Genomic DNA, 72,089 nt, shown 5'->3' on the forward strand with positions numbered 1-72,089 from the left:
CTCTTGTGCTATAAAAAAATAGTAATCTGATATCAGACGATTTTAAGTAGCATTTCCTTTTGACCAATCGTTTTGAGCATGTCAATAACTAGAGACTCGTGTCTCAGTTAATTAATTTCTAGAGACGTGTGTGCGTCTTTCTTTGTCACGCTTTTCTCTATCTCTCTAAAGAAAAGTCGAAGTAGAGATCGACATTGTGGGGTGGGTTTTCTTTTACACAAACAATCATACTTGAGTTTGTCCTAAATCAACCACTATTAACTTTGACAGATTATATCAGATCTTTCATAATTTGATTTAGTACAAACCTAAAACGTCTAATTCATGTGGATGGAGGGAGTAATTTGCATCTCTTGAGATTTAAAAAAGTTGTTCCTTCCAATGGCATGGCTTCCCCTGGTAGGGTCAGAAAAAAAAAGCTAGAGACTCGTGAATCGGCTCGACCTCAGTGCGGTTCAGCTCCGAGCAGCTCACGAGTTTCGAGTGAGCTAAGCTGAGCTAGGTTTTCGAACTCGTTGGTCTAGCGAGCCGATCCGAGTCGGCTTGAGAGTTACGTCAAACTAATCAACATATAGAATAATAATATATATTCGATAATTTTATATATATCTGATTCGTTCCTTAACCCTTGATGATAGATATATGATAATTTATATTATTTATATTTGTTGAATGATATTATATCTTCTATATTTATATATTAAGTAACTATATAATACAATATTATTTACCAGGATGCATCTCACGAGCCTAGTCAAGCCAAATATGTTCCTACAGCTTACTGAGTGGACGAGTCTAGAGTTGCGCTCGGTCATTGAGCGAGCCGTACTTTCCAGCCCTACCCCGCAGGTGTAGATATATGATCGAGCAGCAACCCCCGGGGCGGAAGGGATCAGGCATTTAGTGCGGGAACTAGCAGATAAAAAGATAGAGATTCCCATCGCAGGCATAACGCATCACACTCGTGCACACTCTGACTCTGCACTGGCGCGAAGAATCCACATGCCACTGGGCCTAAGCTGGGGCACGGCATATACCCACCCAGCCTATGAACCCAACCGCCTGCTTGCTTGCATCGCAGTCCCACCCTCTCTCTCTCCCCTTCTTTGACTTCACCGATTCCATCGTCACCACTCGCCATGGCCACCGATGGCGGCCGCGAATATCCACCCCGGCCCCTCCGCAGTCGTCCCCGACTCCACTCCTTCCTTCCCACGCCTTTGGCCCGCGGCCCGGCCTCCTCTCTTTCCGTGCCGGATTCCGCGAGCGTTTCCGTGTGTTCGATCGATTCCGTCCATCGCGACGCGAGTCAGCAACAAGTGTCGCACCGCACGAGAGCGAGCCCCAGGACCAGGATCCTGGCAGTTTCTTCGATCCAGGCTTTCCCGGCCGTGAGAGGGTGTCTCGTTGTCGCCTCGTGCGTGCGTTGCCTTTTGGAGATGTGGGCATGCACGTACTACGTTGGAGTGTCCGCGACGAAACGAACTGCGGGCTACCACGTACGCATGCGAATATTTGCCCGGCCGGCGGCGAGCGACCACGACGACGAGCGCACGCACGCACGGCACCTGTAGCCCTGGCATAGGCCGGAGCATGGCTCCGTCGGTCTTGCATGCGCGTCGTGTCGATCGACCAGCGTACGTGTGCATGCGTTTGGACCGTGGAGGGGTGGAGCTGGAGTGGAGCGATCTGGTGGGGGCGGAGACTGGAGATCGACCGCCGCTTGCCTGCATGCGGCTGTGCCGAACTCCATATGGGGCTGGGGTTTGTTGGGATGGTCCAAAAGCCGCAGCAAGCTAGTAGATCGGATCGCAACATTTCAACGCCGGGATCTTTGAATGCGAGAGGGCAGGAAGAAGAACCTTTGCCAACTGGATCGCGCGCGCCTGTTCCGAGGAGTTGGCCAACCTGATCTGCTCACCTGTTGCCTCTGCGTTGCATTGGCCACCTAGTACTAGTAGCCAAGCTAGCGGCACGAGTCGATCGCGGCACGCAAGCCGTGCGTGGCATTCCGATTCGTATCGTACGTCGTCCACACATCTGTCGCGCCGCCATAGGCTCCAGACCGAGGCATGCATGTTGCAATCAGGCGCTTGCTTTGGTGTACACTGTACACAGACACAGACAGGGTCCTGGCACATCAACACACGTCTCGTGTGCCGTCATCATGCAATTAAGCGATGCATGTCATCCTCCCCTGACTGGATAATCCATCTATCCATCTATCTGTTTATCTGTCTATCCTCAGAAGGAGCATGACAGACGGACACATTGACACTGTCCGAGTGCCTGATCCGGCCGGCAGTGGGGACTACCGTACCGCCGGAGGCTAGATATTATCTGAACATGAGAACATGCACGGCGCACGTACGCACACATCGCGGCGCGGCCCGGCCCGGCCCGGCGATCATCCTTATCTCGATATCCTTTTGCCAAGATTCCGCCCCCGAGATCGAGCAAGATCTGTCCAGGTCCGTCGATACCACTGGCACCGTACCGTCTCGCGCGGCGGCCGGCGGGGCGCTGGGGTGGCCGTGGTCGTGGTCCCTCCTCCGTTGGATGGAATCGGCGTGAAACCGGCAGCTAGCCTCCGCCGTCCCGTCCACACGATCCGATTCGCTCTCGCGATTTTTCCATACCTGCAGGCTGCAGCGCAGGAGGCGATCCGGAACGCGAGGCCAATGCTTGCGCTCACGGCTCACGGCACGTACGTGCTAGTCACCCAATAATCGCTGCGTATATCTTTCGGATTCGGAGCCTACACGTGCACCCCCGCGCGGCAGCTCGCATCGGCCGGTAGGCCCGCGCCGACGTGTCGCGGATGCCGCGCGGTCCTGCCCTGCCGCCCGCCGCCCTCCGTTCCCTTTCTATCCTGTTCGCCGCCGACGGCGACGCGCGGGGGCGCGGTGACGGGAACGACAGCGACCGATGCTGCCGGCTGCCGGCCGCGCGCGGCCGGGGCTGGCTGATCGCGCACCGGAAAACCGTCTATGTCCGGGCCATGGCGCAGCGGGGCGGGGCGGGGGGTTAAAGCAGAGGTTGATGGAAAAGCAGCCGGATGCGGGGAATCATTTGCGGGCGGGCCGGGTGGAACGACGATCCAAGCGAGCCGCCCGCGCCCCCCGTCGACACGCCGGGCAGCAGGTGGGTACGGCATGGACGGGATAAGCAGGGAAGAGAATTCGGCGCCAAGCATGTTAAGTGAATGAAGGCGGGGAGCTTTTTGGGAGCCGTCTAATCCACGGCCTGGGACCGGAGGATGGATAACCAATGGACTCGATCGTCAGGTTCCGGCTGGCCCAGGAATATAGCAGGATGTTGTTCGCTCAGTTCGGGCTAGCCAGGAAGGCAGCAAGCTGCGCTGCGCAGCGCATAGATTTGTCGGGGGCAATGGACCATTGGAGTGCTGTCGGGAGAAGGGTGGTTTGCAGGAATTGCCACATTCGTGGTTGTTTTTTTGCCACTACCACCACCATATCGAGTCGCCTGAGAGTTTCTGAGGCCAGCATTCAATGTTCCTTGTAATCTAAAATCCCAATTTACCGGTCATTTTATTTTTTTATAGAATCAAAACATCTTAAATTTAAATAAATTATTCAAAAAAGATAGATCTATTATGATATTAAACATGTATACTGTAAATAAAGAATCTAATTATACATGGACGATATCATAAATAAAGCATATACCATTTCTAAATTTCCAGATTGACCAAAGAATAGCTCCAGCACCAATGATTAATAAGTTCCTAAGATTCTTATTCAAACCCACTAGCCATCTGCCAAAGAGGTCATCCAAATTTGAGAGATTCTGATAATTGCCATCAGCAAGAAACATGTTTGTAAAATTGTCATCAGACTCACATTTCATAGACTCAGCTGGATCCACAATTCATAGATACATGGTAATTATAACAAGAAGACAATATTGTGAGTGGCAAAAATCCAATTATCTCTCCAAATTTCTAGGGATCGTTTCGAGGTTAAAGACAACATGGACTATTCTTCAAATGTACTTCGCAACTGAACATTCAAAAAACAAGTGATTTGTGGATTCAAAAACAACAATCACACCCACCTCTCCAATATTTCTTTTTCAAATTGCTCTTGGATAGGATTTTATCTTTGGCAATCAACCAAAGAAATTTTTAAATTTTTTAGGGGGGTTTGATCTTCCATAGAAATCTGAACGGGACCTTAACCAAGTCACATCTAATTTTTGAATGCATATACTTAACCGAAAACCCCGTTTTGTGTCACACCCGGGTTTCAGGGGTCCAAAGCCCGGGCGCGAACATAATCACCAGGTGTGCTGGCACCAAGTCTCACACATATGATGAATCATGGCACAGGATCGAATGTCACATCTTTACTATATAATAAGATTTCTATACAAAATAAATAAATAATTATATTATAAGGAGACAACGGTCCAGCAACCCAAAGTTGACTGGGAGACGACGGCCTAGACCTCTCACGAACACATCGCAGCATCCTCCATGCGCCTCATCCTGGGGTACCTGTTCTTGACCTGTGGGGGGTGAGACAGCAAGAGTGAGCTCACATACGTTCATCGCTCAACAAGTTGTGGGGAATAACGTGCATGAACTCGCCAAAGGCGGGAGCTCACGTGAAGTGTAAGGCTTACCAAAGAGGATGGTTAGAGCTGAGCATTGCTTTTAAAGTTGGTCAAAATTTTATTAGCAGTTACTAAGTGTAAGTAAATACCAACCCAATTAAGTAGTAGAACAAAAGTAACAACCTCATCTGTGATGCAATGCATATGACAAATTGAGTTTAAGTTCCATAATTTAATCATGTGAGGGTCCGAGCTGCTCATGACCGTGAGCACGGCTAGTATACCAGTTTTACACTCTGCAGAGGTTGCACATCTTTACCCACAAGTCATGTTACCCATCTGCCAAGGGATCGCGACTCCCCAAACACCTCTACCGAGGAGGCGAGGCAGGGTAACACTACGAGGCCTTTACAAAGTTCCACTAGCTTCAGAAAACCCGCTACAGTTTATAGGAAGCTCCAATGCATGAATCCCTTGCATGACCGCCATCGCAGCAAAATCATCCCGAGGGCCTCCCTACACTGACCACTCCCCTACTGCCCTTGCCCCTTTTGGGTAAGGTAGTTCTCCACTAGCTTTCCTAATTAATCAGCCAAGGGCGTCCCATTATACCCTTGTGGTAGCACTGTTTTCCCGGGTGGTCGCTCCATGTTCCAATTAACATAATGATCTTATCATGAATGATAAATAACAACGGATAACAAAAGTATAATCATGAGTAATGTATCTTCATACCCAAAACCACATAAAGCACTAGCAAGTACTACCCAAAAAGTTTAGTGGTAAACAAGGTATAAAGATAATCAAACTAGGGTAACCTATTGGGTCCCATCAAAATTAACCTATGCAGATCATTATGATTAATCAGAACATGAGTCGGTAAAAAGAAGTGATCAAGGGCACAACTTGCCTGGGACTTGAGATTCCAGGTACCAGGATGATCTTCAGATTCTCGTGACCTCACTACTATTCGTAGCAATACAAACAAACATGGTATAAGCAAAATTAACATCACACCAAACATAAGAATACATTGCATAATAATAATCTACGCGAAGCTACGAGATCGTGGGAACAAGAACCACTAAATTCGGAGCTACGATTATTAAGTTATGAATTTCCGAAGTTTGTATGTGCTTGCCACAAAATTAATTGAGTAATAAATTCTAGTATGGGTTTCATGTTAAAACAGTGTTACCAAGTAGTAGAAAATATTAATACAAAATTATAGGAACTGGAATAGATCAATTTAGAGTTAAAATAAATTAAATATGAATTAAACACTTCTTTGGATTTTTATACCAATAATCATTTCCTCCATTTATTTTATACATTTACAGACCGCGGCTCTAATTTATAAAAAGTTCAGGGGCCATAGCGTATGAATCTGGACCTAACCGTGATGGTTTTACAACTGAGATGGAGTGCGGGTTTATTCTTAAGAAACTCGGGGACTCTTTAGAAAGTTTGCCACGGCTGAGTGGCGTGCGTGAATCGGGACCGTTGATCTGCTGATCTGCGATCGAGATCCATTGTGCGGAAGTGTATGCCTACATCTAATTCTAGCCGTTGATTAGAGGATCAACGGTGGACGCATTGTCTTCTTCATCCAACGTCTGGACACCACAGACGTCGCAACTATGGCGGTGCCGTCACCGGTGCTCAGCCTGCCGGTGATCTAGGGCCCTAATGCGACTGCGGCTACGTGAAATAGGGAGCGGAGACAATAGCAGATAGGATAGGCAGCGTCTTACCGTAGTACAACACATAGGCGATGCTGGCGGGCGCCGTACTGCGGCTCCACAGCGAAGCGTCCTCACTGGCAACGAATTGCGCCCTCCTGTTACATCTTTGGCTCGGCTATGTGTGGAATACGTGAGGCATGCTCCGACGAGCGCTCTGACTTTATACCCGACCGCACCCCTGATCGGATAGTCACCCTGCTGAGACCCATCAACAGCATGGGCACGACCAGCTCTCTCTCTCTCTCTCTCCGACCTCTTCCACTGGTTTTGATGCTCCGCTCAACGCTGCAATCTCCCAGCCTCGATACATTACGGGATTGTTGAATCGCAGAGCACCCCAGCCGGTATTTAAAGGCGCAAGGAGGTAGGATTGAGGCGAGAAATCCGCACTGGCGACCTCCCCAGACGTCCGCCCAACCTCACGCAGACGATAGCGATTCTGTTACGTTAGGAGTCCATCCAGGTGGGAGCTCGGCCGGCTGTTCCAAGGATCGCGAGATCCTAGCAAAGTCACTCGAAGGATCTGGTCGTTACCGCGATGATTACGCCAACTGACTTTGAGAAGAGCGCGGGCTTCTGTTTTGTGCTCGCTTCGGTGAAGTAGAGACACCAGCCGATCTAGTCCTAGGCGTCAGCGGTGGCAAGGAGATTAAGCGTGCATAGCACTTCGGTGATGTCAAGGGACGTGAGCTCAAATAGAGCTGTTAGGAAGACGTGCCAGCTCAAATAGGTTGCTTCCGCCTCCCTTTTTTTTGTTTTTCTCATTTCTTATTTTTGTTTTTTTATTATTCCAATTCAAATCCGAGTTCAACAATTCAACTATAAATGCAGCATTCGAACAATCACAGTATATATGTGAAGTTATATATTTTATTTATTTATTTTGGCAAATGCATCACACACGTTATCGTCCCAAGAAATTATTCTAAAAGCAAAAAAATATTTACTTATTTTTTAAGAGGAAATGTTTTTTTTAATGACTGATCTCCATGAAGGATACTTTTGCCTTAATGTTTTTAAAGAAGATTTCCAAACACGTAAATGAATATTCCCATTAATTAAATAATAGAGGACCTCCCTATTTTATTTTATTTTATTTTATTTTAGTTTCAAATTAAATTTCAGTTTCAAAGTTTGAATCTAACTTTTGAACTATCAAAATTTTAATATTCCTATTTATTCATTTTAAGAAGGATTACTTTAATCTAATACTTCTAGAAAAAATCCTGCACCCAAAATTAGGATTTTTTTTTGGTGTTACATTTTGTTTAAAGCCCAAACAATTTGATCATCACAATTTGTTAGAATTAGGCCACGACATCTGTGTTTGATTTCTTCAAGCATATTAGTCGTGTCTCCTACTACCCTCCTTCTGAAGGTCAACATCAAAAAGTTAGAGTTAATAACTTTTTCATAAATTGGAGTCTCTTGCAGCCGTGCACAAAAAATCAGAGTTACAACTCGAAGCACATCACAAGAGAGGAGAGAATACACATAAGAGCAAACACACAGAACACAACGTAAGAACGAAGATCACAACACACCTCTCTCACAGAAAGATAGAAACATCTTAGAACGATGTCTGGATCTCACTAGAATGTCAAAAACGCGTTGTTGCAGAGTATGGGAGTGAAGTATAGCTCTTGGAGTGCATAGGTGTTGAAGGAGTGTACCATAGGTCCCTTTTTATAGCCCAAGCCTAGCCCCTAGTCATTGCTCCTTCCTTCTAAATGTTTTTGAAATCATGTTATTCTTGGGGGTATTGGACCAATCCGGTGCGCCACTGGACCAGGTCCTGTAGCACCTTCTTCGGGATCTGACTGGACACCTTCCTTAGCTGACTAGCACTAGGCCGAGTGCTACGTTAGCTAGCTGTTGGCCAATGTGTGCCTATGGGAAGTATCCATTAGAGGCGGTCCGATGATTTTCATAAATAAAAACTCAAGAGTCGACTATTCACATACGGAGGTGGTCCAGTGCGCCACCGGACCGGTCTAGTGAACTACAGGCCAGTCCAATAGGTTCGTTTTTTGTAATTCTTCTCCGAATTGACTTGAACTTTCTTGTGAGCTTTCCTACTACTTAGACAAACATTGTTTGCATATAATCAAATTAACTAACTGTAGAAATCTCACCTTTTACTCAACCTTTCATAGGGATTTGTAGCTTAGCTCAACCTAAGTCCAATATGCACTTTTCTTACAGGAATGAGTTAGGGATCAAATCGAAGTGCTAAAAACATAGTATTAGACATATGCAAATTGTCTAAGTGTTTAAACCTCATGGTTTTACCATTTTACCTGAAGCTGCACTTTCTATCCTCATTTGAGCTCTTTTGGACTTAGCACCTTCAAATTGCTTACAAGTGAACATGTGCTCATGCTAATAGCAAACAAGTTAGTGCATGATGGTGTGTTGTACACTTAATCACCAAAATAGGTAGAAATGGCTATCTAGACCATTTCCTTTCAACATGTAAGGCTAGGTACTAGATGCACATCGGTCCCTCGAGTTGCCATATGCACATGTTGTAGCTGCATGTCGTGGAATGTAGCAACCAAGCGAGTGATACACATCTAGCCATGTAAGATCAATCTATAGCTTGGGATTTAAATAGAAATGATGGATTCATACTATATAGGATAACTAGTAGATCTTGCCAATAACAACGCTTAGTACAAGACCTACCAAAATAAGATAGAGCATCGTAAAACCCCAATGTGGTCTACTAGAGACCACATCAGGGCAACATGATGCTTACCTTAGGAAACCCTTAGAAAGGGGTGGCGATGCACCGAGGAGATGAGAAACACACAGTTAGGAATGTCTGTCTTCTTATTATTGATAATGATAAATGTACATTTTATAGTCCTTAGACTCTAAGAGATAGACATTACTAACTAACTATATCAAACAAATGCTTATCTACACATACACAACCCATTAGGCCACTTTGTTGGATAGGCCAACTAGCTTCTAGATAAGATGTTGAGCTCATCGACCAACTCCAGTTGCACCAAGTCGACTGGAATTTGGCACCAACAAATCTTTGAGCATTTGGGTGTCTAGCAATGTTCCCCAGTCCCACATATCTTAGATGGCATGTTGGATGGTAAATATAGCCCTTAAGTCCAAAACTAGTCGCTGGAAGTAATGCAGAATTTATGTGTGCTCACCAAGTACTCTAGTGTAGGCATTAGACACGATGGTGCATGTCCACATGAAAGTTACCTTTGCCCAGGAACATGATCAAGATGTCCCCTAGAGGGTCGGTGAATATGCGAATAAAAAAATAACCTTGAAAACTTAGAATTCGTACTCTACTTGAAGTCTGGATCGCAGCAGAATGATCAAGTCGAGTAGATCACGGAGGAAATAAAGTCCATGTCTCAAAATAGCCTGCACTTCATGAACAACTTATACTACAGATAAATAGTGAAGTGCAAAGAGTAAAGCAACACAGAGATAGAGAATCAAACAAAGCAGAGTAGAGACAATACAAGGATTTATCCTATGGTTCGGTCAAGCCTAAAATGCTTGCCTACATCGATGTTGGAGTTAGCCAATCTGGCTTGGAGTCTATTTCAACTCTTTCCTCTGTTTGCTCAATTCTGTCACCAGGTGGAAGATTGAAGCTTCCACTATGTCAATGTCGATTATAGCAGATCTGCTACTGTTTACAAGTACTCGCAGCACTCTAGCAGAGTAACAATATCCTCTTGCTCAAGATCTTGCTCGCTCTAACTTGCAGCATCGCTCCTCTACTCTCTCTCTCTCTCGGCTTATAATTGTGCCAATACACAATCTAGAGAGAAATACATGAGAGAGGGAGATAGAAATGATTCACAAAGAGTCCACACTAGTTTGCTACACTTGTGTGCTAAAAGAGGATGTCTGGAGGTCCTTTTATAGCCCCAAAAGTCCCCATATCCGTTGCACCTTCCATCTCCAAGTTGCTGAAAAACTACACTGTCTTTAGGGGCACCGGACCGGGTCCACGTGCCCCCAGTCTAGGATCTGTTTGGGCCTCCTCCTTCGCTGGCGGGCACCGGATCGGTCCGCTACACCACCATACTGAGTGCCACGTTGGCTAACCGTTGCAACTCCAGCGCATTGAAGAGAGCCATTGGAGGGCAGTCCGGTGCGCCAACGGACCATGAACAATTCACGTATGGGTAGTTCGGTGACGATTTTTATAAATAAAAACCCGAGACTTTAATGTTCACGTATGGGCAGTCCGGTGCACCAGGCTTCTCAAGCCCTCAGTCAGCCCCACTGCCCAGCCGGGCCAGTGCACCACCGGACCACTCCTGTAGACGGTCTAGTGTGCCCAGATAGGATGCAATGAGGGCTACTTTCTCCATCTTTTCTCCAATCGACTTCAAATCTTTGGAGGACTTTCCTACGACTTAGAAAAACACATTTAGAGTATGTTTCTCCTCAAACGACATAATCATCTTTGGATGCAGTGAGTCTTAATGTCTTGTTTGAGGTGCTGATCTTCTTGATCACCACTTTGCTTTCATACAAGTCCACATTGCATTCTTTAAATTATATCCATAAACACTAACAAATAATAGTAATGTAAATGGTTACGTTGATCATCAAGCATCAAAACACTATAATCATATGTGCCTCGATCCATCTTCCTTATAGCATTCTCTCTAACGACATAGAGTGGACAAGATCCATGTTCACTAAGTTCTAATGAGTTTTGGTGTCATGGCTAGAAACATAATGGCATAGGTAACAAACATTTGCTAATCATATCATATGTGACTCTTGTTTGCTTGATAGCATCCGATGCCTCACTCCCAACATCATGTCCAAGGTCCAAATCCATTTTGATAGCCTCATTAAGCAAACCAACACTATGCATGTAGATGTCTGAAATCCACCCTATTATGCCAAAATAACATATGTCACTCTCTTTTGGCAGACCTACCACCAAATAATGGTGATTAAAATATCATTGGATCGGTCAAATCAAAGCCATTCCGAGACATTCCAAATGCCACTATTTTTATCGTCAATCATATTGACTATTGCTTGAGGTAGAACAATGACAATACACACAACTTGAATTTGTTCCCTTTCCAAACCTAAAAAAATACATACACTATTAGTCCTTATGGTGATTTTAGTCGGTCAGGAAAGAAAGCAAACTAATATCATGCCCTAATGGTTATTCCAATTGGTATGGGCAAACAAGTTATACGACTATGTCAACAATTACCTTATTTGTCCGAATCTGTGTTGTAACCAAAGCAAAATAGATCCTACCTACTAGACATGTCACCTATATGTAAACTATCCAGATTAAAGCGGTGCATGACCAGACTCTAGTATCATTATAAAGAAACGTATAAGTCATGTTTAACCAAAATAGTATGTGAGTAATAGATCATGGATCGTTACCGCTAGACATACAACATAGCGGAAGAAGAGCACATTGTTACAGTACAGTTAGTTGTTCGTTATAGTAAAAGTTTTACGTCTTCACGTACCAGTGGCGGCTACATGTTCATCTGTACTCCTAAGTTCGTTGTTGATAAGCACTGTAGCAATAACAACAGCGTATCCATGGGCCATTCGATACGAAACTCAAAACATGTTTGGTATAATTTCTTTGTTAAATTAACAGATCTAAAGATCTAGCAAGTTAGTAGAAGAAAGATTTTGTCCTTCGTTGTCTCCTCTCCCTTTGCGGCTGGCTGCTAGCGAATGACGGCGCATTATTTGGCATCCTGCTCTGTTCTTTCCTCCGTTCTTTTCCCTCTCCCATTTTCTATTTGTCCCTCGCGTGGTTAACATGAGCTTTCGGTTGGTCAAACAGTAGAACCCCCTGAATTTCCGAATTTGATGTGCCTCGGTAGGCTTCGATTTTTTTTAGTTCTTGTAATTTGTGAACCCCAGAACTCTATCAAACTTTTGGTGATAATTTAATGAGTACCACGAGTCAGGCTAATATTTTTCTGCATATTCTACTTGTTGACACCTTTTTAAGGCGCCAAACAGTCAACACAAACCAGCGGAGTCGCCAAAAAGTATGTTGACACCTTTTTAGGGCGCCAAACACTCAACACAAACCAGCGGCGGTGCTCTCTGCACGGGAGCGGACGGTCCACGGCCTGGTGCGAGACGCGGCGGTGCTCTTTGCACAGGGGCGGACAGTCCGCGCGCAGGGGCCGGACGGTCCGCGGCCTGGTGCGAGGCTAGAGCTCCTGCCTGACGGCCGGACGGTCCGCGCCCTAGGGCCGGACGGTCCGCGCGTGCGCAGGGGCGGCGGAAGATCGTCGGCGGCGCTTGGATCTCACTCTCGGGAGGGACCCCGTCGGGGAGGAGAGATCCTAGGAGTTGTCTAGGCTCGGGCAGGCCGACCTAGACTCCTCTAATCGACGTAGAGTCGAAGAGAAGCGGAGAATTTGGGGATTGGAACACTACACTAGGGCTAAACTAGAACTACTTCTAATGCGTAAGGTAAAACGAGGAATAGATTTGATTGGATCGATTGTTGGGGGTTCAATCGGTTGTAGCCTTTCATCTATATAAAGGGGAGGTCTGGATCCGCTTCGATCTGATTTCCGAGTCAATCCCCACGGTTTTAGGTAACAAATGCCGCGAGAAACTAGGAACCCTAACTGTCTCTGCGCACGCGCGGATCGTCCGCGCCGCCACCGCGGACAGTCCGGACCGCGGACCGTCGGCGAGGCTCTTTTTTTTTTGCCTTCAACACTACTATAGACCGTCGATACTATCAATGCTTAAAAAACGAAATACAAAATTAAATATACCATGATGCATTATTATATTATGCAATACATCAAACAAAATAAGTTAACAATTAGATCATAATCCCAAACGCATGCATTTTCTTCTCTAAAATATGACATTTATCACTTTCAAACAAGGTCGGCTTAAGAAGTGATCAATTCATCACGCTGATTTGAAAAAGAACAATAAATAAGAAAATATTGACAATAAATTGTGTGGCTCTGTCGATTCATTTTTTATTTTGAAACTGCCCCTGCCCTTCGATCCGGTCTATCTCCGTCCCTACTTGGCAGAGCCTGACTTCCATTCCATCTCGATCTCGGCGATGCCGCGCATGGCGCGACGCACAGCAATGACTTCGCGAAGTCGCGAAGCTGCACGCGTCTAGCGAGCGCGTGTAGCTCGCCCCCCCCTGGCGGAAGCCGCCACCACAGGCATGGCATCTGGCTGGCGGAGCATTCGTCTGGCCGGCGTCAGACATGACGCGGCCGAGATCAAGCCGGAGACGGTTCGTGGCCTCTTCTCACCACCACAGCCGCAGCCTCCCAGTCGCCAGGATACTAGGATGCGCTCGTGAAGACTTTCCATTACGTTGAATCAAAGGTGAGATCACATAGACCATGCCCTGCACCTGTTGGTTGTTTTGCTCAAGTGAATCTTCAGTGCATCTTTTTCTATATTTTGCTTTGTTGTCCGTACGATTATACGAACGTCAGGGTTGGGTTATCTTAACAATCCACGTTCACAATTTTCTACTAAATAATCTATGCTTATTCATCTTAGTATTGTGATTCTTAGGATCCCCTGTCCTGATCACACGTTTCAGATTCTAATGTACCTCCAATACAACTCATATATTAGTTTCTACTAATTTTATTTCATGGATACTTCAGTTTTTATGTATACTTCTAGATTAACAGATGCTATGCTTTTAAGAATTATGAAAGTTCGTCACCGGAGAATCAAGGTGCAAGATAACTGAAAGTGAACATGCTGGTTCTGCAGGCTGCAGCTCTGCAAATATTAATAACGTGTAGTGACCAAGATAACATGATCGAAACAGAGGGTGAGGTCTTTGCCTTGCGTGACTCCATGATTGACAGAAGAGATAAAGGTGGAGGAATATTAATATTGCTTAATTTCCTAGATATAGATGGCCAGATCACACCACATGTGCCCCATATGCAAGTAATCAACTAATTTCCTATTAAACCTAATTCTTCTGATAGCCAAATCATCCAGGAATCCTCAATAACCAAACTCGAGCTGAACTAACTGCAAATATGAACTTACTGAATGACAATAACCTTGACGATGTAGTTTTTGCCCTGATTCGCTTGCGATGGTGCTAGTAAATGCGGCCTCATGTGACATGGCAACTTCACTGGGTATCCAGCTTCCACAATTTTCGGTTGCCTTCATTTTTCTCACCAATAGTATTATCTTAGGTAACTGAAAATCATTAGGTAGTTCAGAATTGGGAGCAATAGACAAAATATGTAAGTTCTTACCATTTGCATTTCATCAGAAGTGACATCTTCATCTCATTCCCATATGGCATTCCAGTGTTTGATTGTCATGGACCTTCGGTCCATGGGGATAGCTGTCTACTCCGGCGAGGTTATACCCCTCTGCCACAGGCTTGGTTCTAGGGTAGCAGCCCTAGGCGCTTGAGAGGGTCATTGCAAGGGAGAGAGATTGGTTTGTTAATGATCTTGCTTGATTTATTCTCTGCTGCCATGCGGCTTATAAATAGCCCTATGGCTAACCAACTTCTCCTACAAACTCTCAACTAACTCCTACTTTCTTGGACTTATCTGATGCTAACCAACTCTCCACAATTCTCTCATTTCAATCTTATTCTCTAACCTTATCCCAGCTCATCTCAATCTTATTCTCTAGCCTTATCCCAGCCTGGCTGTTGCCTCTCGCTCCCTATTATGCCCATGGCATCTCCCCCTCCCTTGAGGACCAGCTCGTCCTCGAGCTGCCATAGACTTATCTGACACGACTTAAGGTTAAGCCTTTTACATCTCGACTTACCTTTATTATTTAAGACGAAAATACAAAATAATTGTGGAACTAAAATATAAATTTGAACTTGTCGGGGACCATAATTAGGGGTACCCTCAAGACGCCTAATTCTCAGCTGGTAACCCCCATCAGCATAAAGCTGCAAAGGCCTGATGGGTACGATTAAGTCAGGGATCAGTCCACACGAGTGACTCGATCACGCTTCACCCGAGCCTAGCCTCGGCCAAGGGCAGCCGACCTCGAGAGACTTCCGTCTCGCCCGAGGCCCCCCTTTTTACGGCGGACACATCACCGGCTCGCCCGAGGCCTTGGCTTCGCTCAGAAGCAACCCTGACTAAATCGCCACACCGACTGACCAAATTGCAGGAGCATTTAACGCAAAGGTGTCCTGACACCTTTATCCTGACGCGCGCCCCCCCCGGCAGAGCCGAAATGACTGCCGTCACTCCACCGCTCCTCTGACCAGTCTGACAGAAGGACAGCGCCGCCTGCGCCACTCCGACTGCGGTGCCACTCAACAGAGTGAGTCTGACAGGCAGTCAGTCCTTGCCAAAGGCGCCACGGCGAGCTCCGCTCCGCCCGACCCCAGGGCTCGGACTCGGGCTAAGACCCGGAAGACGGCGAACTCCGCTCCGCCCGACCCCAGGGCTCGGACTCGGGCTAAGACCCGGAAGACGACGAAACTCCGCCTCGCCCGACCCCAGGGCTCGGACTCGGGCTAAGACCCGGAAGACGACGAAACTCCGCCTCGCCCGACCCCAGGGCTCGGACTCGGGCTAAGACCCGGAAGACGACGAAACTCTGCCTCGCCCGACCCCAGGGCTCGGACTCCGCCCTGGCCTCGGCCGAACGACTTCCGCCTCGCCCGACCCCATGGCTCGGGCTCGGCCTCGGCAACAGAGGACAGACTCAACCTCGGCTTCGGAGGAGCCCCCACGTCACCCTGCCTAGGGCACAGACCCGCCACGTCAACAGGAAGCGCCATCATCATCCTACCCCGAATCGACTCGGGTCACGGAGAACAAGACCGGCGTCCCATCCGGCCAGCTCCGCCGGATGGGCAATGATGGCGCTCCACAAGCTCTGTGACGACGGCGGCCCCCAGCTCTCTTACGAAAGCAGGGCGACGTCAGCAGGGACTCGACCGCTCCAACAGCTGTCCCTCCGCCAGGCTCCGTCGCACCTCCGACAGCCACGACATCACGCCAGCAAGGTGCCAAGACCTCTCCGGCTGCCACATTGGCATGTACCTAGGGCGCTAGCTCTCTCTCCGCTAGACACGTAGCACTCTGCTACACCCCCCATTGTACACCTGGATCCTCTCCTTACGACTATAAAAGGGAGGACCGGGGCCTTCTTAGAAAAGGTTGGCCGCGCGGGACCGAGGACGGGACAGGCGCTCTCTTGGGGCCGCTCGCTTCCCTCACCCGCGTGGACGCTTGTAACCCCCCTACTGCAAGCGCACCTGACCTGGGCGCGGGACGAACATGAAGGCCGCGGGACTTCCACCTCTCTCACGCTCGACTCCGGCCACCTCGCCTCTCCCCCCTTCGCGCTCGCCCACGCGCTCGACCCATCTGGGCTGGGGCACGCAGCACACTCACTCGTCGGCTTAGGGACCCCCCTGTCTCGAAACGCTGACAGTTGGCGCGCCAGGTAGGGGCCTGCTGCGTGCTGACGAACAGCTCCCCGTCAAGCTCCAGATGGGCAGTCTCCAGCGACCTCTCCGGCCCGGGGCGGTGCTTCGTTTCGGGACTCTTGAGTTCATGTCCTTCGACGGCAGCTGCGACATGATACTTCTTCCACCGCCGCGCGACGACGACAATGGCGGCCGACAACCCGCCCGCCGGCGGCGGAATCGACGACATCTTCCCCGCGTGGTGGAAGAGCAACATTCGAGCTCGCTCCGTTCTCTCCCCCGCCAATGGAGGAGGAGGCGGGGCCGTCAAGGCCAGGCGGGAGGCCGCGCTTCGTTGGCCGTCGAGCGAATCGACGCCCCCGACGCCCCGACGGAAGGCACGCCGGACGTCGACCTCGCGTTCAAGACGGAGGCAAGCGTCGTCCCCCCGCGACACGCCGACCCCGAACAAGAAGACGACGCCAGCGCGCTCGCGGAAAGCCTGCAGGACGTCGCCCTCGTACCTGAGATGACGGTGCAACCAGTCCCCGATGTGACTACGTCGCTCCCCGTCGACCAAAAGGTACCAACTAACTCCCATCTTGCGTCATTTCGACTCGGCCTCAACCCGCCAAACGACCTCGTTTTGGCGGGCGCTCTCATTGAGGCGAGTGCAACCCCACTGGGGTTTCGTATGCGGTCGCCTTGGGACCGGCTGACGGACGTCTCGACCTACGGGCCCTCTGGGTCCGAGGAAGATGACGATCCCAGCATCTGTCGGGATTTCTCCGGACTTGGCAACCCCAGTGCCATGCGGGACTTCATGACCGCATGTGACTACTGCCTCTCCGACTGTTCCGACGGAAGCCGCAGCCTTGGCGACGAGAGCTGTGGCCCAAGCCGCGAATGTTTCCACATCGAGCTAGGGGATCCCTCCGAAGGCAACCATCTCGGCATGCCGGAGGACGGTGATCCTCCTAGGCCGGTGCCTCGCGCCGACATCCCACGGGAGCTAGCTGTGGTCCCCGCTCCGGCGGGGGGTTACGACCCACAACTCGAGCAAGTCCGCGAGACGCAGGCCAGGCTCAACGAGGGAACAGGAGCGCTTGAGCCGATCCGTCGGGACGTCGGGCGGGCCAACCCCTAGCCGGAGAAATACGTCACCTGCCCCAAGGTCTCCAGCACCGCGTCGCCAACGATGTCAGGGTCAGGCCGCCGCCCGCATCCAGCGGGGTTGGTCAGAACCTGGCAGCCGCAGCGATGCTCCTCCGCGCGATGCCGGAGCCATCAACCACCGAGGGTCGGCGAATCCAGGGAGAGCTCAAGAATCTCCTGGAAGGCGCTGCGGCCCGACGGGCCGAAAGCACTGCCTCCCGAAGGCAGGGATATCCCTCGGAACCTCATGCCGCGACTTCCCGATTCATGCGGGAAGCCTCGGTCTACACCGGGCGCACGCGCAACACCACGCCTGCGGCCCCGGGCCACCTCGGCAACGAGCACCATCGACGCGACCGTCGGGCCCACCTCGACGAAAGGGTGCGCCGAGGCTACCACCCCAGGCGTGGGGGGCGCTACGACAGCGGGGAGGATCGGAGTCCCTCGCCCGAACCACCCGGTCCGCAGGCCTTCAGTCGGGCCATCCGACGGGCGCCATTCCCGACCAGGTTCCGACCCCCGACTACTATCACGAAGTACTCGAGGGAAACGAGACCGGAACTGTGGCTCGTGGACTACCGCCTTGCCTGCCAACTGGGTGGGACGGACGACGACAACCTCATCATCCGTAACCTCCCCCTGTTCCTCTCCGACACTGCTCGCGCCTGGTTGGAGCACCTGCCTCTGGGGCAGATCTCCAACTGGGACGACTTGGTCCAAGCCTTCGCTGGCAATTTCCAGGGCACATACGTGCGCCCCGGGAATTCCTGGGACCTTCGAAGCTGCCGGCAACAGCCGTGGGAGTCGCTCCGGGACTACATCCGGCGATTCTCGAAGCAGCGCACCGAGCTGCCCAACATCACCGACTCGGATGTCATCGGCGCGTTCCTCGCCGGCACCACTTGCCGCGACCTGGTGAGCAAGCTGGGTCGCAAGACCCCCACCAGGGCGAGCGAGCTGATGGACATCGCCACCAAGTTCGCCTCTGGCCAGGAGGCGGTCGAGGCTATCTTCCGAAAGGACAAGCAGCCCCAGGGCCGCCCATCGGAAGAGGCTCCCGAGGCGTCTGCTCCGCGCGGCGCCAAGAAGAAAGGCAAGAAGAAGTCGCAATCGAAACGCGACGCCGCTGACGCGGACCTTGTCGCCGCCGCCGAGTACAAGAACCCTCGGAAGCCCCCTGGAGGTGCAAACCTCTTCGACAAGATGCTCAAGGAGCCGTGCCCTTACCATCAGGGGCCCGTCAAGCACACCCTCGAGGAGTGCGTTATGCTTCGGCGTCACTTCCACAGGGCCGGGCCACCCGCCGAGGGTGGCAGGGCCCGCGACGATGACAAGAACGAAGATCACCAAGCAGGAGAGTTCCCCGAGGTCCGCGACTGCTTCATGATCTATGGAGGGCATGCGGCGAATGCCTCGGCTCGGCATCGCAAGCAAGAGCGCCGGGAGGTCTGCTCGGTGAAGGTGGCGGCGCCAGTCTACCTAGACTGGTCCGACAAGCCCATCACCTTCGACCAGGCCGACCACCCCGACCATGTGCCGAGCCCGGGGAAATACCCGCTCGTCGTCGACCCTGTTGTCGGCAATGTCAGGCTCACCAAGGTCCTGATGGATGGGGGCAGCTGCCTCAACATCATCTACGCCGAGACCCTCAAGCTCCTGCGCGTCGATCTATCCTCCGTCCACGGGATCATCCCTGGGAAGCGCGTCCAGCCCCTCGGGCGACTCGACCTCCCCGTCTGCTTCGGGACGCCCTCCAACTTCAGAAGGGAGACCCTGACGTTCGAGGTGGTCGGGTTCCGAGGAACCTACCATGACGTACTAGGGAGGCCATGCTACGCGAAGTTCATGGCCGTCCCCAACTACACCTACCTGAAGCTCAAGATGCCGGGCCCCAACGGGGTCATCACCGTCGGCCCCACGTACAAACACGCGTTCGAATGCGACGTGGAGTGCGTGGAGTACGCCGAGGCCCTCGCCGAGTCCGAGGCCCTCATCGCCGACCTGGAGAACCTCTCCAAGGAGGTGCCAGACGTGAAGCGCCATGCCGGCAACTTCGAGCCAGCGGAGACGGTCAAGGCCGTCCCTCTTGACCCCGGTGGCGACACCACCAAGCAGATCCGGATCGGTTCCGGGCTCGACCCCAAATAGGAAGCAGTGCTCGTCGACTTTCTCCGCGCAAACGCCGACGTCTTTGCGTGGAGTCCCTCGGACATGCCCGGCATACCGAGGGATGTCGCCGAGCACTCGCTGGATATTCGGGCCGGAGCCCGACCCGTCAGGCAGCCTCTGCGCCGATTCGACGAGGAGAAGCGCAGAGTGATTGGCAAAGAGATCCACAAGCTAATGGCAGCAGGGTTCATCAAAGAGGTATTCCATCCCGAATGGCTTGCCAACCCTGTGCTTGTGAGGAAGAAAGGGGGGAAATGGCGGATGTGTGTAGACTACACTGGTCTCAACAAAGCATGTCCAAAGGTTCCCTACCCTCTGCCTCGCATCGATCAAATCGTGGATTCCACCGCTGGGTGCGAAACCCTGTCCTTCCTCGATGCCTACTCAGGGTATCACCAGATCCGGATGAAAGAGTCCGACCAGCTCGCGACTTCTTTCATCACGCCGTTCGACATGTACTGCTACGTCACCATGCCGTTCGGTTTGAGGAATGCGGGCGCGACGTACCAGCGGTGCATGAACCATGTGTTCGGCGAACACATCGGTCGCACAGTCGAGGCCTACGTCGATGACATCGTAGTCAAGACAAGGAAGGCTTCCGACCTCCTCTCCGACCTTGAAGTGACATTCCGATGTCTCAAGGCGAAAGGAGTCAAGCTCAATCCTGAGAAGTGTGTCTTCGGGGTGCCCCGAGGCATGCTCCTAGGGTTCATCGTCTCCGAGCGAGGCATCGAAGCCAACCCGGAGAAGATCGCGGCCATCACCAGCATGGGACCCATCAAGGACTTAAAAGGTGTACAGAGGGTCATGGGATGCCTCGCGGCCCTGAGCCGCTTCATCTCGCGCCTCGGCGAAAGAGGTCTGCCTCTGTACCGCCTCTTAAGGAAGGCCGAGTGTTTCGCTTGGACCCCTGAGGCCGAGGAAGCCCTCGGCAACCTGAAGGCGCTCCTTACGAAGGCGCCTGTCTTGGTGCCCCCGGCGGATGGAGAAGCCCTCTTGGTCTACGTCGCCGCGACCACTCAGGTGGTTAGCGCCGCGATCGTGGTCGAGAGGCAAGAGGAAGGGCATGCATTGCCCGTTCAGAGGCCGGTCTACTTCGTCAGCGAAGTGCTGTCCGAGACCAAGATCCGCTACCCACAAGTTCAAAAGCTGCTGTATGCTGTGATCCTGACAAGGCGGAAGCTGCGACACTACTTCGAGTCTCACCCGGTAACTGTGGTGTCATCTTTCCCCCTGGGGGAGATCATCCAGTGCCGAGAAGCCTCGGGCAGGATCGCAAAGTGGGCGGTGGAAATCATGGGCGAAACGATCTCGTTCGCCCCTCGGAAGGCCATCAAGTCCCAGGTGTTGGCGGACTTCGTGGCCGAATGGGTCGACACCCAGTTGCCGACGGCTCCGATCCAACCGGAGCTCTGGACCATGTTTTTCGACGGGTCGCTGATGAAGACAGGAGCCGGCGCGGGCTTGCTCTTCATCTCGCCCCTCGGGAAGCACTTGCGCTACGTGCTGCGCCTCCATTTCCCGGCGTCCAACAATGTGGCCGAGTACGAAGCTCTGGTCAACGGGTTGCGGATCGCCATCGAGCTAGGGGTCAGACGCCTCGACGCCCGCGGTGATTCGCAGCTCGTCATCGACCAAGTCATGAAGAACTCCCACTGCCGCGACCCGAAGATGGAGGCCTACTGCGACGAGGTTCGGCGCCTGGAAGACAAGTTCTTCGGGCTCGAGCTCAAACACATCGCTCGGCGCTACAACGAAACCGCAGACGAGCTGGCTAAAATAGCCTCGGGGCGAACGACGGTCCCCCCGGACGTCTTCTCCCGGGATCTGCATCAACCCTCTGTCAAGATCGACGACGCGCCCGAGCCCGAGGTACCCTCGGCTCAGCCCGAGGTACCCTCGGCTCAGCCCGAGGCACCCTCGTGTCACACCCGGTTTTAGAAGGCAAACCGAATGCGAACCATGTACGTGCCAGGATCAGTTATTCACGTACACAGCAGTTACATAATATGGACATCATCACACAGTGCTCAAAATAGTATTAATAAGGGAAATAGTCGATTACATCATACGTCTGAGACGTCCATATAGTTCTTACAATAAATCAAAGTGCGGAAAAGAAACGTAGATAACCGCGGCCTTCACAGGCAGCCGACTGGGGGTTGCCGCTAACCCACACCTAGAACTCGTCATAATCTTGGAACTCCTGGAAGTCTCCTTCCACGGCTTCATCTTCGCCTGAGCAGTGGTTGCAATGCTGACAACCTGGGGGGGGTTTGGTGTGTAGAGCAAGGGTGAGTACACATCAACATACTCAGCAAGTATCCTGTTTGGCTGTAGTGGACTAGCTGTATGTGGGGATAAGTCAAGCAGTTGCTTTTAGTTGGTCAGATTATTACTTACTAGTAGAAAGCCAAGTTTTAGCATTAACCCAAGTTATTAACCCAAACGTACTCCTTTCCAAACGGAAAGAGTACCACTTACCAGCACCATAATCATAATCAAAACCATCAATCTCATATCCACCTGTACCGGAGTATCTCTGATCAAGTACCACTAATCACTGGAGCTCCCTTGGCCGCTCATAACCGTGAGCACGGCTGATATATCAGTTTTTCAAACACTCTGCAGAGGTTGTGCACTTTACCCACAAGCCGTGATTCCCTCTCTGGCCCGGGCTTGCAAGACCCTTATTCACTCCCGAGGTGAATAGCCAGGGATTCACTACGAAGCCTTTACAAAGATTCCCCGGGGCTGTAGCCACCCGTTAGGTTTCCTAAATGCACCGCACTCCTCCCCAAGGGGCGAACCCAAACTTGGCAGAGCGAGCCGCATACACCGAGCCCCATTGACGGCACGACGGCTAAGTGAACTACACCCCGGATCCTCTAATTATTCAGCTAAGGGCACCCCATTCCACCCTCATGGTTGCACTGTTTTCCCGGGCGGTCATCCATAGAACAGGTCCTTACGGAGAGGCACTCGAGAAACCGCTCGAGCCCCCTTGAAGACCACAAGTATCACATCATCATAAGAGAAGGGAAAACAGCGTATCATAGATAATCTCATCATGTTCATTGATTAGAGGTTGAGCAATAGCATAAAGCTAAACAGTAATAATCCAACCCAGATAGGTAAACAAGGACATGGATAACAAAAAACTAGTCAATCCTTAGGCATAAATGTGTAATGCGGGAGGTGAATTAAATAATGAATAGGACATAGATAGGTCAAAGGACACTTGCCTCCACCAAACGACTGCTGCTCAGGGGCTTCTCCTGCGGGTTCCTCGGGCTCTTCGACCGAATCGTTCTCTATGCGATTGCAAACATACATACATCCATCCACATTTAATACAAAAGAACAGTACACCATACAAGGGAACAAATAAAGCGAATATGCATCAAGTATGACATTCGATATCGCATTTGTTATGGTTAGAAAGAAACGGGAAAGGGTCTCGCAGGGGGTTAAATCTTATGCACTAACGATCAATTACAATTGGTTCTTAACAAAAGAATTCTGTTATATGCACTAATGGAAACCTAATCACTTTAAGTTGTTCAACATCGCACGAGATAAACGATTAACTACATAAATCAATTAGCATAACGGAATTTTAAATTAAGCTTCATATTTCAATAACATTAACAATGATTAGCCTACCTAAAATAAAATAGCTATGATCACAGAAAGTAAATAAAATAAAATAAAAAAAATAAAAAAACAGAGGGGGGGCGGTTGAACCGGCCCTAGGCAGGGCGGCCGAGCTGGGCGCGGGCGCGGGCGGCGAGCTGGGCGGCCGGGGCGGCTGAGCCGGCCCGGTTGAACCGGCGGCCAGGCGAGCGCGCGGGGGGGGGGGGGGGGGTCGGGCTGGCCAGGCGGCCGAGCCGGCCAAGCGGCCAGGCGAGCGCGCGACCAGGGCGGCCAGGCGGGCGGCCGAGGGCGGCCAGCGGGGGGGTTGGGGTGGCCAGGCGGCCGAGCCGGCCAAGCGGCCATGCGAGCGCGCGACCAGGGCGCGGCCGGGCGGGCGGCCAGGGCGAGCCGGCCATGGCGGCGGCCAAGGCGCCCAGCGGCGAGGGGAAAGGGGAGGAGGGACGGGGAAGGGAGGAGAGAGGGAGGAGGGGGGGGGGCTCACCGGCGACGGGGACGGGGCGGGGCGGGGCGGCGCTAGGGCAGGGGGTAGGGGCGGCGGCGGCTTAGGGTGAGGGAGAGAAAATGAGAGGGAGGGAGAAAGAATTTGGGGAAAAAGGGGAGGTGGGGGGGCGGCATGGGCCAATTGGGCCCAAGGGGGGGGGGCGCCAGGGGCGGCTGGGCCGGCCGGGGTCGGCCCACGGCGCGGGAGAGAGAGAGAAAAAGAGGAGAGAGAAAGAGAGAGAAGAAAAAAAAAAGAAAGAAAAGATCTTCTCCATCTGACTTTGCACATTCTGATGGTCTTCCTTCGGGTGACTCTATCTGCAATCTCAAGGATTTGAGCTGGCTTCTCAACATAGGTCAAGTCCTCCTGGACCTCAAGACCTTCCACTGGCAACTGCTCTTCTGGCACACGCAAGCACTTCTTTAACTGAGACACATGAAAGACATTATGCACAGCAGACAAATTCTCGGGCAAACTGAGCTGATAGGCCACTTCTCCTCGTCTGGCAAGAATCTGATACGGACCAATGTAGCGGGGTGCTAGTTTGCCTTTCACTCCGAATCTTCTGACTCCTCTGATCGGTGACACTTTCAGATAGACAAAATCTCCGACTTCAAAACTCAGCTCTCTTCTTCTTGTGTCTACATAGCTTCGCTGCCTCGATTGCGCTATCTTCAGATTCTCTCGAACCATCTTGATGTTCTCTTCGGCTTCAAGCAGAATGTCTGGTCCAAATACTTGCTTCTCTCCAGGCTGATCCCATTGCAACGGAGTTCTACAACTCCTTCCATAAAGCGCTTGAAACGGTGACATCTTCAAACTGGCCTGATAACTGTTGTTATAGGAAAACTCTGCATAAGGCAATCTCTTATCCCATCCGGACTGATCTTGCAACGCACAGGCTCTCAACATATCTTCGAGAATTTGATTGGTTCTTTCGGTCTGGCCATCTGTCTGCGGGTGATAAGCTGAACTAAAATTCAGATGCGTGCCCAAGGCTTCATGCAACTGCTGCCAGAAATGAGAGGTGAACTGCGTTCCTCTGTCTGACACTATCTTCTCTGGCACACCATGAAGACAAACGATCCGAGACATATACAACTCTGCCAATACTGCACTGTTGTAGCTGGTCTTGACAGGTATGAAGTGGGCTGGCTTGGTCAAGCGGTCCACTACTACCCAAATAGAATCGTAGCCGGCTCGAGTGCGAGGCAATCCGACTATGAAATCCATACCGATTTCATCCCATTTCCACTGAGGGATCTGCAACGGTTGCAACAATCCAGCTGGTCTCTGGTGCTTCGCCTTAATTCTTCGGCAGCTATCGCACATAGCCACATGCTCTGCGATTTCCCTCTTCATTCCGTACCACCAGAATTTCTTCTTCAGATCCTGATACATCTTCTCACTGCCAGGGTGAATCGAATAAGCGGTCTCATGAGCTTCCTTAAGAATCAACTCCCGAATGGACTGGACATTGGGAACACACAAGCGGTCTCTGAACCTTATCACGCCTTCTGCATCTTCTCGAAAATCTTTGCCTTTGCCTTCCAGAATCAGTCGCCGGATCTCACTGATTTTCTCATCATTCTTCTGCGCTTCTTTGATTTCGCGCTCCAAGGTAGGTTCCAACTCAACTGTGACTCCTCGCGAATTGTTCAGAAATCCGAGACTCAACCTGTCAAACTCCTTGGCCAACTCATAAGGCATCGGACGAGCAACCATCAGATTGACTTGACTCTTCCTGCTCAAAGCATCTGCCACTACATTTGCTTTGCCTGGATGGTAATGAATCTCCAACTCATAGTCTTTAATCAACTCTAACCATCTTCGTTGCCTCATGTTCAACTCTGACTGGGTGAATATGTACTTCAGACTCTTGTGATCTGTGTAAACCTCACATTTCTGTCCATACAGATAGTGCCTCCATGTCTTCAGTGCGTGAACCACTGCTGCCAACTCTAGATCATGGATTGGGTAATTCTTCTCATGAACCTTCAACTGTCGGGACGAGTAAGCCACAACTCTTCCCTCTTGCATCAACACACATCCCAAACCTGTGTAGCAAGCATCACAATACACCGAAAAGGGCTTGTGCACATCAGGCAAGACTAGGACAGGCGCTGTAGTCAACTTCTCTTTCAGCGCTTCAAAGGCCTCTTGACATTTCTGGGTCCACTTGAACTCAACCTTGTTGCCTAGCAACGCTGTCATTGGTTTCGCAATCTTCGAAAACCCTTCAATGAATCGCCGATAATATCCGGCCATTCCAATGAAACTCTTGATTCCTCTAGCATCTGTTGGCGCTTTCCAGTTCAGAATGTCTGCCACTTTCTTCGGATCCACAGCCAATCCTTCTTTGTTGATTATGTGACCCAAGAACAGGACTTCACTGATCCAGAACTCACACTTACTCAACTTTGCATACAACTGGTGCTCTCGCAATCTCTGCAATACCATCCTCAAATGACTTGCATGCTCTTCTTCGCTTTGAGAATAAATCAGAATGTCATCAATGAATACCACCACAAACTTATCAAGGTAATCCATGAATACACTGTTCATCAAGTTCATGAAGAACGCTGGCGCATTGGTCAAACCAAAAGACATCACTGTGAACTCATACAAACCATACTTGGTAATGAATGCCGTCTTCGGAATGTCCGAGGGTCGGATCCTGAGCTGATGATAACCTGACCTCAGATCAATCTTGGAGAACACACTGGCTCCTCTCAACTGGTCGAACAGATCTTCTATTCTAGGCAAGGGATACTTGTTCTTGATCGTGACTTCATTCAAAGCTCGATAATCAATACACATCCTTTTGGTGCCATCTTTCTTCTCCACAAATAGGACAGGGGCGGCCCAAGGCGAGGTGCTTGGCCGAATGTAACCTTTCTCTGACAGCTCATCAATTTGCTTCTTAAGTTCATCCAACTCTGGTCCAGATATTCTGTAAGCTCTCTTAAAGATGGGGGCGGTTCCAGGAAGAAGCTCTATGGCAAACTCAACTTTCCGCTCTGGTGGCATACCCGGTAGGTCCTTTGGAAACACATCTGGGAATTCAGACACAACCTTGATACTCTCAATTGGATCTGCTTCACTGCTATCGACAGCTATCTGATAACAACTTCCTTTCTTTGGCTCAGACGGGACTAACTCGGTCACCACTTCCTCTCCTAGTGGGGACACCAACTTTATTGTCCTTTTATCACAACTGATAACTGCCTGATACTTATCTAGCCAATTCATCCCTAGGATGACATCTATTCCCTGAGTACCCATTACTATAAGGTTGGCGGGAAACGCTATCCCCCTTATTTCCACACTTATATTTAAACAAATGCTATCAGCTCGAATTCTACCACCGGCTGAGTCAATTTGAATGGGGGTTGACATGGTAGTAGTTGGAAGATTATGTGCTTCTACCCATGATGCAGCAATGAAAGAATGCGTTGCTCCAGTATCAAATAACACTTCTGCAATATGGGAGTCGACTGGGAACATACCTACTATCATGCCGGGGGTCTCCTGAACTGCTTCAGCTTCCAAGTGATTCAATCTTCCATGATTATAGCGCTGTTGAGGGCGGTTGCCTGCTCCAGGCTGAGGCACATTCTGCTTTGCTGGGGCATTGGGGCCTGACTGCTGCTGGGCTGCCTTCTTCGGACATTGCATCACCCAGTGGCCTTGCTCTCCACAGTGGAAACATGCTCTGTTTCCAACCTGAGCTGGTGCTGCCTGATTGTTCTGCTGATTTGCTGGGGCAGGAAGGCGAGGTGCCTGCTGATTCTGCCTTTGAAACTGACCTCCTGACTGATTGCTCTGACGGTTCTGGTACTGGTTCTGAGGGTACTGCCTTTGAAACTGCTGATGCTGCTGAGGTGGACGCTGGTTCTGCCTGAACTGCTGAGGTTGATTGCCTGAGAAACGAGGGCGGCTGCTGCTTCCAGGCTGGGGTCCACTGATCTTGCGCTTACGATCTTTCATCTCCTTGCGCTTCCTTTCTGTCATGACTGCTCTGTCAATCAGGTGCTGGAATGTTGGAAAGGTGTGATTCATCAGTTGGTACTGCAGAGGGTCAACCAAGCCTCTCAAGAAACGGTACTGTCGCTTGGCGTCAGTGTTGACATCTTCAGGAGCATAGCGAGACAATTGCAGAAACCTGTCTCGGTACTCACTGACAGACAATGGCCTTTGCTTAAGGGCCAGGAACTCCTCCTTCTTCACTGTCATCAGACCTGCAGGCACATGGTACTGACGAAAGCTACCTCTGAACTCTTCCTAAGTGATGGTGTCAGGATGGGCATGGGTGGCGAGGTAAGACTCCCACCATGATTGGGCTGCTCCTCTCAACAGACGGGGACCATACAGAACTTTCTCCCTGTCATCGCACTGAGCGGTATGCAACTCCCGCTCCACAGTGCGCAGCCAATCTTCAGCATCCATAGGGTCAGAAGAATGAGCGAACGTTGGTGGATGACCTCTCATGAATTCAGCACGCTTGTCTCTGGGCATCTGAGGCATCTGAGGCTGGGGTGGTGCTTGCTGCTGCTGCTGCTGCTGCTGAATGGCGGCCAAAGTCTGACCGATGGCCTGAACTGCCTGAGTCTGCATCAGAAACATCTGCTCGATCGACATCGGGGGCGGGGGTGGCAGCAGCTGCTGCTGGGGCGCCCCATCTTGCGGAGCAACTCGCTCCTGTTGAGCACGCCTTCCTCCTCTGCGCCTGTTCTCTGACATCTGCAGAATGCAACCACACATCAGAACTGATCTGGCAAATCTTGCAGCATAAGAAAAGAGAATAGAATTCTTCAACAGCACTGAACAGATGAGCATCTTCACTGATCTCCAACACAGACCACACAGCTTCTCAGATAAAGAGGAAAGTGGAATAAAAGGGGTTTCCCAACTATATAACCAACTTTATTAACATAATAGGTAAACCAAAATGCAGGGGATACCCACACTCTGGTAACAGTCATTACAAAGATCCAAACCAAACATAGTTCATCATGACAAACATAAATGCACAGGATATAGCAAACTACCCTGTCTAACTAAGACTAACTAAGACTGAGACTAACGCTAAGACTGAAGCTTCTACGTATATATTTCGTATTAATTACAAGATCCAACTCTAACGAGCTATGGTTCTAGAGTTATCTTGGTCTTGCAGGCGGGATTGCCATAAGACTGGTGTCCACGCTGAGGTGAGCGGTACGGGTGCTGAGTCCCGACGGGAGCGGGGGAACCACCATCCAAGTGACGACGTTCCGCGCGCTCAGCCCGCAGCAGGGCGATCTCAGCACGAGCCCTACTCAGCTCATCTAAGGCATGGTCCAGCTCCGTGTTTAGCACGGCGGCTAGGTTGACTGTGCTGCTCAACCTAGGATTGCCCTCACCGACGGGTGAGACAATCACGCCTCCTGTGCTGCCAGATGGACGGCGGGGGTAATACTTCAGGTCAAGACCGTCAGCTGCCCCACCGAAAACCGAGCAGTAGTGCGAAAGCGCACGCCGTGCAGCATCTTGCATGGCTGCCTCAGCTGAGTCCCGTTCAGAGATAGAATAGTGCTCTGAGCAGGCCTCTGCACCCTGGAGACTGTCCTCCGGGCAGCGCACCAAGCAAGTCGCCTCCCAGCGGTCCGGGTAGACCCCGCGACTATGCTGGTAGACCACACAGCGATACTCGACGGACCAGGTATGCCGGTCAAATGCCCGACGTAGCAGGGTGTCGAGCGCATCGTGGAAGTGACACCCGCGAGCAGCGTCGCGAGTGATGGGTCGAGCAACCCATCCTTCCGGCTCAGGGTTAGCAGAGAAGTCGGTGTCGTGGCTCGAGCTGTCGTCGCCATCTCCGTCGTCTGGGTCTCCTCCAGCAGCTACTCCAGAAGCTGGGGCGCCCAGTGGTGGTGCAGGGGGCGGCTCCAGAGGAAGCACAGGGGAGCAGCTCCTCACAGACTCTATCTCCTGGTGGAGCGAGAAAGAAGAGCCCTGCTGCTCCTGTCGTCGACGTTCCTGCTCCTCACGCAGGCGGTGGTGTAGTCTCTCCAAGTGGCTGGACTGTCCGGCCACGGGACGGCGAAGCGGACGCTCAGCAAGGCGGGAGGGTAAGAAGGGGATGACTGACTTTCGTGCAGTGTGTCTAAGTCGAGCCATCTACAAAAGACATCGCAAGCAAAAGGGTGAGAACAGAATTAATATGACCAGCAAGTAATAAGTAAATGAAGGATCAGAATGAAACACAATTTTTTTAGCAAGGTATAATATATAGTAGAACATAGGTTTGGTCGGTATGACCAACTTTTGAAGGGATATCAAAGTCAAGGAAGAGACAGAGGTCTATAGTCCTTAGAACGACCATTCTACTCTAGGTTAGCGGTCCTACAGTCAGCACGGCTTTGATACCACTTATGTCACACCCGGTTTTAGAAGGCAAACCGAATGCGAACCATGTACGTGCCAGGATCAGTTATTCACGTACACAGCAGTTACATAATATGGACATCATCACACAGTGCTCAAAATAGTATTAATAAGGGAAATAGTCGATTACATCATACGTCTGAGACGTCCATATAGTTCTTACAATAAATCAAAGTGCGGAAAAGAAACGTAGATAACCGCGGCCTTCACAGGCAGCCGACTGGGGGTTGCCGCTAACCCACACCTAGAACTCGTCATAATCTTGGAACTCCTGGAAGTCTCCTTCCACGGCTTCATCTTCGCCTGAGCAGTGGTTGCAATGCTGACAACCTGGGGGGGGGTTTGGTGTGTAGAGCAAGGGTGAGTACACATCAACATACTCAGCAAGTATCCTGTTTGGCTGTAGTGGACTAGCTGTATGTGGGGATAAGTCAAGCAGTTGCTTTTAGTTGGTCAGATTATTACTTACTAGTAGAAAGCCAAGTTTTAGCATTAACCCAAGTTATTAACCCAAACGTACTCCTTTCCAAACGGAAAGAGTACCACTTACCAGCACCATAATCATAATCAAAACCATCAATCTCATATCCACCTGTACCGGAGTATCTCTGATCAAGTACCACTAATCACTGGAGCTCCCTTGGCCGCTCATAACCGTGAGCACGGCTGATATATCAGTTTTTCAAACACTCTGCAGAGGTTGTGCACTTTACCCACAAGCCGTGATTCCCTCTCTGGCCCGGGCTTGCAAGACCCTTATTCACTCCCGAGGTGAATAGCCAGGGATTCACTACGAAGCCTTTACAAAGATTCCCCGGGGCTGTAGCCACCCGTTAGGTTTCCTAAATGCACTGCACTCCTCCCCAAGGGGCGAACCCAAACTTGGCAGAGCGAGCCGCATACACCGAGCCCCATTGACGGCACGACGGCTAAGTGAACTACACCCCGGATCCTCTAATTATTCAGCTAAGGGCACCCCATTCCACCCTCATGGTTGCACTGTTTTCCCGGGCGGTCATCCATAGAACAGGTCCTTACGGAGAGGCACTCGAGAAACCGCTCGAGCCCCCTTGAAGACCACAAGTATCACATCATCATAAGAGAAGGGAAAACAGCGTATCATAGATAATCTCATCATGTTCATTGATTAGAGGTTGAGCAATAGCATAAAGCTAAACAGTAATAATCCAACCCAGATAGGTAAACAAGGACATGGATAACAAAAAACTAGTCAATCCTTAGGCATAAATGTGTAATGCGGGAGGTGAATTAAATAATGAATAGGACATAGATAAGTCAAAGGACACTTGCCTCCACCAAACGACTGCTGCTCAGGGGCTTCTCCTGCGGGTTCCTCGGGCTCTTCGACCGAATCGTTCTCTATGCGATTGCAAACATACATACATCCATCCACATTTAATACAAAAGAACAGTACACCATACAAGGGAACAAATAAAGCGAATATGCATCAAGTATGACATTCGATATCGCATTTGTTATGGTTAGAAAGAAACGGGAAAGGGTCTCGCAGGGGGTTAAATCTTATGCACTAACGATCAATTACAATTGGTTCTTAACAAAAGAATTCTGTTATATGCACTAATGGAAACCTAATCACTTTAAGTTGTTCAACATCGCACGAGATAAACGATTAACTACATAAATCAATTAGCATAACAGAATTTTAAATTAAGCTTCATATTTCAATAACATTAACAATGATTAGCCTACCTAAAATAAAATAGCTATGATCACAGAAAGTAAATAAAATAAAATAAAAAAATAAAAAAACAGAGGGGGGGGCGGTTGAACCGGCCCTAGGCAGGGCGGCCGAGCTGGGCGCGGGCGCGGGCGGCGAGCTGGGCGGCCGGGGCGGCTGAGCCGGCCCGGTTGAACCGGCGGCTAGGCGAGCGCGCGGGGGGGGGGGGGGGTCGGGCTGGCCAGGCGGCCGAGCCGGCCAAGCGGCCAGGCGAGCGCGCGACCAGGGCGGCCAGGCGGGCGGCCGAGGGCGGCCAGCGGGGGGGTTGGGGTGGCCAGGCGGCCGAGCCGGCCAAGCGGCCAGGCGAGCGCGCGACCAGGGCGCGGCCGGGCGGGCGGCCAGGGCGAGCCGGCCATGGCGGCGGCCAAGGCGCCGAGCGGCGAGGGGAAAGGGGAGGAGGGATGGGGAAGGGAGGAGAGAGGGAGGAGGGGGGGGCTCACCGGCGACGGGGACGGGGCGGGGCGGCGCTAGGGCAGGGGGTAGGGGCGGCGGCGGCTTAGGGTGAGGGAGAGAAAATGAGAGAAAATGAGAGGGAGGGAGAAAGAATTTGGGGAAAAAGGGGAGGTGGGGGGGGGCGGCATGGGCCAATTGGGCCCAAGGGGAGGCGCCAGGGGCGGCTGGGCCGGCCGGGGTCGGCCCACGGCGCGGGAGAGAGAGAGAAAAAGAGGAGAGAGAAAGAGAGAGAAGAAAAAAAAAGAAAGAAAAGATCTTCTCCTCATTTTCGAAATCCGATCTTTCTACATGAATGCATTTGCACTTTCAAAGCAATCAAAAGAAATGCAAGGTTCGGCATGGTGCATCAAACAACATAAAGTACTTAGGGTTTTTCTTACACGGGAAATCCAAACCGAATCCCGCTAGAACTTTGGAAAAGGTCAAGGTTTAGCGAGGGAAAAAGAAAAAGAAAAGGTAACGCCCGAATTTGGCGAGTAAAGAAAAGAAAAAAATTCAACTGCAAAATTCGGGGCGTTACACCTCGGCACAGCCCGAGGCACCCTCGGCCCCCGAGGGCGAGGCACTGGACGTCGAGGAAGAGCAGAGCGGGGCCACGCCAGATCGAGATTGGCAGGCCCCGTACCTGCAGTATCTTCGCCAAGGAGAGCTACCCCCCGACCAAGTCGAGGCTCGGCGGGTAGCGCGACGCGCCAAGTCATTCGTCTTGCTGGGCAATGAAGAGGAGCTCTACCATCGCAGCCTCTCGGGCATCCTCCAGCGATGCATCTCCATCGCCGAAGGTCGGGAACTGCTGCAAGAAATACACTCGGGGGCTTGCGGCCATCACGCAGCACCCCGAGCCCTTGTCGGGAATGCTTTTCGACAAGGCTTCTACTGGCCAACGGCGGTGGCTGACGCCACTAGAATTGTCCGCACCTGCGAAGGGTGCCAATTCTATGCGAAGCAGACCCACCTGCCCGCTCAGGCTCTGCAGACAATACCCATCACCTGGCCCTTCGCTGTATGGGGTCTGGACCTCGTCGGTCCCTTGCAGAAGGCGCCCGGGGGCTACACGCACCTGCTGGTCGCCATCGACAAATTCTCCAAGTGGATCGAGGTCCGACCTCTGAACAGCATCAGGTCCGAGCAGGCGGTGGCGTTCTTCACCAACATCATCCATCGCTTCGGGGTCCCGAACTCCATCATCACCGACAACGGTACCCAGTTCACCGGCAAAAAATTCTTGGATTTTTGCGAGGATCACCATATCCGGGTGGACTGGGCCGCCGTGGCTCATCCCATGTCGAATGGGCAAGTAGAGCGTGCCAACGGCATGATTCTACAAGGGCTCAAGCCTCGGATCTACAACGACCTCAATAAGTTCGGCAAGCGGTGGATGAAGGAACTCCCCTCGGTGGTCTGGAGCCTAAGGACGACGCCGAGTCGTGCCACGGGTTTCACGCCGTTTTTCCTGGTCTACGGGGCCGAAGCTATCTTGCCCACTGACCTGGAATACGGCTCCCCGAGGACGAGGGCCTACACCGATCAAAGCAACCAAGCTAGCCGAGAAGAATCGCTGGACCAGCTGGAGGAGGCTCGGGACAGGGCCTTACTACATTCGGCGCGGTACCAGCAGTCCCTGCGACGCTACCACGCTCGAGGGCCGGTCCTGAGACCTCCAGGTGGGCGATCTGGTGCTTCGACTGCGGCAAGACGTCCGAGGGAGGCACAAGCTCACGCCCCCCTGGGAAGGGCCATTCGTCATCGCCAAAGTTCTGAAGCCCGGAACATACAAGCTGGCCAACAATCAAGGCGAGATCTACGGCAACGCTTGGAACATCAAACAGCTACGTCGCTTCTACCCTTAAGATGTTTCCAAGTTGTTCATATACCTCGCACCTACGCAAAGTTTAGTCGTCAAGGAAGGGTCGGCCTAGCCTCGGCAAAGCCCGACCCTCCCTCGGGGGCTAAAAGGGGGGAGACACCCTCTGCGTCGAATTTTTCCTCGAAAAAGGATCTCTTTTTAGCAGGATTTCTTTCGTGCCTCTTGAATACTTCGGAAAGCGAATCCTGGAAACGACGGAGTACACGTAAGCAGCCAAGGCTGACCGAGCCGAGGGACTCCTACGCCTCCGGGATACGGATACCTCACTCATCACCTTCTGCGATAAGTAACTCGCGCTCGGATAAAGCGACTCCGTGGACCGAACAAGTCTTCACGTTCGGAAGCTCTCCTGCCGAAGCAGTCCTTCAAGCTTTCTCGACTAAGTCGGGGACAGGGCCTCATGGACGGGTGAAAGTACGCGTAAGCGGCAAGGCCGACCGAGCCGAGGGATTCCCACGCCTCTGGGATACGGATACCTCACTCGTCCCTTCCGCGAGAAGCAACTCTCGCTCGCACAAACATCCCTGTTACCGACAGAGAGTTCAGATGCTCGAAACAAGAGGAAAAAAGACGCAGCTTCGCAAGCACGGCGAGGGTGTGTTTTCTGGCCTCGGCGGCCGCAGAAGGCACACGCTACAAGACGATCTGATCCTGCAGGCTCGGGTCTTCACGCTGAAGGGAGCCGTAGCACCCTCGGCATCGACGGCGTCTTCAGCAAAGTCCGACCCAGCCTCGGACGGCGACGCGCTCCAGGGACTCCTCCGGGAATCCGGCTCGAGCAGGCGGCTCGGCCGGTTACCCCTGGGGCGTCGGCCAACCGGCTTCCAAGGGCGCCAGCCCGACCCGAGGCCTCGGCTGATCGACTTTGGTGTCGGCTCCGCTGACGGACAACACGACTAGGCTCCGGCCAACCAGGTTCCCATTCTCGAGCCAACTCCGCCTCTGTTCATACTGATATCGCTACCCCTGGCCTCGGTCCATCGAAGGGCGGCCGAGGGGTCTCTTTAACTAAGCTAGAGGAGCCCCAGACAACAAGGCCGAACGGGCCGAGGGATTCCTACGCCTCCGGGATACGGGTACCTCACTCGTCACCTTGACACGGGGCGACTCATGCTTGGTAAAGCGGTTCAGATAATCAACAGGCGAGACTTAGTGCTCGAAAATGAGGAAAAAACACGGCTCCGTGCCAAAATTACATACGTGTTCAGGCCTCGACAGCCACAATGAACAAAGAACACTGGCATTCGAAGTGCCATTACAAACGGAACTCCGGTTCCCCCTCCGCAGGTACGAACAACCCCACTCCGAGGGGGAAGGCCTGCGGAGCAACGGAAGGCCGACGAATGGCGCGCCGTCACCTGCTCCAGCAGCGGCGACGACGACGACTTCTGCTCCGAGGGGCCAAGCAGCGGCAACACTGACCTCAGGCTAGATGCCGCTGCCAGGAGGCCCCCGCCCATGCCAAAACTCGTAAGGCAAGGACGGGCAGAAGGCCGTAGAGTTGGAGGTCATTCCGTGGCCGGCCTTGGCTATCTCGCCGGCAGCAGAACCTCTTCAAGCTGCCGTGGCGGATGCCGGCACCGCGAGCGGCTCCGAAGCCACTCGCGCCCGAAAGTCAGGCACGCTGCAGCCTCCAGCGCCACGGACGACGGCCGCCCTTCCCTCCGATCACTGAGTGAAGGAGCGGGCCGCCGCCCGCGCGGGGGCCGACCTCAACTCGGCGCACTCCCCTCCCCAGCCCTGGTGATGAAAATCCTTGAGGCTGAGGGAGGGGCAGAGGCCGCAGCCCGGCTCGCTTTCCCCCACCATCAAGCCGGAGGTCACCATCTCGGGTGACCGCCGGTGGAGGGAAGCGGCCGGGCTGCATGATGAAAATCCTTGAAGCCGAACGATGGCTGAGAGGTACCAACTCCCATGGAGTTGCGTTCCTCCAACGAGGAGGCGGAAAGGCGGCGGATACCCCCCATCCGGGGGCTTGGAAGATGGAAAGACACGACGCATAAGGGAGGAAGAAGACATGGTTGCCTTCTGAAAGGAGTCTCCCTCCTTTTAAAGGCAACTCTCCCTACGTGCGCCCCCACACGCCGCGGGCTGAGTCTTCTCCAACACGCTCCAAGGCCCTCCCCCGCGACTCGGGGGCTGGGTCCCGCATGTCATGCAAACCAGCTCAGGGCAGAAGAAGCCAAACCGCCGCGCGTGGTGCGCACAACCGCCCAGCGGTTACAAGCTACCCCCCACTTTTGCCCAGACCAACGGGCGGAAGGGGCGGGCAGCCATGCAGGCGGCATGCAACCGCGCCAGGTGGACGCGCTTCTCCGACTTCTGACACGCCAGCTTGGAAGCCCAGGCCCACGCGTCAAGCAACCGACGCGCCAGTTGCTGCATGCAAGCAACCGCACCGCCACTCGTGCCACCGTCGCGCCTCTTTGGTTGCGGAGCCTATGCCGCGACTCGAGGCGACCCAGCAGCGCCAGCCTGGCGCGTCGGTCAAAGCGACCGAAAGTGGGCCGGCGGTAATGGCGGTGGCAGGCGGGCGGGCGCAGCAGTCACGTCGTCAGCCAGGCTCACGTCTCATCCTGGGACAACAAGAGAGCCTCCTCTCACGGCGTGAAGACGGTGCACCCGTGACCCGTTCCTCGAACGGATCGCGCACGCAACGGCCGCCCCGCCAACTACACGCCCCGTCGCATTAACTCCGCGGCGGGACACGCGGCGCCTCTGGCGGGAGAAGCGCGCGACGCTTCGCCTTCGCCGTAATAACCGCGTCAAAAAAAGGTACGCCACGTCGTTCGATTTCGTATCCTTTTCCTTTTTCCTCTTTCTCTATCTCTTGCAACAGGGACCGGGAAAGGGGGATACCCCGAAAAGGACCCTTCTCCACGAAGGAACCGGGCTCCGAGCCCCCCCTACTGATCAGGGGTTCGAAGACTGGCCCTCCGAAGGGTTCAACAGTCGCCTCAGATCGCGTGGGCCCGACACCCACTACTGGTCAGGGGTTCGAAGGCCAGCCCCCCGAAGGGTTCCATGGCCGCCTCAGGCTACTCGGGCTCCGCGCCCATTACTGATCAGGGGTTCGAAGGCTGGCCCCCGAAGGGTTCACAGTCGCCTCAGACACCGAGCGAGGGATGACCAGGGGTACGTTCGATACATAACCGAGGCTCGGGCTGCGCTCCCGAGGTACCCTAGGACATTTCCGAGACCAGCGGGAACGATCTTGTAACGGAATCCCATCGGAGGGAGGCATCGAGCCCTCGGACCCCGTCGCCAGGGGACCGGGTCCGGCAAATCACCCGCAAGTACTTTTGGGCGTGCCTCTGGGCCCCTAGCCGACCCCCAACGAACGGGGCACGGACGTCCACTCGGATTACCCGCTTGCAGCTCACCGGAGACACCATGTTCGGTGCCCATCGAGGGTAACATGGCGCACTCCCCCCCTCCTCCTTGCGGAAAGGCGACGTAGGGGCGTATGTAAAAAGCCGAGTCTGTCCCTGATCGTCCTCTCGCCCTGTGCAGAGGCTCGGGGGCTGCTCTCGCAAAAACCGGCTCCGGCCGAACCGTTGACAGCGTCAACATACCAGCCCGAGAGCTTGGGCCCCGACCGTGCACCCGGGCTACGGCCAGTTCGCATGAGGGAACGACCAGACCAGCCGAAGCGTTACGCGAGGTATTAAGACCTCGAAGGAGTGTAACCACTCCTCCGAGGCCTCGGGGGCTACACCCGGCGGGTGCGCTCGCGCGCACCCACCGGAACGAAATGCAACCGAGAAAGGCTGGTCCCCTTGCAAAAAAGTGCGACGAAAGCCTCCAAGCGAGTGCTAACACTCCCTTCGAGGCTCGGGGGCTACTGTCGGGGACCATAATTAGGGGTACCCTCAAGACGCCTAATTCTCAGCTGGTAACCCCCATCAGCATAAAGCTGCAAAGGCCTGATGGGTACGATTAAGTCAGGGATCAGTCCACACGAGTGACTCGATCACGCTTCACCCGAGCCTAGCCTCGGCCAAGGGCAGCCGACCTCGAGAGACTTCCGTCTCGCCCGAGGCCCCCCTTTTTACGGCGGACACATCACCGGCTCGCCCGAGGCCTTGGCTTCGCTCAGAAGCAACCCTGACTAAATCGCCACACCGACTGACCAAATTGCAGGAGCATTTAACGCAAAGGTGGCCTGACACCTTTATCCTGACGCGCGCCCCCCCCCCCGGCAGAGCCGAAATGACTGCCGTCACTCCACCGCTCCTCTGACCAGTCTGACAGAAGGACAGCGCCGCCTGCGCCACTCCGACTGCGGTGCCACTCAACAGAGTGAGTCTGACAGACAGTCAGTCCTTGCCAAAGGCGCCACGGCGAGCTCCGCTCCGCCCGACCCCAGGGCTCGGACTCGGGCTAAGACCCGGAAGACGGCGAACTCCGCTCCGCCCGACCCCAGGGCTCGGACTCGGGCTAAGACCCGGAAGACGACGAAACTCCGCCTCGCCCGACCCCAGGGCTCGAACTCGGGCTAAGACCCGGAAGACGACGAAACTCCGCCTCGCCCGACCCCAGGGCTCGGACTCGGGCTAAGACCCGGAAGACGACGAAACTCCGCCTCGCCCGACCCCAGGGCTCGGACTCCGCCCTGGCCTCGGCCGAACGACTTCCGCCTCGCCCGACCCCATGGCTCGGGCTCGGCCTCGGCAACAGAGGACAGACTCAACCTCGGCTTCGGAGGAGCCCCCACGTCACCCTGCCTAGGGCACAGACCCGCCACGTCAACAGGAAGCGCCATCATCATCCTACCCCGAATCGACTCGGGTCACGGAGAACAAGACCGGCGTCCCATCCGGCCAGCTCCGCCGGATGGGCAATGATGGCGCTCCACAAGCTCTGTGACGACGGCGGCCCCCAGCTCTCTTACGAAAGCAGGGCGACGTCAGCAGGGACTCGACCGCTCCAACAGCTGTCCCTCCGCCAGGCTCCGTCGCACCTCCGACAGCCACGACATCACGCCAGCAAGGTGCCAAGACCTCTCCGGCTGCCACATTGGCATGTACCTAAGGCGCTAGCTCTCTCTCCGCTAGACACGTAGCACTCTGCTACACCCCCCATTGTACACCTGGATCCTCTCCTTACGACTATAAAAGGGAGGACCAGGGCCTTCTTAGAAAAGGTTGGCCGCGCGGGACCGAGGACGGGACAGGCGCTCTCTTGGGGCCGCTCGCTTCCCTCACCCGCGTGGACGCTTGTAACCCCCCTACTGCAAGCGCACCTGACCTGGGCGCGGGACGAACACGAAGGCCGCGGGACTTCCACCTCTCTCACGCTCGACTCCGGCCACCTCGCCTCTCCCCCCTTCGCGCTCGCCCACGCGCTCGACCCATCTGGGCTGGGGCACGCAGCACACTCACTCGTCGGCTTAGGGACCCCCTGTCTCGAAACGCCGACAGAACTGCAGCTATGTCCTCCTGGATCCCAAGGAAAGAGCGGAACTGCGGACTTCACGTTGGATGAAAGGTGAAGGAGGAACCAGCCCGTTCTTATGTTGGGTTTGTCCAGCACCAAGGCAGTTGTCCGAATGAAGGAGACGACCCTCTTTGGCCGTGCAGGGGGGCTGCATACCCAGATCTCGACTTCTGCAGAGGGTTCAAAAAGTATAGACGAGACCTGGTGGTTGGGCGCGCAGGCTGCGAGTTGGTGCAGCGATGAGCTAATCAGCAAGTGCAGCTTCCGCACCGCTCGCCTAACAAGGAAGCCGCGCACTGCGGCTTGTAGGCGCACCACAGCCTGCTCATGTGATGACGGCCATGGGGTGGCCCTGGAGGCCACAGCAAGGTGCTTCTCCCCACGAAGGGACTGTACCTGGCGGCGTGCCAGGAACCCTCGCGCTGCCGCCTGAAGCCGCAACGCTGCTTGGAGTTCCTTCTCTGTCTTCTCCTTGTAGCGGTGGAACATCACAACGAACTGATCCCACTTCTCTGTGAGACGACCAAAACTCTCTTTGAGCCGAGTGAATGCATCTAGAGTTGGAGAGGGCGGGTGGGAGGGCGTTGCGGCGGCTGATTGCGCGGCGGCTGGTGGTGGTGAGGGATAGGCGGCTGGTGGTGGTGAGGATAACCTGGAGCTGATACCAGGTGTCATGGACCTTCGGTCCATGGGGATAGCTGTCTTCTCCGGCGAGGTTATACCCCTCTGTCGCAGGCTTGGTTCTAGGGTAGCAGCCCTAGGCGCTTGAGAGAGAGTCATTGCAAGGGAGAGAGATTGGTTTGATAATGATCTTGCTTGATTTATTCTCTGCTGTCATGCGGCTTATAAATAGCCCTATGGCTAACCAACTTCTTCTACAAACTCTCAACTAACTCCTACTTTCTTGGACTTATCTGCTGCTAACCAACTCTCCACAATTCTCTCATCTCAATCTTATTCTCTAGCCTTATCCCAGCTCATCTCAATCTTATTCTCTAGCCTTATCCTAGCCTGGTTGTTGCCTCTTGCTCCCTATGATGCCCATGACATCTCCCCCTCCCTTGAGGACCAGCTCGTCCTCGAGCTGCCATAGACTTACCTGACACGACTTAAGGTTAAGCCTTTTACATCTCGGCTTACCTTTATTATTTAAGACGAAAATACAAAATAATTGTGGAACTAAAATATAAATTTGAACTGCAGCTATGTCCTCCTGTCCTCCTGGATCCCAAGGAAAGAGCTGAACTGCGGACTTCACGTTGGATGAAAGGTGAAGGAGGAACCAGCCCGTTCTTATGTTGGGTATGCAGCCCCCCTCGGCAGAGAGGTATAACCTCGCCGGAGAAGACAACTATCCCCATGGACCGAAGGTCCATGACATTGATGTACTATATCTACTACTGGCGTCTCAAGTAAAGCTTCACTAACTGCATGTGAAGTATGTGTTGTAAGTTGTAACAAAGCTCTGCTTAATCCGCGTGTCACAATGAACCTTGGGAAATTTGGGCTACTATTAGGGCTAGTTTGGGAACACCATTTTCCCAATGGATTCCTATTTTGCCCAAGGGAAAATAAATTAATTTTCCTGGGAAAACAAAAATCTCTTGGGAAAATGTGGTTTCCAAATCAGCCCTTAGAATGGTGAAATGCATTGGGAAGCTTCCTATGCCATTCGTGCTCAACATGAAAGGTCACTAGATAACACTAGTAACTAATAATTGATGGTAGAAGATAGTATTGTTGCATTGCTTTTTTATCTGGTTGTTTTGCAACGGACTAATACTTGATTTGGTGCATCCTGATTCTTTCAAAAATATCATATTTCTATATTTGATTTTATATTTCAATTCTCGCATCACGTGTTTCCTGCATGTCCCATGTCAATTATATTAGACAGGCTTTGTGTTGTGGATGGGCTTAGGCCACGACACATAGGCCTGTTAGTGGCCAATAATTCAGGCCCCTGATTGTGTTGAGATGGGCTTGGATGACCAGGATTGATTCTACTTCTATAAATCCTAATCCTTGGCACTCCTCGGGGGTCAAGCAGTTAACCTGCAATTGCAAACTTGAGTCATCATCCATGGTGCTGTGAGCTAGCGAGCCACTAACCTGTAATGACTGAGCTGAGTTATCTTCTGCAGCACTATTCTGGCTGCCCGATCCACCCCCGGATCAGGCGCTTGGTGTCCGAGGCGGATTGCTCCAACTGATTCTGCGCGGCGGATTGCTACAAAATTGGGAAGAGTTGAGGGAGCCGTTGGAGCATGGAAAAAACACGAATTCTTCCTAACATCACTTTTTCGAGTATTTCTAGCAGCGTCGTTGGAGTTGCTCTTAGGGGCTGTTTGGTTGGACCGAACAATATGGGCTCGCCTCGCTCAGCAAGAAACAGAACAAGAACAGGGTAGGTTTGGTTTCCTTGCCCTGCTACCTTGATCACATATCCTGGTCACATATATCCAAACACGCTCTTAAGGTCAGGTAGGTCAGAGTTTGAGTTTGCAATTTGCCCTGCCTACTTCACAGAATATGCTTTGGGTTTTGCGTTTCCTACTTCTCATAGAAGAAGCTACACACTCGGCACTCCATTTACACCTTTTTTCAGTAGATCTTCTGATGTTCAGAGCGTACACAATAGGCATATTGTTCTGCCCCTTTGTTTCACCGTCATTGCGCGCGCATCTAGAGTTGGAATTCATTCCTTACTGATGGTGCTGCCTTCTGAAACTGTTCGTGTTATTATGCATCATCTCAGCACAAGTTCCTTTTTCTCTTCTTTTTTTTTGTTCGAGGCAGATAGACGGGAAAGACTGTCAAGGCACAGATCCGGGACACGGCTAGCCAGGAAAGGTACCGCGGGAACATCGCTGTTATGATGGTCAGTAACAAGTCGGACCTGAACGGCTGAACCACCTTAGGTCGGATAAACGTCGAGAAGGCGTTCCACAGCACACCATCTTGAGCGAGAATGGCTCGCGTGCTGTTCTAGCTGCGAAGACCTGCTCCCGATCCCAACGGAACAAATGCAGGTTTCGGAAGGGTTCCCTTCTGCGAAGACCTGTTCTAGCTGCGAAGATCGCTTTGCATTATCTGCCTGACTTCGAAAGCCAGTAATTGACCGGTGGTTCGATTCTTTGTCACAAGGAACTTCTTCCTCTAGCATCGTATCATATACCACACGTACACTGTCAAACCAAGCGAAGCGTGTTCCTGTTGCATTTGTTGTCTAATTAACCTGTACCTGTATACTTGGACGGACCGAAGAACATTCTGCGTGTACTTAGAGCATCTCCAATAACGTATCTCCAACAACGTGACCTATAAAAATGTCCTATAATTTGAAAATAAGTATATTTTATAGAATTTAGGGCACCAACAAAACACCTCGCTCCAACAGTAAAGCCTCAAATCTAGATTATAGGGCAGCCCACTACGGTGTAGTATATTTGAGTCACTTGAGAGGGTGCCCTATAGTTTGAGGCATTGTTGGAGATGCTCTTAACACGTTCTTCTCCTCCTGCAGATAGCAATAATAAGTGTCCGGTACCGTGATGTTAGACACAAGCCCACCACCACGTCTTGCAAATAATAACTGCTGGTCCATCCATCCATCGTCCATGAAACCGCAACGACGACACCACCAGCATTGTAGGGTCGGTTCCGTACATGCCGTCGCCATCGCGGCCGTGTCATCAGGGCCTACTATGTTCCTTGCTTGACCCGTGCCGTGCCCGTGCCCGTGCTCCAGCCGTGTCGCGGTGGACTTTGCATCGATCGGCTGACGGGGTGATGTCCTCCCCGCAACCACCTGCGTCTATACTCTGCTTCTCCTGCTAGGTGCTCTCTACCTCCAACGATCGCTTGCACGGTGGTTCACGCCTCCTTCTTGGACGTGACCATGGGTAGCTGCTGCATGGCCTACCACGCGCTGCCGACCTCTCCTCCATGGATCGGATCCATCCTCCCTCTCCCTCCACGCCGCAGTCACCCGGCCCCTCTCTCACGGTTCATGGCCTAGTAAACAAAAGTAAACAAGAGATATGTTACACAGGGACAGGATATGATGAGAGGCACCGCACCGCCCGGGAGCATAGTTTGTTTGTTTAAACGATTCTGAGCCACTCGAGGCCACGGCAACGCGTATTTTATTGAATTGATGAAATCTGCCGTACTTCGTTCATCCCGAATCATCTCAAAAGCCTCCTTTTTTATTTTATAGGTGAGACCTTGACATTGCTCGCCGATCGATCGATCGCTCGCTCGCTCGCTGATAGACCTAAATACTGCTGAAGTTGCCGTCAGTGACCCACAGCGACACCAAAAAAAAAAGAGGCTGGGCCGGGCTATGCTAATGCTACAGCCTGCACTGCATACACTTTGCAACTTGGATTGGATCGGTTGAACACACAGCATCACCTTTCTATCTCTCTTTATTTATTATAAACCTACTGCACATACATATCGTACGTACGTGCGAATAATTAAACTTGCCCCTTTCTGCTCGGAATGTGTTCTCGGCCGGGGCCCTGACACAGCAGGAAACCTGTGCTGATCCCTATCGTTGAACACACTTCATTTCATCGATCACCTTTTTGTGCGTGTTCTTCATTATTTTAGGCAAGATATAGTACCGTACCTACCGAGTGTCGACTGCCTCTTTCTTTCCTAGGCTTGCACGCTTACTTATTACTTTATTATTTTTAGGTCCATGATCCAGATAAAGGTGGTAATAGATCACGATCCAAATGTTCCTTCATAATTTATTTAATATATTATCTAATTTTAGTTTAAAATAGTTTAAAATGAATATAAAATAGAGTCTGGTTATAATTCAATCTTATCTTTAAATTTTATAGTGTGAAGTTTCTTCTGTAGTTCTGTGTAGTCATGTCACATTAGTCCACTTCAACCTGGGATGTATATTCTAAGTTAGTAATTTATATCTTTAGATATATTTCTTCAATCTGTAGTTCTGTTTTTTTTATTCTTTTAAAGATATAATACGTTGAAAAAAAAAGGAACATAATTCTTGTTTTTTTTGGATGAGTCGAACAATTGGTTTGATTAGATTTATATAAAAAAATATCTTGACGTTTATGATATCTAATAAGTATTATTATTAGACCAACCAAATGTGTTTTTCTATAGTATATTTATTTAAAATTATAGGTGTTAATAATATTTTTATTAATTTTTAGTTAACCTTAAAAACTCCATCTAATCTATCTACTAATAAGTTAAATCTAATTTCTCGATCGCTGCCCCACCCTGCGAGCCCCATCTGTCTCGCTGCTCGCGCTAGCGCTATATAGTAGCCGCGGGATATGATCGGTGATTGATATCCAAATTTTAAACTCGATCGGGCCGTGGCGTGCGTGCGTGTGCCCATGCCGGACGACCGACGGCGGCCGCTCCGGGGTCCACCGGCCGGCATTTGCCTGGACAAGCCACCCATGGTGAGCTGAAAGTTTCGTGCCCATGCATGCGTTTTACTACAGATGCAAAGCACCTAGCATTTTGCGGTACGTAGAGCATTTTGCGACTTGGGAGGACCAGACGTGACCGGCCCGTACCGTGCATTTCGACGCAAAACGTCGGTGCGCGCAGGTAGGGCATGCCATGATGCACGTTAGCAGTCTAAGGGGCAGTGTTCTGGTGTGCATTGAATAGACTTGAGTTCTCGACGGCGTACGTGTTCATGTTTTGGCTGGCTGACCGGCGACTAGCTCCACGTCAGTGCAGTGCTCGCCTGCTCGGTGGTGAGGATGAACAGAGAGAGAGAGAGAGGCCCGGCAGGAGCACGAGTTACGACCAGTGGCGACCTGCTTCCGGTCGCGCGCGGACAGCAGCAGCAGCACGTAATCCGGCTCTCAGAACATCAGGTCAACGATCGATGGAGTGACTGACAGCCAGTGGCGTACGTGCCACACATGTTAACGTCACCACAGCGAGCCACAGACACGACGGCGGCCACTGTTACTACCCTGCAACCTGCATGCGTACGTTCCGTGTCCTAGATGCGAGCGCGCCGAAAGCGACCGCATTGTTCGCCTCGCCCCTTGGCTGGCTGCCTGGCTGGGGTGAATGGGTGATCGATCGAGCAAAGCTAGCCCTGCCATGGCGGCCTGGCCTGTGGCCTGTGCCGGTTTCAAATCACAGGTCACTCTAGACGATGACATGGGCGCCGGAGCAGCTGGGCAGGGGCAGCAAGCAAAGCAGCACCTCATGATCTCATCACGGGGGGGGGGGGGGGGGGGGGGGGGACTTGTACTGCACGTCACCTACGTTGCCACTAGCCAAGGCATGGCGCGCGCGCAGAGTGCTGCTAGTGCCACCTGCATTCTTGTCTGTCGCTGGCAATCAAATACTGCAGCCAGCACTCCTCCGGTGTCCAGGCAAAGGGGGACGCGTACATGCCGTGGCGTCCGAACGGGGGATTTGATGCAGTCCAGCACTCCTCCAGGTCCAGGCTTTGAAATTTGAATGAAATGCTGCGGCGTAGTACAGCATGCGTGGCATGGGGGATACGTACGTCATGGACGGGACCGACCGTCATTGGCCACCCACCTGATGACCTGAAACCGAAAGAACAGGAAACCAGACGGATATACGATACGAGTACCCCCATACTACTCTCTACTCCTTCGTTGTCATGCATCCGTCAGTTTGCTCCACAGCGGGAAGGGAACCCGCGCAGGCTTCCGTTTGAACTGACGCAGCGTACCTGATCCTATCCTACAGAGATACGCAGTCCACCGTCAGAAAGTCAGACTGCGAGTCCTGTACTCCCTTCTTCCGTAACGTTTTAGCTTTCAATTTTTTCATCTGGAAAAATAGTAATCTTTTTGTTAGATTCTATGTCGACTAGTATCCATTTCTAGCCCCGTAATAACAATCCGTAACTAGAAATCATAGACGACAATTAGATATATTCTACTGAGATAAAAGGTAACATAACTTTGTTGTTGATATGTTTACGCGTCCTAGCGGCGTCACCTCTATTGCCTTGCACATCGGGATCCAAGCCGTCGTTGGTTGTCACTCTTCCAGTCACTCCGACGCTTAGGCAACATGGCCTCTCTCTATGGATCAGGGTTCCAGGGCAAAGTATTAGTGTTGGCTTTCATGTGGCCCTTTAATCCTTTATATAGCATTGTGTGACCGAGAGCTTCAACCGAGGTTAGCATGAGCCCTCTCAATGAAAGGCCAAATTAAGGAGATGGTTGTAGAGGAAAGGTTGTAGAGGAAGGGTTAAGCCCAATTCGGTCTCCGATGAAAGGTTGTAGAGGACACACACACTACCAGAATTCGGGCCTTTGCCGAGTACTTTTTATCGCGCACTCGGCAAAGCAGACTTTGCCGAGCGCCGCACTCGGCAAAGTCCTGCGCTCGGTAAAGAGCTTGTTTACCGAGTGTAGGACACTCGGCACTGCCAAACACTCGGCAAAGACTGCTTTGCCGAGCGTCAAGCACTCGGCAAATATGGCTCTCGGCAAAGGGCCGTTAGCGGCCGTCTACAACTGACGACCGTCAGTCTTTGCCGAGTGTCAAATATCTGGCACTCGGCAAAAAGAGTCTTTGCCGAGTGTCCTATGTAGACACTCGGCAAAGCATACTTTTATTTTTTTATTTTGGTCACCAAACTTTTTGTGGTATGTTCCTACACTATGTAGACCTACATGTACCATTTTGGGACAATTATAACAGTGTTTTCTATAGCTAGTACATTTAGTTTGTTTATTTGAATTTCTTCGGAAAATTCAGATTTGAACTGCAGGTCACTCGAAACTTGGAAAACCGTGCATGCAAAAATGATATCCATGCTACTTAGCACAAGTTACGACCAATCTCAGGAGCGGACCGGAAACTTCGAGCACCATGCTCACTCAACATGACCGTAAACTTGCTATCCAGGTGTTTAAAAATTGTATAAAACAGAAACAAAGTCAGAAAATCATTAAACATGTCCACGTGTCATGATATCATATGTAGAGGCTGTGATAAAAATTTGAAAAAGTTTCGAGAAAGCTGTAACGCACTATGTGTACAAATCTAAGAGATCCACATTGAAACTCTATGATTTCATGTGTGGTTCTCTTAGGTTTCTACACATAATGTCTCACATCTTTCTCCAAACATTCTAAATTTTTTATCACAGACTCTACATATGATATCATGACATGTGGATAAGTTTCATGATTTTCTAAGTTTGTTTGTGTTTTATAAAAATTTTAAACAACTGTATGGCAAGTTCACGACCATGTTGAGTTAGCATGGTGCTCGAAGTTTCCGGTCCGATCCTGAAATCGGTCGTAACTTGTGCTAAGTAGAATGGATATTATTTTTGCATGCACAGTTTTCCAAGTTTCGAGTGACCTACAGTTCAAATGTGAGTTTTTCGAAGAAATTCAAATAAACGAACTAAATCTACTAGCTATAGAAAACAATTCTCTAATTGTCTCAAAATGGTACATGTAGGTCTATATAGTGTAGGAACATACCACAAAAATTTGGTAGGGAAAATAAAAAAATAAAAATGTACTTTGCCGAGTGCCAGCTGGTTGACACTCGGCAAAGAATTGTGAAAGCATATTGCCAAGTGCCGCCCAGGGGACACTCGGCAAAGTCTCAGCGATCTGGCACTCGGTAAAGAATATTTTAAAATTTTAAAAAAATCTTTGCCGAGTGCCAGATCGCGGGCACTCGGCAAAGAAGAGAAATAAACCCCCGCGGAGAACCTTTCTCCTTCCTTCTCTCATCTCACTCTCTCACTGCACCCGCCATCCGCGCGCCGCCGTCGACTCGCCGCCGCGCCGTCCGCCCGCCGCCGTGCCAGCTCCTCGCCGCGCCGTCCGGCCGCCCATCGCCGCGCCCGCGCCTCGCCACGGCCGTGCCGGCCGCCCGCCGCGCCCACCCACTCACATGCGCGTCGTGCTCGCCGTCACCGCCGCTGTGCTCGCCGTGCCCGCGCCCGCGCTCGCCGTGGTCGTCGTGCCCGCAGCCGCGCCCGCCGTGCCCCTCACCCGCGCCCGCCGCGCTCGCCGTGCCCGCGCCCGCGTCGTCGTGCCCCTCGTCGTGCCCCTCGCCACCGCCGCCCGGCCACGCGTACCATCGTCGCCCCACGCGAGGTATACACTTTTTATGCGTCAATTCACCATGTAGTTGTTGATCTACCAAGTTATTCGCATCTCCATCATGAAGCATTGTAATGGCTTGCAATGGGAAATAAGAAATATGACAACTGCTAGTAGTGTATACTTTAGGTGAATTTCTTCTTACTGTGTGCATGTCAGCCATCGTGCTGTTAGTTTTATTTGCAGGTTTTAAAAACCTCAACGTACAGGGGAGGTGTTGTCGATTTTTTTTGTATTAACAGACTTGTGTTTCTTTTTTACAGAGAAGATACTTGTCTTCCTAGCCGCTGCGGGTCTGCCTGCACCGCGTTGCGTCGCCACTGCACCGACCCGCCACAGCCCCACTAGCCTGACTCCACCGCCACCCTAGGTATAACCTTTATTTCCGCATCATGGTCGTAGATCACGTAACCCAGTTAGGCGTCTCCTGTTCGAAAGAGATACGGTGTAGATATGCAGATCTTTGCATATCTACAAATGTATCAGTTTCGAATTGTCCACGTTTTTTGGACAGCCTGCGGTTGCGTAGATGGTGTTAGTTTCATGCTCTACTCCGGTCCGAGATAGAGTTTCGGCGTCACCTCCCTGTTGTTCTCCAGACAGTACACTCTCCCTGCCAGGACGTGTATCCGGGGAACAGCGGGGAGGTGCTGCCGAAATTCTATCTCGGATCGAAGTAGAGCATGGAAACTAACTCCATCTACGCAACCGCGGGTGGGATTAGGACCTATCATCACCTATTAGAAGGTAGGAACGTAGTGTACATGCATTACATGTCTATATTAAATTATACTCGGTTATATATGTTAGAGGATGGAGGACCGTGAGTGGATGTACACGGGCCGCGTTCGACGTAATGATGTCACCCCAGAATGGATTAGGAAGATCGATGCTTTCGTGGAACGGGCATATGGCGAAGCTGCTAAAGGAGCTAGCCTAGTCCCTTATCCGTGCAGCAAATGTGACAACCGGAAAAGAAAACCAAAGAAGGCCATGGTAGAACATATTTGGAAGAATGGATTTACGCCGGACTATACTCGGTGGATCTTCCATGGTGAAGCGCATCGCACGAGAGAGGAGGTGGTGAGACAACGCGTCGAGGATTACGATGCTGATGCCGGGGTAGCGGACATGTTGAACGACTATCACGAGGCACAGTTCGCCGAAGGACGTATGGAGGACGAGCCAGAGGCGACCGCAAAGGCATTCTACGACATGTTTGACGCGGCACAGAAACCCCTTCACGGCAAGACAAAGGTTTCTCAACTGGATGTCATTGGGCGTATAATGGCGTTCAAGTCTCAGTATAGCATGAGTCGAGACGCCTTCGATGGTTTGCTGACAGTTATTGGCAGCCTGCTTCCAGAGGATCACGTTTTGCCAAAGAGCATGTACGAGGCACAAAAACTCCTTCGTGCACTCAAGATGACGTATGAGCAGATACATGCTTGTCCGAAGGGCTGCGTCCTATTTAGGAAAGAACACACTGAGGCAAAGTACTCTCCGAAGTGTAAATCGTCTAGGTTCATGGAGGTAGACTCTGGTGATGGACAGATGAGGCAGCTCGACATCCCCGTGACAATCCTACGCCAGCTTCCGTTCATACCGAGGATCCAGCGTCTATACATGACAGAGGAATCCGCGAAACAGATGACATGGCACAAAAAAGGCAAATGATACAATCCTGACAAGATGGTTCGCGCATCCGATGGTGAAGCATGGACCCACTTTGATGTCATTCACCATGAGAAAGCCAAAGAGGCTCGTAATGTTTGTGTTGTGCTGGCCACAGATGGGTCCAATCCCTATGGAATGACAGCTGCCCCATACACATGTTGGCCCATGTTTGTTATCCCCATCAATCTCCCCCCGGCGTATGCTTTCAAAGACAGAACATATTCGCGTCGTTGATAATTCCTGGACACCCGGGGAATAAAATGGGCGTGTACATGGAGCCTTTGATTGATGAATTGGTTCGTGCTTGGGAGGAAGGGGTATGGATGTACGACCGAGCTACGAAGACAAACTTCAAAATGCATGTTTGGTACCAGTACTCCATGCATGACTTTCCGGCGTATGGGCTATTTTGCGCCTGGTGTGTTCACGGTAAGTTCCCATGCCCAGTTTGCAAGGAAGCTCTTAGGTTCATTTGGTTGAAGAAGGGTGGTAAATATTCGTCATTCGATAAACATCGACAATTTCTCCCTCCTGACCATGCATTCCGACTAGACATCAAGAACTTTACGAAAGGTGTCGTGGTGACAGACCGCCCACCTGCAATGATGACTGGTGCCGAAGTTCACGAACAGATAGATGGTCTCGTGGCCAACCCAGAAGGTGGTTTTGTGGGATATGGTGAGCAACATATGTGGACACATAAGTCGGGCTTGACTCGGCTCCCCTATTATGATGACCTGCTCCTTCCACACAACATTGACGTGATGCACACTGAAAAGAATGTCGCTGAGGCACTTTGGGCAACAATTATGGAGATTCCTGATAAGTCAAAGGATAACGTAAAGGCAAGAGTGGATCTGGCAGAGTTATGTGATAGACCAAACCAAGAGATGAAGCCACCTAGTGGTGGTAAGACATGGAGAAGGCCTAAGGCCGATTTCGTCCTGAGCAGGGCCCAGAGGAAGGAAGTACTACAGTGGATCAAGATGTTAATGTTCCCTGATGGGTATGCAGCTAACCTTAGAAGGGGGGTGAACTTATCTACTCTGCGAGTCTTAGGGATGAAGAGTCATGACTTCCACATATGGATTGAACGAATTCTTTCGGCGATGGTTCGAGGCTATGTCCCTGAGCATGTCTGGCTAGCGCTTGCAGAGTTGAGCTATTTCTTCCACCAGCTTTGTGCAAAAGAGTTAGCTCGGACCATGATTGCAGACTTGGAAAGGATGGCACCCGCGTTACTGTGTAAGCTGGAGAAGATCTTTCCACCCGACTTCTTCAATCTGATGCAACATTTGATTCTTCATCTCCCGTATGAGGCACGAATGGGGGGCCCGTGCACGGACGTTGGTGCTATCCAATCGAGAGATGTCTAAAGACTATCCGAAAGAAATGTAGAAATAAATGCAAAATCGAGGCTTCCATTGCAGAGGCATACATACTGGAGGAGGTGTCAAACTTCACAACAACTTACTATGGTGACAAACTGCCGAGCGTGCATAATCCACCCCCTCGTTACAATAATGGCGACAATGAATCGAACCTCAGCATTTTTCGAGGGCAACTCGGAAGCGCGAGTGGTTCGACCACCAAGACCCTGAGACATAAAGAGTGGTGCCATATCATGCTATATGTATTGACCAACCTTGAAGAGGTGACACCATACATGGAGCAATTTCTTCATGAATTCTGGCGTCGATCAAGGGACCCAACTCCACAGGAATATGATACCCTTCTTGGAAAGGGTGCGGGAAATGGATTGCCCGATTTCATTTCCTGGTTTAAACGTAAGGTACGTGCTTAGTTTGTCATTTGAAGTTGCTCTTAAGTGCGAATAATATAACAATCTAGCGTGTTTGAACTTACAGGGCCAAAGAGAGCCGTCTATGAGTGCCGAGTTGAGACAAGTAGCCAATGGCTTTGCCTATAGGGTCAGGAAATTTTCTGGGTATGACGTCAATAGATACCGTTTTCGCACAACAAGCTACGACCAAAGTCGGCCCAATCGAAAAACCACGTGTTCTAGAGTCTTTACGCCCGGGCTTGACGAGGTCGAGTATTATGGAAGAATTGAAGAAATATATGAACTCAATTTTTATGGTTCCAAACATCTTACTCCAGTGATATTCAAATGTCATTGGTTTGACCCTAAAGTTACGAGACAGACACATTCTAATCTTGGGCTAGTCGAAATTCGACAGGATTCCATCTTACCAGGAGACAATGTCTATATTGTGGCCCAACAGGCCACACAAGTGTATTATCTTCCATATGCGTGCCAAACGAAACAACATCTTAAGGGTTGAGATGTTGTGTATGAGGTATCACCGCACGCTAAATTACCTGTTCCAAACGATGAAGATTATAACTTAGACCCGGACACATATGACGGAGAGTTCTTCCAAGAAGATGGGCTCGAAGGGCGATTTGAGATAGACTTAACCGAAGCGATCGGAATGAAAGTAGATATTGAAACGCCGGATGATGAAATGGTTGTTGATGAGGAGGATGAGGTGCAAAATGAGAATGACTTAGAAATGCTTGAAGGCAATGCCAATGACGAAATTGCGCCTTCAGATGGTGTTGACTATGAAATGGTTGATAGTGATGATGACACTTATGATCCGGCTAACCCGGACACATATGAAGATTATTTTTAATCGATGTAATGCTATATTTCATTTATTTTGCATATGTTTCTAAATACATATTTTTTATCTGTGCTTAATTGCTTACTCTTAATTGCAGGTTGTTGGACAAAGATGGTGGGCGGTGGGACGAGGACGAGGAGGGGGAGGGGGAGGGGGAGGAGGAGCACCCGTAGGATGGAGGAGGAGGCGCAGCAGGACGACGCCGTACAGCAGCAGGTGGAGCAGCAAGCCGCTGTCGATGCGGCGCAGCATGACGACTCATACGACGCCACTCAGCAGGACGTCTCAGGTTCTGGCTCCTCAGGTTCGAGGAGCATCTACCTGCGAGGTCCCGCGAGTCTCCCTCAGCGACCCATACTTCGTGACAGACGTCTGCTGATACGACCCGATGGAGAGAGGTAGATAACTTTAGATGTTGTTGCTGCCTTTTCATATTATATGTTCAAATTAATAATAGAAACTAATACTTTATCTTAATCACTTGGACAGGTCTTGGATGGTTTTGGAGACTGCAGGGGGTCACGGCCGCAACCCCAATGGCATTCTCGGCCTTCTATGCAGGGAACACTTCCCTGGACTTGTCGAGTACGCCGGAGTGACGAGCCCAACATACACCTTCGACCACTACGTCGTCGCCCCCGATGCAGTAGATCGGGACGACAGACAATTCAACAACAAGGCAGAGCGGGTGAAGCAAGAGTTGTGGGTAAGTCTTCCTCGCACTATATTGTTTAATAAGTCGCATTTGTTGCATATTCTTGAAATAATGTATGGATACATCGTCTTTATATGTAGGATTTCTTCAGATGCGAGGCTGGATACGAGGCCAGGGCGGATGTGGTGGCTACCACGAGCTGTAAGAAGCTCGTCGTGGACATGCACTACGAGGCGCGCATCCAGGCCATCGTCACTTACCACGGCTCCGTCCTTGGGGAGAAGGTGAGCAAGAAGGACACCCGAACCATGTCGTTGACTCCGGACCGGTACTTGCAGGTAAATACAAAACTTTATTATTGGTACTAAATAAGCTTAATTTTATCTTCTGATATGTCGTGTACTTGTATTTTTTAGATGATTCCTCATTGGTGCGCCGCGCATCCTGAGTGCTGGGAGCAGATGGTGCAGAGGTGGTGCTCGGCTGAGTGGGACGAGGCGCACAACGCTAGCCGAGAACGGCGTTTGATGATGCAAGGTCCCTCCCACCATCAAGGCAGCCGCAGCCTGGGCAAATACGCGGAAGCATGGGTACGCGCTCTTTTTTATTTAGGTATATAACTTTCGATTAGACATGATTTCTAACCATCTCGTTGGTTTTCTCGCAGTCGGCGGCACATGGTGGCGCGCCTTGCTCCACGTTCTCGGCATATGCTATGGCCCACAAGGGGAAGGCGACGTCCGACGTCACCTACAACCCGTATGACGGGCCCGAGGCGTACACCAACCCCGTCGTCCACAGCCGCCTCACTGAGTACACCGCCATGGCCAAGGAGGTCCATGGGCCAGATTATGATCCGAGGACCGAGGACATCGACGGAGATGTCCTCATGAGGGTCGGAGGAGGCAAGAGGGATGGGCGGTACTGGATTGCCGACGGGGCAATCGACTCGTCCTCCACTCCCACTCTCTCTCAGGTGCGAGCAAGGAGCACGAGCGCGAGCCCAGCCGTACGACCTCGGCAGGACAGCTCACAACATCGTATCCAGCAACTCCAGGTTATTCCTTATCTATTCATCGTTCATTGATTATTATATATCTTCTCTTTGCATTATCGTAACATTAGGGCGAAATATTACAGACTCAGCTAGATGATGAGAGGAGGCAACGTGAGGAGCTGGAGAAGAGGATGGCGGAGATGTTCGCGTACATGCAGAGCCTTGGCGCGCGCACAGGGTCATGCTCCACCACCTCCGTTGTTCCCTGCAGCTGACACTGCTGAGTTCACTACTCCTGTGAGTATCAAAATTTTAGTACTGCATGATATATATTCATATGTTCTCACACATGCAATCTCTTCTCTGTGCAGGGTCAATCTGCGGCGTCGAACAACCCTCACGCTTCGTCCAGCCCTTCGCCGAACCAGTCCAGATGCCTACCTCATTGATGATCTGTTTTGTGATGACCCAGACTTATATTTGTGAGTGTTGGTGATGTTAGTTACACTTGGTCTTGTGAGATACTTGGTGATGTTAGTGATGATCTAGACTTATATCTGTTTTGTGATGATCCAGACTTATATTTGTGAGACTTATATTAGTGAGACTTTGTGATATATATGGTGTTGATGATAAATGTGTTGATTCTGTGATGCGATTGATATATAATGTGATGTGAATGATATATATCTTTTGTTTGTTTGGATGGAACAACAAAAACAAATAAAAAAGGGACTTCCTGATCACTTTGCCGAGTGTAACACTCGGCAAAGGGTCGCTTTGCCGAGTGCTATGACCATGGCACTCGGCAAAGAAGGAAACCTGGGAACCGGTAAAGTCATCTTTGCCGAGTGCTGACCATGGCACTCGGCAAAGAAGGAAACCTGGGAACCGGTAAAGCCATCTTTGCCGAGTGCTGTGGTCAAGGCACTCGACAAAGGGACTGGCAAAGGGGCCCACTGGAGAACTCTTTGCCGAGTGCCAGACCACTAGACACTCGGCAAAGAAGCCTCCTTGGCCGAGTGCCTACGAGAGCTCTCGACACTGGGACTGGCGGTGGGGCCCACTGGAGCCGTCTTTGCCGACGGCCGTAATAGCAGACACTCGGCAAACTTGGCCTCTTTGCCGAGTGCCAAAGAAGACACTCGACAAAGGATCCGTCACCGTCACTTGGCGCCGTGACGGTGACTTTTCTTTGCCGAGTGTCAAATGGCACTCGGCAAATTCTTTGCCGAGCCCGACAAAAAGTACTCGGCAAAGAGACTGTTGCCGATGTACAGTTCGCCGAGCGTTCTTTGCCGAGTGTTACACTCGGCAAAGCCTTTGCCGAGTGTAAAATAGCCTTTGCCGAGTGTCTGAGACACTCGACAAAGGAGCTGTGTCCGGTAGTGACCTAACAATTTTATCTCTCAATTGTATGGCCCAAGGTGCTCGTAGGTCATGAGTGGGAAGCAGACCGACGACGTGCTGTGGCTTGGTGCCAAGCGTGGTCAAGTGCGGTCAGCTACTTATAGCGAGTTAGTCTGCGGCCAGGCGCGAGATCCACTCGAGTGGTTCCCTTTTCGACATGCCCAGCCTCCCTTTGTCAGGTTCCGCGCACGCCCGACCATGGGCTCGGGGCCACAGGGTTCGACTAGAGGCAGGTCCTTTCAGTGTTGACGTATCGGCCTCTCCCAACTGACTAACGGGTCCCAACTATCAGGGGCATATTTCTTTAGCACACTCTCTGACTGGCGGGTCCAGGGGCTCAAGTCATTTCCCCGACACTACTCATTGATAAAAGCTAAGAAAAAAAATAAAAAACCAGAGAGGACCTTAGTTCATTAGAAGGAACAGAATAAAATTTTGCCCAATGAGCTAAATATTAGCAGTGATTCAGTTTCTAGTCTGAAATGTGTAAATGATGGACTTAATCTAAGGTTGTGAAAATGAATGTTTGTTATGCATATACATCTTCTATTGAGCATATTTACATTTTTCCTAGATGCAAAGATGTTGATGCAAAATTGTCACACCCGGGTTTTAGGGGTCCAAAGCCCGGGCGCGAACATAATCACCAGGTGTGCTGGGACCAAGTCTCACACATATGATGAATCATGGCACAGGATCGAATGTCACATCTTTACTATTTAACAGGAGTTCTATACAAAATAAATAAATAATTACATTATAAGGAGACAACGGTCCAGCAACCCGAAGTTGACTGGGAGACGACGGCCTAGACCTCTCACGAACTCATCGCAGCATCCTCCATGCGCCTCATCCTGCGGTACCTGATCTTGACCTGTGTGTGTGGGGGTGTGAGACAGCAAGAGTGAGCTCACATACGTTCATCGCTCAACAAGTTGTGGGGAATAATGTGCATGAACTCGCCAAAGGTGGGAGCTCACGTGAAGTGTAAGGCTTACCAAAGAGGATGGTTAGAGCTGAGCATTGCTTTTAAAGTTGGTCAAAATTTTATTAGCAATTACTAAGTATAAGTAAATACCAACCCAATTAAGTAGTAGAACAAAAGTAACAACATCACCTGCAATGCAATGCATATGGCAAATTGAATTTAAGTTCCATAAATTAATCATCAGAGAGTCCTGAGCTGCTCATGACCGTGAGCTCGGCTAGTATACCAGTTTTACACTCTGCAGAGGTGGTACCCTTTACCCACAAGTCATGTTACCCATCTGCCAAGGGATCGCGACTTCCCATACACCTCTACCGAGGAGGCGAGGCAGGGTAACACTACGAGGCCTTTACAAAGTTCCACTAGCTTCAGAAAACCCGCTACAGTTTATAGGAAGCTCCAATGCAGGAATCCCTTGCAGGACCGCCATCGCAGCAAAATCCTCCCGAGGGCCTCCCTACACTGACCACTCCCCTACTGCCCTTGCCCCTTTCGGGTAAGGTAGTCCTCCACTAGCTTTCCTAATTAGTCAGCCAAGGGCGTCCCATTAAACCCTTGTGGTGGCACGTGGTTCTCAAGTTAAGCTCTATGTTCCAATTAACATTTAATGATCTTGTCATGAACATAAATAGAATAACAACATAATTGGAACATAGATGTAATGAAATATTAACCCAAACCATATAAAGCAGTAGCAGAACTACCCAAGTGATTCAGGGGTAAACAAGGTATTCAGGATGAACAAACTAGGGTGACCTATTGGGTCCCATCAAAATTAACCTATGCAGATCATTATGATTAATTAGAACATGAGTGGGTAAAAGAAGTGATCAAGGGCACAACTTGCCTGGGACTTGAGATTCCAGGTACCAACTTGCTCTTCAGATGACACGTGTCCTCACTACTAAACGTAGCAATACAGACAAACATGGTATAGGCAAAATGAACATCACATCAAACATATAAACAAAATACACAGTAATAATCTACATATTAAAATAGAATCCTAGGAACAGGAATCATAATTTTTGGAGCTATAGATTTTAAGTTATGAATTTTCAAAGGTTTCATGTGTTTTAAATAGGATTAAGTAAGAAATAAATTTTATTACTGTTTTCATGACAAAACATAGACTCTAAGTGATAGAGAATTAAATTACAAAAATTTAGAAAGTGGAATGGCTCAATTTGGACCAGAGATGAATTTTCTATGAATTTTATAAGTTCTAGCAATTCTTTTCATATTAAATATTCAATTTCTAATTCATTTATACAGTTTAAATAAGCTCTAGACTGGGCGCACTATTTCCAGAGAACTCAAGGGGCTCGGGGTAAGAATCCAGAGACACAGAGAACAGGCCTTGTGGATGGCGGGTTGATTATGTAAAAACAGAGGGTCTCTTTTGACTATTTGCGCCTGCGAAGGGGTATGGGAGAGTCTCTGCCGTCAGATCTAAAATGCGCGCCACGGATTAGATCATTCATTACCCGAACCGGTACCGGATGTGGACTGTTAGATTAAAATCCGACGGTCGATGCCAGCGCAAGACCCAAGCCCTCCGGATCTGCCCGATTTCAGATGGACGGCCCGGATTCAATATCGCGAAGGAATAAGCAATTTCTAATCCCAACCATCTACTCTCAAATCTACGGCCCAGAGTTACACGCGCGGAGGTGGGGTATGCCATCCTCCAATCATCGCCGTTGAATAACAGATCAACGATCACGGTGTGCTCCATGGAAAACAGTTCGCTCACTCGATCTGAGCCGTCCGTTAAGATCAGACGGCCGAACGGCCTGCCCCCCCTTCTCCGGTCACGGCACCCGGCGGCGCCCTGCTTCCCCCACCGCAGAGCTCGCCGGAGCACGACGAAACTACACAGACACACCCTAGATCCCAATCCACAGCGCGCAACATGTAATAAAGAACCTGGCGAACACAGGGAGGGAGTCCTCACCAGACATCGATGACCGAGCGGCGCTGGCCACGGCAGAGTGCGAATCTGCGGCGCATTCTTGCGACGGCGAGGAATTCGCTAGTGTCAGGTGCATCCAAACCGACGCTGATGCCGCGGACACGGTCGCCGAGGCGTAGCACATCTCCGCGACCCGATAGCAGGACCCCGACGAGGCAAGTAGATTACAGAGGAGATCCCCACGAGCTCTTTTCCCCGTTCCTGGTGATACCTCCCCCGGTCGCAAGCTTATATACCCACGGACGCCCAGCGACTTGCGCGAATCCAGTGGCACCCATCCCGCGAATTCCGCGCGCGTTAGGTAGGGAAGGAAGTCCGCGCTCCGTCGAAGTGCCCCACGCGGCGGCGAGGGAATCGCGTAGCTCTGTTATGGCCTTGAGTCCGGTACAGGGGAGGATAAGCTGACCGGTGGACCCCACGTGACGGCGTCCGCAGAGAACGTACGGTGCGGTGGTGTGCGGCTGAGCGGTGGGCTCCGCATGCCAGCGGCTGCACTGAGCGGATCACGTCACTGGCTGACGGGCGGGGCCCAGGCGTTGGCGCCAACACCCCCAGGGTTGGGCCGCGGGAGTGAAGAGTGTTAAATGGGCCGAAATGAGTTCCGCAGCCCAGGTAAGTTCTCCTTTTCTTTTATGTTTTATTTTCTGTTTTCTTTTATCCTTAATTCTTTTGAACATAAATTTGAATTTTAATATGAGTTTAACCTTTGGGTCAATTATAGAAATTCAAACCCTATTTTAGGAATCATTTATCTTTGTTCACTTTTTCTACATAATATTTATTTTCTTATCTTTTCTAGAATTTCTTTTGGATGTCAAATTCCACTTTGGTCTTTAATATATTTCTTGTTACATTATTTTTATTGTCACAAAATGCACACAACATAAAATTCCAGCATGATGCATAATTTAGTGGCATATCATTTATTAATTATTTGTTTTTAAATATGATATTCACATGTGATGATAAGTATAGATCACAAAATTTTGGGCTCTCCTCTATTTTCACTATTTACATTTTTGGGTATTACAAAAATGTTGCCATGATAAAGAGCTTGAATGATCATATTGCTAAATTAGAAGATCAAGCTAAAATTGGAAAAATGAACTTGAGAGTGAGAAGCTTAAATATGGCAGATGTGCCTTTTTTAATGGTAGGCGTCCCGGTATCAAGGATGGTGTTGACTTCCAAAGTGGAGGCAAACAGAACACCAAGGTTAAAGTTAATGGACATGGGTTCTCCAATTTTGTGAAAGAAAGGGGAAGGCACCTATTGTTCATAATGTTCATGCTATTCATGCTAATACTCATGTTGCTACATTTTTATCATTCTCATCCTCATGCTAACCATAAGCTAGAGTCGTTCATGTACAACGTCCGTAAGACTTCATGCATAAACTTCATTGGATGCCCGATAGAAACTAAACACTTATATACATGAAATTTAAAAACTTGAGAGCATGTGTTGCCTGTTAGCAGAAGGGACTTGGGTGGGGCAATGCAGTGGTGGGGATGTGATGGCGCAGTAGCCCCTATTCGCTCTAGTATATGGTAGATTATTAAGGGTCACAATGCGTTGATTAAGCAATATTTCCATTTGAATCCAATGCAGAAGGAGCCATACAGGGCAGTGGTCGGTCGAGCCGGTCGAGACAGTGGCCGGCTAGGGCGACCGGAGTAGTTGGGGGCTAGGGTAGGAGTAGAGCGACCAAGGAGGGTCCAACTTGAGCGCCTAGGATAGGGGTTGATCGGGGCGACCGGGGAGGAGAGAGGCGAGCGGGCGACAATTAAGAGCAATATCGGGGGCCATTTTGTTAATAACAACATGTGACAGCGATGTCCACCGACAAGGTGTAATTCTCTAATTTTCGTTGGTTGTGCTGGTGGCCTATAAAATTTAGCTAATTTTTGTCAGTTACCGACATGACACGGCCGACGGAAGTTAGTGAACCCTGATACAACCACTTTTTCATGGATTAAGCGAGTTGTTGACGAAAGTTATTTAAATTTCGTTGGCTAAGCAAAGGCCAATAGAACTGGTGGCTAATTTCTATCGGCTTCCCCAATGTCTAGGGAAGTTAGTTTGGTCGACAAAATTGATTTATCCTATTGTTTGTGTGTGTGTGTTTTTTTTACAATTTTACATTTTATACAAACTAGTCAACTGATACTGCTAGTACGACTAGTATCTGAAACTTGGTTCACAATCATTGGAGAGTGCGGGCCTACGACTATGAGGATTGAGGACCCTAGTGGAAAGCATGGAGTAGCTAGCGCGCCCATACTGCGCAATGAAGCTGCCTTTCCGCTCGACATGCATGTAGCCATTTCTATGCATGCACGCTCCATATACTAGCGGGCCCCTTCTTCGCATAGCCCTGTAGCATGGCTGCACCGCTGCACACGGTTCCTAGACCACCACCCATCCCGGCCCGTCGCGCGCATGTGCGACCTTGTCGTGCCGTGTCCGTGTCCGTGTGCCTGCATGATTGCAATGCAGCTGTGAAGCCCCTGCCCAGCGCGCTCACATCTCGCATGGCGCTGGGGCGGACGTGTGGTGCGTAGTTACGCCCCGGGCCGCCGGGCGGCAGCTCGCGTACGGAAGCTGTAGGCAGCTAGCACGTGCTGCGATCGAAACAGGAAAGCGCGGCGCCCCGCCCCGCCAGGTTTGCCTCGGAGGCTCGGACGCACGCACGGCACGGACATGGGGCAGGGCGTGGGCCGGGGGCCGTGAGGAGGGGACCCGGTCGTCCGTTTCCGGCGAGGCTGGACCGCCAGACGCGAGCACACCGCAGCGTCGCCCAGACGGGAACACAGACACCTGATCGATGGCGTCCGGATAACTCCGGCCGCACTGCCTCAGGCAGCAATGCATGCTTTCCTCGAAGCTCGCGACGGCTTTGGCGCGATGGAACGCGAACGCGAACGCGTCCGGGCTGGCCTGCAGCTGCAAGTGATCCATGCACGCACTGATGCGCGCTGGCCGCCCTTTTTTCGCTCTCCCTATCTCTCCGTGATCTCGGCCTGCGGCTCGGGCTCACGAAGCAAAAGATCGGGTCGCAGGTCGCTAGCGTCCATGGAGATGTATCCCATGCATGCTCAGTGGCAGGCGTAAGACACGCATGTGTCCGTGCGAGCCTTTGCCCAGCGGTGTCAGGCCGAACAGGGAGCCTACCTCTGCCTGACGCGGCCCCTGGCCGGCTGCGCGACTTGTGGCCTGTGCCCTTTCCCTTTCCCTTCCTCCGTTCACCGTCGTTCATCCATTGCATCGCCTCTGCCCTCTGGATTCTGGTGCTGCGCGGGGCAAGAAAACAAAGGGGAGGCCCGCGCGCCCTGGCGTGAATGACCACTAATCCATCGGTGCGCGCAGCAGCATGCAGGGCAGGGCGCTGCACAGAAGAGCAGCCGTGCCCTCATGCATGCTTTGCCTTCGCTCGCCCGTGAGCGGTTTCCGATGCACCCGCACGCCGCGACGGCAAGGAAAAATACAGCAATGATATGATGGTGGCAACACCTGGCTGCAGGCTGGTGGTCCGGATATTTCTACCGCAGCAGCACCTGAGGACAGCCACGCCACGCTGGTCTGCATAGTGCATACACATACGACAGATGCCGCCACCCTGTACATACGGAACCCTCAATATACTGATGATGTACAGGGTGAACTTGTGCGCGCCCTATTAACTTTTTCAGCGGTGCATCTTTTCGATTGAGCGTTACACTAGCAAAAATGGTCTACACGATCTAGCTTTTGTTACTGTTGTAATATAACGATTTTGAGCCTAATTAACTCCGAAGACCATGTGGAATTAACGTTTTTAGTCTTTTTTATTTGATCGTTAATAAATAGGATATAGAGTCTGCTATGCAAATTCATCGCTTGTTTTTAGATTGAACCTGTAAAGATCTATAAAAAGTAAAACTCAAATTTATCATTTATCTTCTCAAATGATACATATAAATTTCGGATACAACTCAGATACAGATACAAATAAAATTTTCAATTTTTTTTTTGTTGTAGAGAGCCAAAAAAATGAATAAAAGAATTTATGTAAAATTTTATTCTAATTGGCATTATTGTGTTCGATAATATAAGAAAAGATTAACATCAAATTGCATACATATCAATTTTTAAAATATTAAAGTTGTATTAAATATTAGGATACTCGTTTTCATCCTTGTGTGGAATGTTAAGTATTATTGGGATAATACTCTCACATTGCTAACGAAAAGAAATGTTAATAGACTTAAATAATGTTTTAGTGGTCATATATTGAGAAACTGAAATTGGGAAGGACGGAGCCACATGCACACCATGGGGTAGAACTCTCACGTGAACCAATCGGAAAGTGAGAGCTAGGGCCATCACGCTCATTTGTTACTGGAGCTTGTAATTTTATTTACATTTGTGTCCACCAATTCATCATACTTAAACTAATTACATATAATCCACTTCAACATATATGGATTAGTGGATTACACTGCTGATGCGAGGAGAACGATTTCCCACTTTTATGTATTGAGAGAGAAAAGACTACGTGGTTTCACAACTGATTTGATTGGCGGGGGAGAGATGGGTAGCCACATTGTGCCAAAAACACAAAAGAGCTCAAAAGTTTCGCCCCGCCCCGCTCACTCCCCCCACGTGACAGCAGCGCAGCGCAGCGCAGCAAGCGAAAACGTGCGAGTCTAGCAGTACGTACTGTTGCGCCAGTGCAGCTTTACTTTTTACCTGTGCATGTGGTCACACGAAAGATTGCACAGTACCCTAAAGCGACACTGGCGGGCGGGGCCCGACCCAAAGGCTCACTGTGCTTCTACTGTGCGCCCGGTGTTCCCACTTTCACCTGTTTTTATTATTTATCATGCAGATGCTATAGCTATCCAGTCTAGTCTACCCTGCCTACAGTAGCAACGAAAGCATACCACAGGCCGGAGGAGTGGTTCCTTCACAGTCAGGTACCGTTTGTGGTCATGCACTCCCATCACACTGAGAACACTAATGGGCGAGAGGAGCGGCCACGTCATATTCCCAGGCCTTGCAACTAGCCTAGCCCTGCACGCCCGCCCGCCCTCGTCACTCCAAAACCCTGCGCCATTACTCAGCGGCGCCGTAATCACGCCGGATATTCCTATCCCCGAGCGACGCGTCGCAGCTGACGTCGTCTACGGCCTGCCGCTTCGCATGGCTGGATCCTGGTCCTGGTGTTATAATTCAGTGGCTAACCCCGTGGAGAGAGACAGAGAGAAACGACAAAATGACAGGACTGTTGTATTCATCTCATGAAGTGTACATATATATACATAGTGAAGGGACACCACAACGGGTCGCACCCCTTGGAATTAGATCACATAAAATATTTTCTAACACTCCCCCTTGATCAATTCCAACTTCATTTGATCATCTGTCAGTTGTCTTCTTATATATTAACTCCTCAAAAACCCTGTGGGAAAAAATAAGGAGTACACAATATCTTTTGGATTATGAGTAAAACTCATATCGAACTCCAAAAGAAAAATATGCTTGTAATCATCATGCATAAAAACCCCTATGGGGAAAAATCAATGATGAAGCATATAGCTTAGTTGATATTACCTCATTAAAAACTTTGGATGAGAAAACCTCAATAAGGCAAAACTCATACAAAGAAAAGAGTGTAATATGATGGACAAAACAGGTCAAATATCACGGAGAATTTCTCCCCCTGATTCTTGCAATCACTTAAGTCTTCTCATACCAACCACTTTAACATATTTCTGAAACGTGGAGCATGGTAGAGATTTTGTGAATAGATCAACAAGATTATCACAAGACTTTGTTTGCAAGATTTTAATATTTCCATTTTCCTGTTTCCATCTGAACAACACAAGCTCAATTATCCTTATAGATAATTGTCGGTGGTTCAATTGAACCATGGTATGCCATTGTTCTCCTATGGACCTCTAGCCCAAAGAACAATAATATGTCTATAGTCATCATTTCAAAAACCCCAGTGGGGAAAATAAATGATGAGACATATAACTCAGGCTAATATTTCTCCAAGATAATCAAGTCAGAAAATCTGAGAAAACAACATATCAGCTGAGTCTCCTTAAAAACCCAACGGGAAAAATAAGGAGAGTAGTCATACTCTATTGTTGATCTATTTGAACTCTAAGGAGATAAACTCATCACCTAGTTCAAATACAACAATAACTATGTCATAATGTATCATCCTCGAAAACCTCTACGGGAAAAATAGATGATACGACATAGGCCTTGTGTTGATGTTGCCTCGTTAAAAACTTTGAATGAGAAACCCAATCAGGGAAAAACTCATGCGAAGAAAAGAGTACAACATGATGTGTAAACAAGTTCTTCTGATCAAGAGGAAACTCCCCCTGATCTTTACGAATCACTAAGTCATCTCATACCTGCTCTCAAACACATTAAAATGTGGAGTAAGGTAGAGACTTAGTTCGTAACTTGTTTTTCATCTAAACAACACAAAGTAATATTATCTCCATAGATAATAAGGTCACTGATATAAAATTATGACCACCACATTCCCTCTGTATGTAGTATATCATTCTGTACAATCCCACGAAGTGTACTATAGAATGATTAGTGTAAGTGACCATTAATCTCTGTTGATCAACATTTATCAAACAGTAGGTCCAACTTACCATAACTATGTCATTGATCTTGTACCTGGGGATCTTTATAGATATCCAAGATCAGTATATCCAACTGTAACCAGATCATGAGTACTCATAGAGAACATAACTCGATCTCATGTGCTGTTAGCTAGCAAATCATTGCAAAGCAATATCCGGCCGGATGCTCTTGCAAGATACAATAGCACATCTCATGATCAGAAAGAATCAAATAACAATGGTTCTCTCATATTGAATTTCTTCAATATATGTTGGATATAGACAATTTTGTATCCAAGATACTCAAGATAGTTTACTTTGAATTGAAAATCTCTTTCAATTCATATCCTCTATCTTGAACTCCGCCGATAAGTAATGTATGTTTAAAATATGCTGCACATATTTACACTGAACATACAATTCTTTGTGTATCCTTTCAGAAGGAAGGATTCACTAGGTCAAATGTACCATATTTGACCAGGATGCTCTAAGTCACAAAGACTTTCCAAGCATTGCAAATTTGTGATTGGTGATTATGTATTTGGAATCCTTCAAAACTCCATAAATACCATAATCCAGTGACCACATATGCACATGTTGTCACTACATCTATCAACTGCACAGATAGATGATTTACTGCCCATATTATTGTATCGGAATTTAACTACTCACAGTAGAGGAGAATTTATAGCATTAAAATAATGCTTGGGTTTGCGTATAAACCCAGTTGCTACTAGCCATGCTTTCTCACCACCTCATTGTTTCCAAGTCCATGAAAACAAACTTGTATCCACAGTAAGATACCTTGAAGTGAAAATAAGTTAACACTTCTTTCCGGTGAGCAAGGCTATCTCTGCAACATTGTATCACTCAACAAGATCCAATTTGAGCATACTCGTGCTCTGCTATGGCCATAGTCTTTTGGATTACTTGGAGTGCATATACAATTGCTGAGATGTATGTGTCGACACTTGTAGCTTTTAAATAACACAATTCTCCAGTTGACATAAAGTCATTTTTATGTACCCTTATGATTCCTCGTGAAATCCCAAAACGAGAATCAAGGGCTTCCGATAACCTAGCCTCATCAGTGTGCACTGAGCTAGGTTGTGAATGTCTTCCATTCACAGGATAATCCATATCCTCTAGGTGTCTACCAACACTAGGTTGGTTACCAACGAATAGTTGGTCTGCATTTACTATCTCAGAAGGCATAGCCTTCAGCTGCTTGCAAGCATCTTAATCCCAATTTGTGACCATACTTCTCCCCCTCTTATTTACAACAACGTTGCAATAGGGAGTTTAGTGGTGTTCCATTTAACCACTCTTTCTGGCACTTCCACATAGGATTAATTTGAGTGACACCTCATAGTAAATGCACATGGCAGTTAATTTGCAACTTCTTGCAAATCATTCGAACCCAAAGGTTCAGTTTTAGTACGTGATCCTGAGCGTGAATGCTTACTGCATTCATTATAATTTCCTGGCATTCATTTTTGGTACTTGAAATCTCCCCCTAATGCCTGGAAAAGCTCATGATTCAAGCAAGCGTACGGGCCATAAATAGATTCTCATGAAGAGATTATAAAACTTAATGATCGACGGAGAATGAATTCTCACATAGATCCCCAGTTTTCTGTGTGCCCATACATGTACGCTGCGGTGGTGAGATTGGGAACATACCCAATGTACGCATGGGAAATCTTTCACGGATTCCCACGTACTAAAAACCATAGGGGAACTTGTACATGCAGTACGTGCAGTTAATCACAAGTCAGGAGCGTGCAAAAGCTTCCTGACTCCAACCATAACCAGTTGGAAATGACAATTCATTACTGATGGTCATTAATGATCTGAAATTTTCGAATCTATCATAGATTCATCATATCCTTTATGGATATCATTCTGAATACCAAGACAAACAATCATTATTGTAAGCATATTTGGTAAATTCAGTAGTGTGGAGGCTAATGTGCTCAAGCTTGAGACATTATTACTTAATGGTCATGTGTTGTCCAAAGGACACACTTCAGGTCATCATATAGATGCACCAAATAACCATATAAAGCCTTCAATGTCCATACCATCTATGTAATGGACCACACTCGTTCCTTTGAAACAATTCAAAGAACTTAACCAATTCAGATCAGATTTTAAGATAAGAGGGACTTAAAATCTCATTCCCAATGATACTCATCAAGTATCCATCTTATGGGAAAAACATGACCAACAGAATTGTCCATAACTTTTCATTTCATCCCAATAATGGAATTACCAATTCAGTCTTACCCAACATGGTAAGTATCATCACATGAAAAGTTATAACATATGCAACACTTTGTATGGGAGGATGCATGTAGAATACAGTCCATAAGAAATGTTTCTGAGAAACATATGCAATATCCATCACTATCACCTTGTGTTTCCACATGATAGTAATTGTATGGATATCTCTATAATTTGGTAAGATAAATTAGGATATATCAACACATCCTTGATACTTCCAATACCAAAGGGGATATGATAATAACATATCATGATATCGCGCGAAGCGATTGTCAAAATATTCTTTCCTCTTTCTAAAGGAATATGAGAATATTTTGTTTCCCCACTTATAGAGTTTGTGGCTCAATTCTCCACATTGCATGTTTCTTCCTCAATTGGAAGAATCCCTGTACAAGTTTGCACAACTCAAATCAATGAGTCTTCAACTCCCTTGATGAGTTGGTTCAACTCTAATCGATGAGTTTGTTCAACTCAAATTACATGAGTGATTAACTCCAATCGATGAGTTTGTTTAACTCAAATTTATATGAGTTTTTACACTCAAATCACATGAGTGTGTTCAACTCACATCGCATGAGTTGAACCTATCAATTATGAGATTATACCAAATCTCATGCATCATTTAAATAGTACTCAAAAGCAAATCATCTAACAAAGTGGTCTTCTCTTAGAAAAAGAAGTGTTGTTACATGATTAGTCCAAATCATGAATTACACAACTAACCACTGTTATCATGTCAGATGGAAGATTGAAGTACACTTCATATCTTAGCTTTCATGAGTAGTATGCATCTATTGGTATTTCATATACAAGATTAGATGCTTAGGCATACAACACTATACCACGTATAGTGTAATGACAAAAGAGTTTGTCATACTCATTGCTCTTCCCTTTTTAATGTGCTTATATATTTGCTTTCAAGCAAAATATATGAATACAAAGTGTTAGTCTACAACATAATGTAGACACATACTCATAAGTCCACAAGTCTTATGATTTTCTTTGATATTCATTTTGGGCTTGCACATCAAGCCACAAAAGCACATTAGTTCTTTTCATAAGAACCACAAGAGAAAGGGAGCATCTCACTTCCTCCAAAATAAAGAAGTGAATCCCCATATTATGCAAAGATGAAATGGACATATCCAATGAACATTAAGGATAATTAAGCCCGTTAGGCGAGTTCATCAAACTCTATTAAATAATTATCCTCCAAATGGCATAACCATTTTCGTTTGCTGTTGCAACTTTGCCGCAAAATATAACATGTCTTTATATGTTGGAGAATTCTAGGTATCACATAAAGTGTACCAAAGGATTTTTGAAAATTGGTGTACACAACGTAGATAATCTCCATGTAATAAAACAATGGAGTAGATCTCTCAGTAGTGGGCAAAACTTTTGCTGCCTGAAAGCATGGTCTCTGGGCTGATATATTCAAAGAACATACCGCAGCCAATGCTTAGGACTCCACTACCCTGTGCTTGACCATAATTTCAAAAATAAAATGGAAATCACCATAAAGGTGAATAACCAACATCACATCTCCAACATATCTACTTGGAAGAACACATAGGTAATCATCATAACCATATGATGTAGACCTCTTACTGATGGGCAAATAATATTTTGCTGTCTAAAAGCTTGGTCTCAGGGCAAATAAGTTCCAAGAACTTATTGCAGCCAAAGCCTAGATCTCCATCATGTGTTCAATAATCCCAAGTTCAAGATATGTATCATATTTTGCAAGAATTCATCATTTAATTAAGTAGAACTTAATTAAAAGAATTCTTTTAGTTGCCAGCATGACCACAACGTCCAGCCTGGCTCCATAGCCCGCGATGCCTGTGTGGTCCGTGATCTTTTTGGGTTAGCACGTATAGGTAATCATCTCGAAAGATGTAGACCTCATAGTGATAGGCATGTCAAATGCGGCCTAAAAGCACGGTCTCTGGGCTACTAAATTCTATAAAGAATTTAGCGCAGCCAGTGCTTAGGACTCCATCACCCTATGCTTTTTCCCAAAAAAATGCAACCTTATATTGCATGAAGATCACTAAGTTTCGACTTAATTATGTGCTATGTTTTCCATGCAAACATAAAAGAATGCAAAAACAAAAGCAAGTCGAAAAATTACGAATTATAAATATAAATAAAATATAATCCATTAACAAGTCTGCGTTTTTCATAATAAAAACAGACAAGTATGTATAATTACATATAATATTAGCAGTCTAAATATTTAAATTTAGACGCACAAACAATGGTGAAGTCATTAATTTGTACGAACACATAGTTCCGTTGACTGAAATTGTAAAATTAGAAGATGAAAATGATAAAATCGTGGACCCAATTTGTGGAAATGGCCCATACTTTCCAGCCTAAGGGAAAATGGCCCATCACGGTCCATCAAATTGAGGCCATAAGGGCTGGCGGCTAGGGTTAGAAACCCTAACCGACCACCCAAACCAACCGGCGGCGGCGATGGTGTCTGTCCCAGCCACGAGCCCCCTTGGGCGGGGCCACGGCGGTTCGGGTGCACGCCCCCCTGGCGTGGTGGCTAGGCGCGACGCGGGCCTTCGGCCTGGCGCGGCGTGGGCGCGGCCCCTGGCCCGGCGGCTTGCCGTGGCGCGGCGGCCACAGCCCCGGCGGCTCGCAGCGGCCCGGCGGCTCGCAAGCGCGGCCCTGGCCTCGGCCCTGTGGCGGAAGCGGGCGCGGCACCGACAGGAGCGCAGTCGCGACTCCCGGCAGCGCAGTGCGGCGGCCCCGGCTTCGGCAGCGTGCGGGGCAGGCCCCGGCGCGGGTCCGGCTGCGCGCGCATGGCACCCCGCGGCGCGGCTGTCAGGCCCCGTCGAGGTCACGGGCGCGATGGCCCCGGCCCTAGTGCGGGCTCAGCGGCACTAGCCTCGGCGCAGGCGCCAACGTCTCGATCAGTGTGTGAGGACGCTGCTGGGCAAGCCGCCGGTGCTGATGTCCCGTGCGATGCGCAGGATTTCCATTATTGCATCATCTAGAACATGGAAACCATACCTTGTATATGTTCTTGTCATGCTTCAAAACTAATTGATGCGTATCCTGTTCATCCAGGACCGGCGAAAGGGTCGGCAATTTTCTTGGTTCTTCTTCTGCTGTATAATGTAGCATGTGCGACCGACATGGTTGATCCAACAAGCATCATACTTATCTTGTTTGTCGTACTTAGTAGCAGCAGTCCTTCGTATTTCTGGTTGCGAAGCCATAATATCGACTTGCGGGCCGGTAACGCCAGTGCCGAAGGCCACGCCGGACGAGCGTCTCTCTGCGCCATTGCGGGCACCGGACGAGCGTCTCACTGCGCCTTTCCATCTGATTATTGCCGTCGTCGGCGTAGACAACAACTTCGTCGATTTCTGGCAACCGCTTGCTGTATGCGCTATGGCCTTTCCACGCTCGGTGGAGAGCACGTGCTGATAACGTGTTATAATTCAGTGGCTAACCCCGTGGAGAGAGACAGAGAGAAACGACAAAATGACAGGACTG

General features: G+C 50.0%; 1 long non-coding RNA gene across 2 annotated transcripts; it reads left to right on the forward strand.

Moving 5' to 3' along the window:
• Positions 1 to 13,332: 13,332 nt before the first annotated feature.
• LOC103651009 (uncharacterized) lies at positions 13,333 to 43,445 on the forward strand. 2 transcript variants are annotated; one of them, XR_564526.3, is made up of 3 exons: positions 13,333 to 13,700; positions 41,363 to 42,566; positions 42,959 to 43,445. It is a non-coding gene; the product is annotated as an uncharacterized lncRNA (long non-coding RNA). The 2 variants fall into 2 exon arrangements; XR_002268158.2 differs by lacking the exon at positions 13,333 to 13,700 and adding an exon at positions 41,059 to 41,273.
• The last annotated feature ends 28,644 nt before the right edge of the window (positions 43,446 to 72,089 follow it).

The sequence above is a fragment of the Zea mays genome, chromosome 3 (assembly GCF_902167145.1).
Source record: "Zea mays cultivar B73 chromosome 3, Zm-B73-REFERENCE-NAM-5.0, whole genome shotgun sequence".
Lineage (NCBI taxonomy): Eukaryota > Viridiplantae > Streptophyta > Magnoliopsida > Poales > Poaceae > Zea > Zea mays.